General features: G+C 53.7%; 2 protein-coding genes across 6 annotated transcripts; both read right to left on the bottom strand.

Annotated features, from left to right (window-relative positions):
• Window positions 1–7,688: 7,688 nt before the first annotated feature.
• Window positions 7,689–29,008, bottom strand: GPR173 (G protein-coupled receptor 173). Of its 3 annotated transcripts, XM_077329733.1 has the most exons (3): window positions 28,024–29,005; window positions 13,188–13,482; window positions 7,689–11,773 (listed from the first exon to the last, which is right to left on the bottom strand). In XM_077329733.1, the coding sequence occupies exon 3, from the start codon at window positions 11,681–11,683 to the stop codon at window positions 10,571–10,573; it is 1,113 nt and encodes a 370-aa protein (XP_077185848.1). In that variant the 5' UTR covers window positions 11,684–11,773; window positions 13,188–13,482; window positions 28,024–29,005; the 3' UTR covers window positions 7,689–10,570. The 3 variants fall into 3 exon arrangements, with proteins under 3 accessions (XP_077185848.1, XP_077185849.1, XP_077185847.1); XM_077329734.1 differs by lacking the exon at window positions 13,188–13,482 and having other exon boundaries at window positions 7,689–11,683; window positions 28,024–29,008; XM_077329732.1 differs by lacking the exon at window positions 13,188–13,482 and having other exon boundaries at window positions 28,024–29,001.
• Window positions 29,009–34,698: 5,690 nt separating this feature from the next.
• On the bottom strand, window positions 34,699–59,279 carry PPP1R3F (protein phosphatase 1 regulatory subunit 3F). 3 transcript variants are annotated; one of them, XR_013229677.1, is made up of 5 exons: window positions 58,163–59,279; window positions 43,253–43,308; window positions 41,322–41,398; window positions 38,522–39,835; window positions 34,699–36,538 (listed from the first exon to the last, which is right to left on the bottom strand). XR_013229677.1 is itself a non-coding variant. In XM_077329729.1 (4 exons), exons 1-4 carry the CDS (start codon window positions 59,182–59,184, stop codon window positions 38,735–38,737), a joined length of 2,256 nt encoding a protein of 751 aa, XP_077185844.1. In that variant the 5' UTR covers window positions 59,185–59,279; the 3' UTR covers window positions 38,357–38,734. The 3 variants fall into 3 exon arrangements, 1 of the variants encoding a protein (XP_077185844.1); XR_013229678.1 differs by having other exon boundaries at window positions 34,699–36,535; XM_077329729.1 differs by lacking the exon at window positions 34,699–36,538 and having other exon boundaries at window positions 38,357–39,835.
• Between the last annotated feature and the right edge of the window lie 455 nt (window positions 59,280–59,734).

Genomic DNA, 59,734 nt, shown 5'->3' with positions numbered 1-59,734 from the left:
CATTGAATGCGCATGTCTGAGGGACGCCAAATAAATTGTAGCACCGTTATTCCCCTGGATTTTGATGGGCTTGCCAAGTTCCAGGTGTGGCCTGGAGACTGGCTGGTGCAATTGATCTCGAGGTGGTGTGGATCAGTTCCGCTGGAGAAAAAGTCTGTTTTGAGGTGTGGACTTCATACAGCATTATACCTCACTGAGTGAGGACCCTTCCCATTTCATATTTCACCCCATGGCCCCCAGAATTTCCCAACAAGGGCCAGAGTAGCTTCAGAACTGGAGACAGTTCTGTGTTAAAATACAATTGCCTACTTAAGACATGCAATTTGCAATCACAGTATGACAATTCCCCCCACCCTCCCATTCCCTGGTTTGCCTGCGTGACAGAAGGAAGGGGTCAAGGCCAGTGGAAGAGGCTGCAGGAAGAGCCTCACCTGATTTCTCCTGGCTGCATTTGTGTTTTGTTTGTGGAATCTTCTGCCTCCAGTTTGTCAACTGGGTTCTTCTCCTGCTCTTCTTCCAAGGAGAAGTCAATATGGCTTTTCATCCAACCTTCTAACCATAGCACTTGGCTCTTTTACACGCGTACACCATAGCTGGATCCTGATAAAGATGAAATGAATCCTCAAGGAGAGGTCTGCCCACAGCAATTACCCATGAAACACAAATGGAGCTTCCATATTCAGGAGCAGCATGTCAGTTGATGGAGGTGGGATGAACAATGTGGCAGTGTGGTGTTCCTTTCACATCTTATGGGCTTCCTGGTCTGGCCAGCTGATGGAACAGGACTAAGATCTTGGGTCAGTCAAACTCCCTTAGCCTAAGCCACCTCACAGGAACAAAGTTTGAATCCAGTGACAACTTGAAGACCAACAAAGTTTAATTTTGCGTGCCGGCATGCTTCTTCAGAGACAGTGACTCTGCCCTGAGTCTCACCAGATAAGGTGGAAAATAAATTATTATAATAATAGCCATGGGCTTTCAGAGTAACCGATTGGCCACTGTGTGAGACAGGATGCTGGACTACTGGGCCACTGATCTGATCCAGCAGGATGTTTTAGATGTTCTTATAAGTAACTGAAGAAAGGGATGACAGAGAATTAGGTGGCTGGATGGAGTCACTGAAGCAGTCGGTGCAAACGTAAATGGACTCCCTGGAATGGTAGAAGACAGGAAGGCCTGGAGGATCATTGTCCATGGGGTCGCGATGGGTTGGACACGACTTCGCACCTAACAACAACAACAACATAAGTAACTGGTTGGCCAGTGTGTGAGCCAGGATGGTGAACTAGATGGACCCCTGGTCTGATCCTGCAGGGCTATTTTGATGCTCTTATGAACACAGTAGCATTTAGTGCTGGCCAAACATTATTGGGACAGGGTATGTGGAGTGTCACCTCTAATCTTGCTGCTGCAGCTGTGCCGTTCCTACCCGTGTTTCCTGGAATAAAGGAGTAGATCTTTTGGACCATATAGGAAGTCAGTTTAGTGGAACAGCAATCCCCCACCCCCATCCATTGTGATGGTGACTCTTTCACACACACTGAAAAATGCACATTCAGTTTGCTTTCAGTCCAGTTTGCCATTGGGTATTACTCTGTAAAATGGCAAAAATCTACTTGCAAGCAATCACCAGAGTGCAGAACTCGTACGCACCGAATAATGCACTTTCAGCCTAGTTTTGGGGCACTTTACTGATTGTGCCCCATAGGTCTGTTTTACTTCTATTTCTCATGTTTATCTATTATTTCAAAGAGAATATTAAAAGAGAATTATTAACCCCTCAATAACCCGGCAGCGAGTATAAGAAAACCCAAGCTGCCTCCCCCCCCTATTTCTAGCTCCCCCCTCCCAATGCCTCAGGGGAAGGTCCAGGGGTGTTTGCTGTTCCCATTACAGCAGGGGTGGTCAACCTGTGGTCCTTCAGATGTCCATGGACTACAATTCCCATGAGCCCCGGCCAGCAAACGCTCTGTCCAGCCGCTGCTTGAAGACTGCCAGTGAGGGGGAGCTCCCGACATCCTTAGGCAGCCCCTTCCACTGCTGAACTAATCGGACTGTGAAAATTGTTTCCCTGATCTCTAGTCGGTACTATACTACATGTAGTTTAAACTCGTTACTGCAGATCCTATGCTCTGCTGCCAACAGGTCATCCTGCAAATCACAGCCTTTCAGATACTTAGACAGCCATTGTGTCCCTTCTCTGGCACCTCCAGGCTGAACATTCCCAAGTCCCTCGGCCTTTCCTCGTAAGGCTTGGTCCCCAGGCCCCAGATCTTCCTCGTCGCTCTCCTCTGCCCCCTCTCCCTTTTGTCCACATCCTTTTTGAAGTGAGGCCTCCAGAACGGCACCCAGGAGTCCAGGTGGGGTCTGTCCAATGCAGTATCAATCTTGCAGTGTGGATGCAATGCCTCTGTGGATACAGCCCAAGACTGCATCGTGACTGTAAGTTGCGCTGAGGCTCCTTCAGGTAGTAAAAAGCAGGTACAAAAACTTCTTCTTCTTCCCAGGAGGTAACACTGAATCCTGGCATGAACTCCTCTCCCTTGAGTGCCCCTCCCTTTAAGTGGCTCAGAATCTGGTCTTCCTGTACTCATTAAATCCAATTAATCTCCATAGGAGCACCACAGGGGAGGAAGAGAGCCATGTGCCGGCAGCTGAATGTGGAAATCAGCTACATTTCCCAGACACCATGTGCAAAAGTTTGTTTTTTTTTGTCCAAAAACCGTCTTCTGTCATATGTTTTTCTCTCAAGGATACCTCCATCCCAACCAATGGTTTAATTGCTGTTTTAATGTAATTCAGCTCTGTTTTTAATGTGTTGGTTCTAATGGTTTTAAAATGTGATTTGATCATCTTCGTTTTAAATTTTTACATAGGAACACAGAAAGCTGCCTCCTACATCAGCACCTCAGTCCACCCAGGTCAGTGTTGTCTGGACAGACTGGCAGTAGCTCTACAGAGTCTCTGCCTGCCAAGCAGAAGCTCTGCCACTGAGCCAGGGTCTCCGGCTAAGGTCTTTCCCATCCCCTCCTGCCTGGTCCTTCTAACTGGAGATGCTGGGGATTGAACCTGGGACCTTCTGCCAAGCAGATCCCCCTGGAATTCCAGCTCCTCTCCAGACTGCAGAAATCAGTTCCCCTGGAGAAAAGGGCTGCTTGGGAGGGGGGACTCTGTGGCCTTGGACCCCACTGAGGGTCAGGGATGCCAGCCTCCAGGTGGGGCCTGAGGATCCCCTGGAATTCCAGCTCCTCTCCAGACTGCAGAGATCAGTTCCCCTGGAGAAAAGGGCTGCTTGGGAGGGGGGACTCTGTGGCCTTGGACCCCACTGAGGGTCAGGGATGCCAGCCTCCAGGTGGGGCCTGGGGATCCCCTGGAATTCCAGCTCCTCTCCAGACTGCAGAGATCAGTTCCCCTGGAGAAAAGGGCTGCTTGGGAGGGGGGACTCTGTGGCCTTGGACCCCACTGAGGGTCAGGGATGCCAGCCTCCAGGTGGGGCCTGGGGATCCCCTGGAATTCCAGCTCCTCTCCAGACTGCAGAGCTCAGTTCCCCTGGAGGAAAGGGCTGCTTGGGAGGGGGGACTCTGTGGCCTTGGACCCCACTGAGGGTCAGGGATGCCAGCCTCCAGGTGGGGCCTGGGGATCCCCTGGAATTCCAGCTCCTCTCCAGACTGCAGAGCTCAGTTCCCCTGGAGGAAAGGGCTGCTTGGGAGGGGGGACTCTGTGGCCTTGGACCCCACTGAGGGTCAGGGATGCCAGCCTCCAGGTGGGGCCTGGGGATCCCCTGGAATTCCAGCTCCTCTCCAGACTGCAGAGATCAGTTCCCCTGGAGAAAAGGGCTGCTTGGGAGGGGGGACTCTGTGGCCTTGGACCCCACTGAGGGTCAGGGATGCCAGCCTCCAGGTGGGGCCTGGGGATCCCCTGGAATTCCAGCTCCTCTCCAGACTGCAGAGCTCAGTTCCCCTGGAGGAAAGGGCTGCTTGGGAGGGGGGACTCTGTGGCCTTGGGCCCCACTGAGGGGGGCCTCTGAGGTCTTGGACACCACCGAGAGCCTCCCCTCCCCAAACCCTGCTCTTCCGCGGCGCCATCCCCCAGATGTACAAATCTTTCCCACCTCTTTCCTCTTCATAAATAAATTTTCTCCTTTTCAGGCAGTGCTCTCCTTGCATATTAAAACTCAGCCTCCAGGAAGAACAGCTTGCCTGAAGCAGAATTCCAGATGGCAAGGCCTAAGTTGAGGACTCGGCGTGTGTGCAGGAGGGGTGGGATACTCTAGGGTCAGGGTCCATGTCTGCAGCCAGAGGCGAAGCACACACATATGCCGCAAGAGATGAACAAGATTGGAATCCAGACTGAGAAGGTTTCCAGAGTACAAGCTGAAGTATTCTGTTCAGTTTTGGGCACCCCAGTTGAAGAGGGACGAAGAGCGTGTCCAGAGGAGGGCAACAAAGAGGGTGAGGGGTTTGGAGATCAAGACGTAGGAGGAAAGGTTGGGGGAGCTTGGTCTGTTTAGCCTGGAGAGGAGGCGACTGAGAGGGGATCTGATCACAATCTTCAAGTATTTAAAAGGCTGCCATGTAGAAGATGGAGCAGAGTTGTTCTCTGTTGCCTTGGAGGGATGGACCAGAACCAATGGAATGAAATTAATGCAAAAGAAACTCTGTCTAAACATCCGGAAGAAGTTCCTGACAGTCAGAGCGGTTTCTCAGTGGAACAGGCTTCCTCGGGAGGTGGTGGGTTCTCCACCTTTGGAGAGTTTTAAACACAGGCTGGAGAGCCTAACGGAGAGGCTGATTCTGTGAAGGCTCAAGGAGGTGGCAGGTGACAGTGGATGAGTTATAGGGTTGTGGGTGTCCTGCATAATGCAGGGGGTTGGACTAGATGACCTAGGAGGTCCTTTACAACTCTTTTATTCTATGATTCTATGTCGGGAGCATTGCTCTGGTTTTTGGGCAAAACATTATGGTAGGAAGCAAATTCTGCCATCAAGTTTTTGCTCAAGAACAATGGGAGATGTTTTTGGCTTACCACTCTACTTAATTTAATAGTCAAAATAGTAAAGGAACAGAGAAGGGGCTAAGAGATAGTAGGGACAAGAAGAAAAATGCATGATCGTATTGATAATGCATAACAAAAATATATTATGTTGACATTAGGTTAGTATTATTATTATCTTGATGTTAAGTGTAATCTAGTTTAATCGCTAAGAAATTAACATGTGATCATAACAGATTAAAAAAAAATTTGATTAAAAAAAAAGTTTTTGCTCACAAGCCAGAACATCGCTTCATGATGTCACTTCCGGGTGAGGTTAGCATGCTGTGTCAATTTCCATGTTCTTCCCTGCTCCTGGAATGCACCCCCTTCCCCGCCAGCAGCTATCACGAACCTGGCTGTGCTATAGCAGAACTACGCTTTTCGGACTTATTAGGAACCCCTGCAGTTAGGTTCAAATGTTCTCAAATCTTGTAATCTGTTTACTGACCGACTGATTTTTCTCATACCTGTTAATTTGCCCTAGGTGAGACAGATGTAATGATAAAAATAAGACACTTCAACTTAGAGACAGGAGGGGGCAACCGAGATGCCAAGAGTAAAGGAATACCCAGTTTTCTTAAGACCCTTTTAGAAAAGTTTGCTTCTTTTCTTGCCTCCTTTTGCTGTTTTGCAACATCCGTATAGGCACGTTAGCTTTATTGTTTGGGGCCTGTTGGGTTTGTTTGTTTTTTTTTTAGTCTGGCTTACTTTGGAACATAGGCATGCAGTCCTGGGTGGATGAAAATGAATTGCTGTGTGTTGCTTTGATTAACACGGAGAATCTTATGGAGAAAGTATTGCACATAGAAACACGATGTAGAGCTGGCAAATAGAAGAGTGGCAAATAAAACAAGAGGCATTCTCAGTAGCAGCCTGGCCTCTAACAACAGTGCATACAGACTGCGTGTTTACTCTGCACATGTTTAGAGGTATTCCTCCCTTACTGACCCACACTTAACTGTGCAAAGATGTCACCTATACTGAGATCCCAGATGCCAGGACAGAATACTCGTGAGACTTTGAGCAGATTCCCGTCTAAAATAGCAGAGTCTAATTCACCTTATAATAGGGATTATTTTACAGGCCCAGCCATGACTGCTTGACATTGGTTGTTGCCAAAAACAGGAGGATGTAAAACAGTGGTTCTCAACCAGGGGGTCAGGACCCCTTTGAGGGTCGAACAATCTTGTCACAGGGGTCGCGGTAGGACAAGCCGCTTGGCCAGCAGGTGGGTGAGGGCGCCATCTACACAACACCCTTGTGGGGTAGATCAAGCGTTCGTCTGTCTGGAGCAGCAGAAAAGAGCGAGATCGGCATGGTGGGACAAGAGGCAGAACTGAACTGAAGCCCTGGGGGGGGGGGGGAAACAATTTGTATACAGTCATGAACCGTGGATCTTCACGCCATTGGTCAATTTTGGTTTAATTTCTGTGAAAGAACCCTTGCCTAATTTTATGGTTGGGGGTCACCGCAACGTGACAAACTGCGCTAAAGGGTCGCGGCATTAGGAAGGTTGAGAACCACTGATGTAAAAGGACAGAAAATGCCGGGCAGTTGGTTTCTTGCATTAGTTCTGCACTTTGTGTGGGATGCAGCTTTATTTCGAAAGCAGAAAAGACAACATGGGGCTTTCTGTGCATGATCAAGGAGATTCTGGCCTTACAGAAGCCATTAAAAAAAAGATTCTTCCCAATATAGAGGGCAGTCATTCAAAGAGCTTTGTCGTGCAACTGAAGAAGCATGGTCCTGTCTGGAAAAGGCACTTTGTGGGTGCACAGAGATACCGACTGGAAGTGACCGGCTTTCTGAAAACACAAGGGGTCTATCGTAGCCTTGGCATCGCTACTAAACTTGCAATGCAACCCTCAACAGAGTTAGGCCCTTCTAAGCCCGCTGAGTGCAGTGGTCTTAGGAAGGCGCTTCTCTGCTCGGGATTGCACCAGGTGATTCTTAACAGCAATGCAACATTTTTTTTTCCCTGGAGGATTTTCATCTGCTTTTGTCATATGTATTAGAAAAGGGATGATTTTGATTTATAAAAAAAAAATCACCCAGGGATTTTGCATTTCATTCCATCTTTTTTATATATTTATAAAAAAGAAAAGAAAAAAAAAGAAACAAGAAAATCCCCCAAAAGGGGGGGGAGGAATGGAAACATATTTGACACAAAAAAGAAGGCGTGGCGAGGCAGGATCAATTGGAATCCCTACCCCAAACCTCCGTCTCCACCCCCTGATCCAACCCCACCCGCCCCCCCTCCCAAGCTGTCCCCCCCCCCCGGTCAGAAACAAGTTCAAAAGCGTACATTTGCAGGGAACACGGCGCCTTCCGTCAGCCTCGTGGCCCCCCCTACCCGCCCCCCCCTTGCTGAAGTCGCAATTTCTTTATTCGCTTCCCTTTACAAAAGAAAAAGAAAGAAATCTCCATTTCTTTCACGTCTCTCTCCAGAAGAAGAATTCTGGGAGCAAGCTGTGTCCGTCAGCCATATTTTGCAAATATGGATTTCCGCGGGGTGGCCGTAACGTTGGCCGGCAATTAAGGCCATTCTCTGGTGGCGGGCCTGGAGGGTTCGGCAGTCTTGTCTTCTCAGGCAAAAGTCAACAGCAGGTCCTTCCGAGGGAAAAAGACCCAACCCCCCCCCCCCCCCACAGGGCTCTCCTGGTTCCCCACCTCCCCCCCACAAAACCCAGCTCAGATTTCTCCATCTCCTTGTCTCGGCTCTGCTCCTGCATCCCTGGCCCCCTGCCCTGTCTCCTCTCTGCTTTTCTCCCCATGTTGCCCCTTCCAAGTCTTCCCGGCTAGGCCTCCCCCTCCTCATCCCATGCCCATCTCAACACTAGCAACAGTCAGCGGATGAAAGGGCGCCTTATACAGGCCCTTATCCTCCTTCGTGGAGGATATGGCTGGAAATTCAATCAGACTGGATCTCAAAGTCCTGGCCACATGGCAACGGGGTGGACAGGCATCCCAGTGGAGAAGAAGCCGAGCCACATCATGTTCCTCGCACATCTTTGGAGATGGAGCCAGGCGTCCTGTCTCCCCCTCCCTCCAGAGGCACTGTCTGTCTCCTCTACTGAAATTCTCCAGTCTAGGCCCCGTTTTCCCCACTCGCTCGATTCTCCCAGAGGCAGGAGAAGCGTCACCTCGGACAACCCCACCCACCTGCCCCGTTTCTTGGCCTTGCTCCCTGCTCGGAGCTGGGCTTTTCAGGTGCTCAGGGCCTGTCTTCGCCCCCGGAGACCATGTGCGCTGTTCCCCGCCAAAGCCCTGACAATGGTCGCGGGCAATCCACTGAATCGTATTCATCCCCTGGGGTAAATCCAGAGAGGCAGCACGGCTACACGGGGAGTGATCTGCTTCCCCATGACGGGTCTCTAAGTGTCTCTCCCAAAGGGGGGGTGCAAACAAGCTGTGGGGGGCAATGCGCTGTGCCAAGGAGAGCTCGATTCAAGTCTGATCAAGTCTAGAGAGCAATGGGATTTTTCGGAGCACGAGCTTTCGAGAGGCAAAGACCCCTGCGTTGGGCACAAATACTTGACCAAGGGTGCTTTGATTTGCAAAAGTTCGAGCCCCGAAAAATCTCACCAGTCTCTAAGACACGAACGGACTTGGAGCTTGCTGTTCTACTGCGGAGTAATGTGGCTACCCTCTGAAAGGAGGCCAAGGAAGAGACCGCGGGACTTGAATACGTGCCAATTTGGGGGGGGATAAGGGCTGTGGGGGCATCCCTGAAGTCTGCCAGGGCATTTCTGATGTCTAGTTTGGGGGGGGGATGTGCTGCCACCTCCACCGCTGCTTCTGACCCCCTCCCACCTTAGAGACTTCCTACTCTCTGCATTGTACACAGACGCCTCTGCCTTCCGCCTCTCCTCTCCGGGGAACACGGCGCCAGGGTTTCGTGGTGGGCTTATCCTCCCCCACACCCCGCCCTGCATCTTCTTGCGTGCTTTGTTCCAGGGTGACATGGTCTGTGGGCCCTTGGATTGGCTGCTGCTATAGCAACTGAGGAGGGGTTTCCCAGGCTCCCTGGTTACGGCTTCCTGATTGACAAGAGCCAAGTCATCGCTGGCTCCAGCATGTTCCCTTCAAACAGCTGAGCCTGTTGCCTTCGCCCCTCCATCCTTCCTGCTTCTGTAGAAGGGTCGTGGAGATCTGTCAGAGGAGGGCAAATTCTGGGAGGGGGCCTTGGTGGGATATAAGGCCACAGAGTTCACCCTGCAAAGAGGTATTTTCCCCAGGGAAAGGGATCCCTGCACTCTGGAGATAAGTTGTAATTCCAGATCTCCAGGCCCCGCGTGGAGATTGGCAAACCTGCTCTGTAGCCCCACACTCACTCATTGACAGCTTCACCCACGGATTGGCTAATCGGCTCAGGAAATCAGCCTTAAGCAGATTCTGATGTCAGGGCCCTGTGTTTGTCACTGCCTCCTGGGTGGGAAGAGGTTAGGGGTTAGGAAATTCTTGGAGATCTGGAGATGGAGGCTTGGGGAGGGTCGGGGAAGAGCCTCGGCAGGGTATAATGCCCTAGAGGCAACTCAAAAGCAGCCATTTCTAGGGGTATGCGGTTCGGTTCAGTTCGGTTCGGCCCCCTCAGAGATCACTGAAGCAAGGCGGAGTGGAGAGGCAGCGGTGGTGCATCAACCGGCGGCCGCACGCAGACGCAGAGCTCTGCAGTTGCATGTGGCTGCCGGCTGGTGCCCTGACACCACCCCTCCTCTCTGTGCCGTGGCACTGGCCACTTATGTCCCGCTTTGGGCTTTGGTGATCGCCGAGGTGGCCAAACCGGGCCAAAGCACCAACCCTAGCCATTTCCTCCAAGATAACTGACCTCCCTCGTCTGGAAATCTGTGATATTTCTGTGACATATCCAGGCTCCACCTGGAGGCTGGCAACCCTAGGTGTAAAGAGGGATCCACCCTGCCAAGGCAGAGATTTCTGTTATGAGGGATCTGAGGCTAATAATCTGACTTTCTCGTCTTTCCAGGCATACCTGTAGGCCTGCCAGATCATGCAACTAGGAAAATATGGGCATTCCGAAGGTGTAGCATAGGGCAGTAAGACTTTGGGCGGTGTTAGAAGTAAAATGTGATCCATTCTTTAGACTAGAAAAACAGGGGTAGCCCCCATAAAGCCCAGAGGCATGTTGAGCTCTGCCTAAGAGAAGGAGGGGATTCTAGCGATGTCCCATTACAGTCACCGTACAATTCTGGATTTACCCCAAGGGAGCTGAGACCAGAACCCAGCTCTGATCCCCTCAAGGCAGGCGAGGCAGGCAGGCGGCCTTCGGATCATTGCCCTAGGCTGGCTGTGAGATTGGAGTCCCTTTGCCAACACCCATTACCTGGGGGAACCACGGCCAAGATTGCGGGGAGGGGAAGGGGTTAGGGAAGCAGAACGAACCATCAATCAGCATCTCGTGTAACGTACAAAAAGGGGGAGGGGAGAAAGCAAGATTCAAAATGGAACCCGGGCTCAGTTTGGCACAGGGCGGGGCGGGAGGGGGGGGTGTCGCCTTCCAGCCGACCCGCCGTGCTCCTCACATGACACAGTAAGGCTCCCGGGGAAGTTCCGGCTCTGTCCTCCAGCAAGGGACGTGGGCCACCAAGCTCTTCTTGAGGTCCTTATTGAGTAGAAAGCAAACTATGGGGTTGACAGCGGCTTGGGCAAAGCTCATCCAAACGGCTGTGGAGAGGTAGCGGTGGGGGATGCTGCAGGCCTTCACAAACACCCTCCAGTAGCAGGCCACGATGTAGGGCGACCAAAGGACCAAGAAGAGCAGCGTGATGACGTAGAACATCCTGCCCAGCCGCTTCTCGGCCTTGAACTCCTCCATGCCCAGCAAGCGGCGGTTGGCCGCGTGGGCGTTCTGCCGGATGCCCAGCAAGGTGGGCGGCATGGGGCCACGCCCGAAGCCCGCAATCCAGTTGGCCGCGGCTTGCCCCGTGGCGCCGGGCCCATGGAACGTCCAATTCTGGCTGATGGCTGGGACCATCTGGATGGGCTTCATCTTGCGATGGCGGTACTCAAAGAGGAGGAGTTTGATGTAGACCACGTGGGTGGCGAAGATCAGCACGGCCAACATGAGCATGAAGCCCAGCGTGTCGTTGGCCTTGAAGTAGCGGTGCTCGAAGATGCACTGGTCCTCCTCCCGGATGAACTTGTAGGTCCCGACGTCGAAGACCGGGGGGAAGGCCATGGCCACCGACAAGGTCCACACCATGCAGATGACGGCGACGCACGTCCAGAAGGTCATGCGTTTGGCGTAGAAGCGGTGGTGGGCCACGGCCATGTAGCGGGTGACGCTGATGCAGAAGAGGAGGAAGGCCGCGTGGAAACAGAAGAGGACGGCCATGAAGGCCACAATCTTGCAGCTCAGCACGCTGTAGGTCCAGGCCGAGCCGTGGCGGATGGAGACGAGGACGAAGGGGAAGCAGACGGCCGAGCGGATCACGTCGGCCAGGCAGAGGTCCAAGAGGAAGTAGTAGGGGGCCTTGTGGAGGCCCCGCTCCTTCAAGACCAGCAGCGAGAGGGAGAGGTTCCCCGCGAGACTCACGCAGATGATGAGGCCCAAGAGCAGCAACTTGGCGTAGGTGGAAGCGGCGTGGGGCACCGAGCCGTGGGCCTCTTCAGTCTCATTGGCACTGGCCATCTTTAGGGGGGGAAGGAAAAGAGGGGAGCTGGGTCAGCGGCGGCGTGCACGGTGACGGCCCAGGACCCTGGTGCTAAAGGGAGACGTCATCTGTCGGGGGAAAAGGTTGGAGGGGTGGGAAGAAGGGGGGGAAAATAAAAGATCAGTCTGTGGTGTATATCGGGAGGGGGGGTCCCCAACCTTTACAAGCCTGTGAGATGCTTTAGGGTGCTTAGGGCTGATCCTGCGTTGAGCAGGGGGTTGGACTAGATGGCCTGTATGGCCCCTTCCAACTCTATGATTCTATGATTCTATGATCCTGCGTTGAGCAGGGGGTTGGACTAGATGGCCTGTATGGCCCCTTCCAACTCTATGATTCTATGATTCTATGATCCTGCGTTGAGCAGGGGGTTGGACTAGATGGCCTGTATGGCCCCTCCCAACTCTATCATTCTATGATTCTATGATCCTGCATTGAGCAGGGGGTTGGACTAGATGGCCTGTATGGCCCCTTCCAACTCTATGATTCTATGATTCTATGATCCTGCGTTGAGCAGGGGGTTGGACTAGATGGCCTGTATGGCCCCTTCCAACTCTATGATTCTATGATTCTATGATCCTGCGTTGAGCAGGGGGTTGGACTAGGTGGCCTGTATGGCCCCTCCCAACTCTATCATTCTATGATTCTATGATTCTAACCTTTGGGGTTCTGACACAACATGGTGGGCACAGCAGTAAAATGGCCGCCTCACAAGGGCCACCGCAGGGAGCTGAGCTGCAGCCACAAAATGATCACCGTAGCTTTAACTTCGGTCACACTGCAGTGGCTGCTGCTGCCATGGAAACATTTTAAGGGGTCTGCCCTGCCAATCAGAATTAGCCTTGCTGGGGGTGGGGTGAGTCCTTCCTGGTCCTGCTCACTTCCTTAAAAAAGGTAATTAATAATAAAAGGTATTAAATAATAACAATAATAAAGTGATCCTGTTTTGACTGGGGTTAGTGCGTTCTAGAGGAAACACCCATTCCAAAAAGTCAAACAAGTCCTTGGACATGAAATTGTAACGTTTCACAAAATAATGCTCAGACTCCTCGGGGGGGGGGGGGAGTCTAGGACGTAAGACTTTTGGCTGTCTTGGTAGATCAAAATCAGAATAGGCCTGCTGGACCAGACTGGTGGTCCCTCCAGTCCAGCCTCCCGTCTCACACAGGGGCCAGCCAGTTCCTCTGCACAATCAACTACACAGCGTAGAGGCCAAGGCCCTCACAGGAACATCAAAAGTGGACTGCAACTTTTCTCCCACAAAGCCCCAGCTCATTCCCAAATGGCCAAATTTTAAGACTTCACATTCACGACAAGTATCTGCCCACCCTTCCACCTGGAATTCCCAGGATGCTTTGCAGGAGGCCATGACAGTTCAACAGGAATGAATATTTCAGGCAGCCGGAGATGCCTTCTGATTGTCTCTGTGGCCACAGCCTCGGATTCTTCCACTTATTGGGTAGCCAGCTCCTGGTCGGGAAATACCTGGAGATTTGGGGGGTGGAGCCTGAAGGGGGTCAGGTTTGGGGAGGGACGCCAACGGGCTGATGCCCGAGAGTTCCCTTCCCAAGGCAGCCCTTTCTCCAGGCGAATCCATCTCGGTCAGCTGGAGATCACTCCTAACCCCAGGAGATCTCTAGGAGGTGGGCCACTCAATGCGCTTGTGGCTCGAGCCAGACAGACGTCACTCCCCGCGAAGCCGGTGGGCACATGATGAATCGCGCACGGAGGTCAGGGAGTTACAGCGCTCCGAGAAGGATCCGGTGCTTGTGGTTCCCGCCTGGGAAAAAAACGTCATCTTTCTAACTTTATCACATCGCTAGTTAATGTCTTTCATTATCAGCGTTTGATGAGCTTACGGTTTGGGGATGGGACGATGGCGGCTCAGAGCAACTGAAAGCAATTTCATTAGCCAATAACAAAGTCGCGTTCCGTGGGAACGACCTAGTGGGATGCCCAAAAAATTCCATGTTTTGTCACAACAGGCCCACATTCTCTCGGGAGAACGGCCGTCTGACTGTGGTCCCCAAGTCCAAGCTGTAAATTCTTGGAGATTTGGGAGGGGCAGAGCCTGGGGAGGGAGGGGGCTGGGGTGGGGAGGGGCTTCAGTGGGATCTAACGCCATGCAGTCCCTCCCTTCAAAGCAATCATGATCTCCAGGGGATCTGATCTCCGTCACCTGGGGCCAGTTCAAGATGGGTGCGTCTGTCTGCAGCAGGAGAAAGGAGCAAAAGTTCTCCTGCCTTGGAAGTTTTGAAGCGGAGGCTGGATAGTCATCTGACAGAAATGCTGATAGATTTATGGACTCAGGCAGATGGTGAGTGGGTGGGCAGGATGGGATGTGCCAGCGTTTGTCTCTTGTGGCCCTTCCTTGCATACCCAGGGAATTGCGGATTGCCACTGTGGGATAATAGGTGAATTTCCTCCGGGCCAGGATGGATTCTGGAAATTGGGGGGGGTCACTGTGGGTGGGCAGGTAGTTGTCAGTTCCTGCATTGTGCAGGGGGTTGGACTAGATGCCCCTGGAGACCCCTTCCAGCTCCATGATTCTATGATTCTAAGAGTCTAGCATCACCTTCAAGACCAATAAATAAATAACAAAATTTCTGGCAGGGGTTGAATTTCATGAGTTCTGCAGAAGTGAGCAGGGACTCCCAAAGGCAACTCCCCCTCCACTGATTTTGTTGGCCTTTCAGGTGCTCCTGGACTCTGGCTTTTTGGGACCTGAAGAAGGGAGCCGGGACTCCCGGAAGCTCCTCCCCTGCCACCAATTTTGCTAGTCTTTAAGGTGTTCCTGGACTTTGGTACCTGGAGGAGTGAGCCGGGACTCCCCAAAGCTCTAAGGAGCTTCTGGACTCTTGCTATGTTTTACTACTGGAGATCACTTATATTTCCAGGTCTCCAGCCAGGACCCAGAGGCTGACAATCTTACATACTATCCAGTTTTATGTTACAAACCAAGGGCTCTGTTTGGTACTTTACGTGCCTTTTGGGAGATGCCACAGAGTAGGCTCAAATGGAGATGCCACAGAGTAGGCGGCCGAAGCACACAAGCCTACCACAGAGTGCTCTAAAACAGGGGTAGTCAACTTGTGGTCCTCCAGATGTCCATGGACTACAATTCCCATGAGCCCCTGCCAGCACGCTGGCAGGGGCTCATGGGAATTGTAGTCCATGGACATCTGGAGGACCACAGGTTGACTACCCCTGCTTTAAAAGAGGAAGAGCTGCCCAGGCCTATGAGAACCGGTTTTTCTTCTCAGTCTTCCAATTTGGTTTGTATTGGAAGGCAATTGTAAGCCGCTTTGAGACGCCCTCTGGTAGAGAAAAGCGAGGTATAAAAAACAGTACTCCTACTGGATAAAAACCACTACTCCTAATGCATTGCAGATCTGAGAAAGAATTCTATAAAAATGTTTCGGTTATTTAAAGAAAATGAAATGTTATGGATAGCTGAACAAGGGCCAAAACAAAAAACGTGACATTTGTCCACTTGTGCCAGTTTTCTGGGAGGGGCTGTTTGGCCCAGATCAGGCCATGGTGCCCTATAGAATGATGAGAGCCAGCTTGGTGGAGTGGTTAGGAGTGCGGACTTGTAATCTGGCATGCCAGGTTTGATTCTGCGCTTCCCCACATGCAGCCAGCTGGGTGACCTTGGGCTAGTCACAGGACTGATAAAACTGTTCTGACCGGGCAGTGATATCAAAGCTCTCTCAGCCTCACCCACCTCACAGGGTGGCTGTGGAGGGGAGAGGAAAGGGAAGGCAATTGTAAACTGCTTTAGGTAGAGAAAAGCGGCATATAAGAACCAACTTTTTCTTCTTCTTCTTCCTGATATCACATTGGGTCAGGGTCTTCAGAAACATGGGGTCTTTACCCTTATCTGAGGTTAAGCCTGGTCAGTTCTGGGATAGGAGAACCCGAGGAAGTATGTGCTGGCAGGGGCTCATGGGAATTGTAGTCCAGGGACATTTGGAGAACCAAAGTTTAGCCACCAATGCCATAAAGTGTCGGTGAAATTTCTTCGCAAATTTCCCCCTTTCCTTGAATCACCACCCCTTAACCCTTCAAGAATTTCCCTTTTTCCGGTGATTTCTGGATTTGATGACTAAAGGGGAGGGGTATTGGTAGAAAGTTTTTTTTTTATGTTGGTAATTTTAGAGTAAGTGGAAAGTTTGTAATTTTGACATGCATTTAATGTAGAGAAAATCGGAAGCTTCTTTATATTTTTCCTACTTTTTCTTCTTCTCTTATATAGAGAAGTGTAGTGTCCAGGTCACACAAGGTGATGGTATCTCTTTGCTCTGCTCTGGTTAGACCTCACGTGGAGTACTGTATTCAGTTTGGGGCACAACTGAAGGAAGATGCAGAGAAACTGGAACGTGTCCAGAGGAGGGCAACAAAGAAGGTGAGGGGTTTGGAGACCAAGTCATATGAAGAAAGGTTGGGGGAGCTTGGTCTGTTCGGCCTGGAGAGGAGGTAACCGAGAGGGGACCTGAAAACCATCTTCAAGTATTTAAAAGGCTGTCATGTAGAGGATGGAGCAGAGTTGTTCTCTCTTGCCCCGGAGGGACAGACCAGAACCAACGGGATGAAATTAATTCAAAAGAAATTCCATCTAAACATCCGGAAGAAGTTCCTGACAGTCAGAGTTGTTCCTCAGCGGAACAGGCTTCCTTGGGAGGTGGTGGGTTCTCCACCTTTGGAGATTTTTAAACAGAGGCTGGAGAGCCATCGGACGGAGAGGCTGATTCTGTGAATTTAGGCAGATTATGGGCAGATGGGATTGTGTCTGAGCTTGGCTCTTGTGGCCCTTTCTGGCATGCCCAAGGAAATGCTGATTGCCATTTTGGGGTCAGGAGGTGAATTTCCTCCAGGTCAGACTGGCCAGGGATTCTGTTGTTGTTGTTCTGTTGTTGTTTTTGTTGTTTTCAGAGGGGGGGATCATCCGGGCATGGTCACTATGGATGGGCAGGGAGTTGTGAATTCCCTGCATTCTGCAGGGGGTTGGACTAGATGGCCCTGGAAATTCCTTCCAACTCTGTGATTCTTTATTTGTGTTCGATTTTTATCTTTGTCTTTTTACAAGGCTTTTAATTTAAAAAAACATATTTATCAGGTCGGATTTGACAACCCCTATCCTGACAGAAGGGGAAACGCACGCCAAACCATCTGGATGAGAGACTTCCACCCTTGTGTTGACTGGTCCATGTGCTGCTCAAAGCTCAGCTGGCCTTCTACCACCCAGGCTCAACCACACGTGCTTCCCCAACCCCGAGAGGAGGGCCAGTCAGCATCTCATTGAACCCGTGAAGCCAGCTTCAAACAGACGGAGATCTGTCATGCCTGACTCACGTTCGTGAATGTTCGGTTAGTCAGACCCATCCACAGACACCCCCACACTTCTCGCCCACACGCATGTTTGGGGAATAGAGGTGGCCCTTGATCAAGTGGGACCTCCACTGAAGATCCACTCAGGAGAGTTAATTTCAGAGGCCTGCCATGTTGGCCTGCCAAGAAGACCTAGGACTGAGTCCCGCATCAGCTTAAGAGACCCACAGGATTTTCAGGGCATGAACATTCCAGGGTCAAAGCTCCCTTTGTTATAGCTGGATTTGAACAGACTCAGGGCAGAAAACAACATGTGGAGGGGGTGGGTTCTCCATCTTTGGAGGTTTTTAAACAGAGGCTGGAGAGCCATCTGACAGAGAGGCTGATTCTGTGAAGGCTCAAGGGGGTGGCAGGTGACAGTGGAGGAGCGATTGGGATGTGAGTGTCCTGCACAGTGCAGGGGGTTGGACTAGATGACCTAGGAGGTCCCTTCCAACTCTAGGATTCTATGATTCTAAATTCCATCTAAACACCCGGAAGAAGTTCCTGACAGTCAGAGCGGTTTCTCAGTGGAACAGGCTTCCTCGGGAGGTGGTGGGTTCTCCATCTTTAGAAGGTTTTTAAACAGAGGCTGGATAGCCATCTGATGAAGAGGCTGATTCTGTGAAGGCTCAAGGGGGTGGCAGGTGATAGTGGATGAGCAAGAGGGATGTGAGTGTCCTTCATAGTGCAGGGGGTTGGACTAGATGAACCAGGAGGGCCCTTCCAACTCCAGGATTCTATTATTCTAAATTCCATCTAAACACCCGGAAGAAGTTCCTGACAGTCAGAGTGGTTTCTCAGTGGAACAGGCTTCCTCGGGAGGTGGTGGGTTCTCCATCTTCGGAGATTTTTTAAACAGAGGCTGGAGAGCCATCTGATGGAGAGGCTGATTCTGTGAAGGCTCAAGGGGGTGGCAGGTGACAGTGGATGAGCAAGAGGGTTGGGAGGATCCTGCACATTGCTGGGGGTTGAACCCAGGAGTTCCCTTCCAACTCTGATTCTATGAATACAGTTGAAAGCACAGTTTAACAATTCTAAAATGGATCCTAAAAAATTCCTCCCTTGGGCGCAAAGATCACAACCCAGGGTGGGGTTGCAATACAGGAGGGAAGCCAATGGGATGTCGGAGTTTTTACCAGCCTCAACCACAGACCTGATGGAAGAGGTCTGTTCTCTCTTGCCCTGTTGGCCCAAGCTAGCCCAACCTCATCTCTTCTCAGAAGCTAAGCAGCGTTGATGCTGGTTAGTTTTTGGATGGGAGACCACCAAGGGAATGTAGGACCTCTAGGCAAAGGCAGGCAAACCACCTCTTTATCTTTTGCCATGACCTGATAGCCCAGGGTCCCCCTGGGGTATCAGGTCTGCAGCAGGGGTGGCCAAATGGTGGCTTCCTAGATGTCCATGGACTACAATTCCCACAAGCCCTTGCAAGGGCTTGTGGGAATTGTAGTCCATGGATATCTAGACATAAGCTTGTGGGGCTTGTGGGAATTGTAGTCCATGGTCCTCTAGAAAGCCACTGCGTGGCCACCCCTGGTCTACAAGATCGGCATAGGACAGCTGCAAATTATAAAAATATAAGATGTCACATTACAGACTGTCTGTATGGGCTGACAAATATCAAATGAAGCCAGGTATCAGGAGATCACATGTTGAATAATTCAGTCATGGAATCATAGAGTTGGAAGGGACTTCCAGGGTCATCTAGTCCAACCCACTGCTGTCTGTCTGAAAGCAGCTACTCATGGGTACAAGGAAGTCATCTCAGGGTTGGGAAATTTCTGGAGATTCGAATGGGGGGAGGTAGACAGCATGTTCTCCTACTGTCTCCGTTTACTAGGGGCAGTCATTATTTTAAGTATTATTGCCCAAATGTTTTTACTTATGGAAAGATTTGGGGGAACCTCTTTTTCTTTTTGTTAACAAAACTGGAAATTAATTGGCGGGGGTGGTGTGTGTCTAAACAGACAATGGACGCCAATCCGCCGCTCCGCTTCCAAAGCTGGTGTGCAGGAGGTAGACGAAGCTGAGTCCCTGCTGCTCCAAAACAGGCACGAGAAGATGTTTTAAATTTAAACTCCTTGGTCAAAACCGTTGAGCAAATCGCAGTCAGTTTACTCCAACACCCAAAGGTGAGAGACTTTGGGGGTTACCTTCCTTGGCGAGGCACCAAACTGGTTCTCATTTGCGTCTGGAAAGTGTTAAGAGGAGATGCCTCAATCCACCTCTTCCCAAGGAAAAGGAGAATAAGGTGGGGGAAGCACCAGTTCCCTTGGAGCTTCAAGGCTGCCAGCTCCAGTTTGGGGAACAGAGGAGATGTGGGCGGTGGAGCCTGCGGAGGGTGTGGTTTGTGGAGGAGAGGATCTTCCATGGGGCAAAATGCGGCCAAAATGTGGCCGGTGACAGTGGATGAGCGATAGGGTTGTGAGTGTCCTGCATAGTGCAGGGGGTTGGACTAGATGACCCAGGAGCCCCCTTCCAACTCTAGGATTCTAGGATTCTAGGTAGTAGGTGGCATGCCGAAGAACTTGGGAAGCCACTGCCAGGCAGAGGAGACAAAGACCTGGGTGGATCAATCATCTGATTCAGTATAAGGCAGTTTCATGTGTTGAGGAGGGGCTGACCTCCCTCCTGGTCCTTTTAACTGCAGTTGCCGGGGATTGAACTTGGGACCTTCTGCCTGCCAAGCAGAGGCTCTGCCACTGAGCCAGGGTCTCAGGCCAAGGTCCTTCCCATCCCCTCCTGACTGCTCCTCGTAACTAGAGACGCCGGGGATTGAACCTGGGACCTTCTGCATGCCAAGCAGAGGCTCTGCCACTGAGCCAGGGTCTCAGGCCAAGGTCTTTCCCATCCCCTCCTGCCTGGTCCTTTTAACTGGAGATGCCGGGGATTGAACCTGGGACCTTCTGCCTGCCAAGCAGAGGCTCTGCCCCTGAGCCAGGGTCTCACGCCAAGGTCTTTCCCATCCCCTCCTGCCTGGTCCTTTTAACTGGAGATGCCGGGGATTGAACCTGGGACCTTCTGCCTGCCAAGCAGAGGCTCTGCCACTGAGCCGGGGTCTCAGGCCAAGGACTTTCCCATCCCCTCCCTCCTGGTCCTTTTAACTGCAGTTGCCGGGGATTGAACTTGGGACCTTCTGCCTGCCAAGCAGAGGCTCTGCCACTGAGCCAGGGTCTCAGGCCAAGGTCTTTCCCATCCCCTCCTGACTGCTCCTCGTAACTAGAGACGCCGGGGATTGAACCTGGGACCTTCTGCATGCCAAGCAGAGGCTCTGCCACTGAGCCAGGGTCTCAGGCCAAGGTCTTTCCCATCCCCTCCTGCCTGGTCCTTTTAACTGGAGATGCCGGGGATTGAACCTGGGACCTTCTGCCTGCCAAGCAGAGGCTCTGCCCCTGAGCCAGGGTCTCAGGCCAAGGTCTTTCCCATCCCCTCCTGCCTGGTCCTTTTAACTGGAGATGCCGGGGATTGAACCTGGGACCTTCTGCCTGCCAAGCAGAGGCTCTGCCACTGAGCCGGGGTCTCAGGCCAAGGACTTTCCCATCCCCTCCTGCCTGGTCCTTTTAACTGGAGATGCCGGGGATTGAACCTGGGACCTTCTGCCTGCCAAGCAGAGGCTCTGCCACTGAGCCAGGGTCTCAGGCCAAGGTCTTTCCCATCCCCTCCTGCCTGGTCCTTCTAACTGGAGATGCCGGGGATTGAACCTGGCACCTTCTGCCTGCCAAACAGAGGCTCTGCCACTGAGCCGGGGTCTCAGGCCAAGGACTTTCCCATCCCCTCCTGCCTAGTCCTTTTCACTGGAGATGCTGGGGATTGAACCTGGGACCTTCTGCATGCCAAGCAGAGGCTCTGCCACTGAGCCAGGGTCTCAGGCCAAGGTCTTTCCCATCCCCTCCTGCCTGGTCCTTTTAACTGGAGATGCCGGGAATTGAACCTGGGACCTTCTGCCTGCCAAGCAGAGGCTCTGCCACTGAGCCAGGGTCTCAGGCCAAGGTCTTTCCCATCCCCTCCTGCCTGGTCCTTTTAACTGGAGATGTCGGGGATTGAACTTGGGACCTTCTGCCTGCCAAGCAGAGGCTCTGCCACTGAGCCAGGGTCTCAGGCCAAGGTCTTTCCCATCCCCTCCTGCCTGGTCCTTTTAGCTGGAGATGCCGGGGATTGAACCTGGGACCTCCTGCCTGCCAAGCAGGGGCTCTGCCACTGAGCCAGGGTCTCAGGCCAAGGTCTTTCCCATCCCCTCCTGACTGCTCCTCATAACTAGAGACGCCGGGGATTGAACCTGGGACCTTCTGCATGCCAAGCAGAGGCTCTGCCACTGAGCCAGGGTCTCAGGCCAAGGTCTTTCCCATCCCCTCATTTCCCACTGAGCCATGGGCCCCCTTAACCTGTCCATATTTGGATAACTACCAAGTTGAATAACTGAAGAGCTAAGGCATCCAGCCTGCCGTGACAGAAAGGGAAGCGTGTTCAACCAATTATTTCCCACACTCTTTGAAAATCCAAAAGGGGCCTGTTTAACCATCCATGTTAATTAGGAAACGGTCGCTCTCCCAAGGCCCCTCAACTTCTGAAAGGGAAATTTAGCAGTGGCTTTCCAAATCTAACAGTAGGTCTGGAAAACCCCTGCCCCCCTGGGTGAATCCATCACTACCTACACAGCCATTTGGGGTCATGCAGAAGTTTACCCTAGATTACCAGTCCAATTTATGGCAACACCACAGGAAAAAACTACCTAATCTTTTTTCACAGGGAAACACATAGGAAACCATAGTCCTCCAATTTCACAAATGTATGGCCTCTCAATGATTCTTAGACTGCCCCAGCAACATATGATGATCTGGGGCCAAGGGACCAAGCCCTATGAAGATAGGTTGAGGGACTTGGGAATGTTCAGCCTGGAGAAAAGGAGGTTGAGAGGGGACATGATAGCCCTCTTTAAGTACTTGAAAGGTTGTCACTTGGAGGAGGACAGGATGCTGTTTCTGCTGGCTGCAGAGGAGAGGACACGCAGTTATGGGTTTAAACTACAAGTACAACGATATAGGCTAGAGATCAGGAAAAAAATTCTTCACAGTCAGAGTAGTTCAGCAGTGGAATAGGCTGCCTAAGGAGGTGGTGAGCTCCCCCTCACTGGCAGTCTTCAAGCAAAGGCTGGATGCACACTTTTCTTGGATGCTTTAGGATGCTTTGGGCTGATCCTGCGTTGAGCAGGGGGTTGGACTAGATGGCCTGTGTGGCCCCTTCCAACTCTGTGATTCTATGATTCTATATTATTCATCCACACCCATCTCACATTTTAACTACAGATCAGTGTTCAAACACAGAGAACATGAGAACAAGGAGGGTCCAACTAGTCCAGCATCCTGCCTCACAAAGTAGCCAGCCAGTTCCTCTGCAGGGCCAGCCACAGGGCAGGGAGGCCGAGGCCTTCCCCTGAGAAGACCCTCAGAAGAGCCCTGCTGGGTCAGGCCAGGGAGGGTCCCTCCAGTCCAGCCTCCCGTCTCACCCAGGGGCCAGCCAGTCCCTCTGCAGGGCCAAGTTCAGGGCAGAGGGGCCGAGGCCTGATGTTGCTTCCTGGCTCTGGGATTCGGAGTTTTACCACCTCTGAATGTGGAAGTTCCCCTCAGTCACCACAACTAGTACTCGCTGATTGACTCATCCTCCATCAAATCTATCTAATTTCCTTTTCAAACCGTTTATTCCTTTGGCCATCCCAACATCCTTTGGCAGCAAATCGCTCTCTGTGTAAAGTGGTATTTCCTTTTGTCCGCCCTGAACCTACTGCCCGTCAGCATCCTTGGATGCCCTCCAGTTCTAGAACTTTGGGAGAAAAAGAGACTTGGAAAAAGTGTGCAGGCCCCTCTTTCTATCTTGACATAAACACTCAAGAGACATAGATACTCAAGGGCAGAACTTGATGCGAGTTCAGTAGCACCCTGCCAGGGATGGGCCGACTGTGGTTCTCTAGCTGTCCATGGACTACAATTCCCATAAGCCCTGGCAGCCCACACCCGCTAGAGACAAACAGGTTACCAGGGTATGAGCTTTTTTCCTTCTTAAGGGCCCACCGCCTTGAATCTGGCTATTCCCCCAAAAAGCCAACATGGCTACCCTCCGAACTGACCAGAGACACAAAAACTTGATTCAGGGTATTCATCCCACAAAAAACAGTATGGATGGATGCTCTCCCACATTTCCTCCTATGACTGTCATGTGGCTTTTGCAAATATACCTCGTGGACACATACAGTGACACAGTTAATTTCCTCTCTCGCCAAACAATCCATATGCTTAACCTCATCCTGAATTTCCATAGAACGAATTCAGTTTTTGCTTTTTCGGCAGCCGAAAAAAGATCTCCTGTCACATGTGGTTCCCCCGGCTTGGGAACCATTATGTTTAATATAAACATTTGTAAAATATGGTGATCCCTAACTTGATTAACCCAAGTTAGCCCAGTCTCAATAAGATCTCAGAAGCTAGGCAGGGTCAACCTGGGTTAGGATGTGAATGGGAGACCACCAAGAAAGTCCAGGGCTGCTAAGTCCATGGAAAAACCCCCTCCATCTCTGGATGGCCCATTCTAGCCCAATCTTGGAAGCTAAGCAGGATCGGCCCCTGTTAGTATTTGGATGGGAGACCACCATGGAAACACAGGGTAGCTATGCAGGTACAAACAACCACACCTATGCAAACCACACCTATTCGTCTCTTGCCTTGACCTGAGGGGCCCAGGCTAGCCCAATCTTGGAAGCTAGCAGAAGAAGAAAGTCTCAAGCTGGCGATGTCAAAGTGTTCGAGACAATTTCGAAACGGATTCCCGAGTGTAGCCCGTTTTCGATATCTTCATCAGTGACCCCACTGCTATAGAGGAATTACACATACTGATGTTTTATTATTATTATTATTATTTAATTTTTAGACCGCCCTTCTCCCAATAGGTTTACAACATAAATAGTTAAAACACAATAAAATCCCCATAAAAACCCCAATTAACATCAGCAAAAGTACATATAACATATAGGGGCAGTGGTCACAATTCTGATCTTAGTTCAGCCTGGTGGAGAGAATAATATTCAGAAGAGGGTGGCACCAATACAATAGATCTAACAATGATCTCGATGTTAGAGATCTCAATATTGGAGGGGATCCTCTGGTGGATTAGTGGGAGAGCTGCCCTGGCCTCAACCATATGCCTGGCGGAAGAGCTCTGTCTTACAGGCCCTGCGGAAAGCTGGTAGATGCTAATATTAGTAGACCCCTACAAATATGGATATTATGTGACCGGTTTGGGATTGAGCTATATACCCAAGACATTATAAGAGACTAAGTTATTTCCAACAATCATAAAAACATTATTAGAGGAGACTGAGTTATTACAATACTGAGAATTCACTGATGAAGATATCGAAAACGGGCTATATCCGGGAATTTGTTTTGAAATTGTTTTGAACATTGTGAAATTGTTTTGAACATTAAATCACTTGGCCATCGCCCGCTCAAGACTTTTTTCCACTACTTTATCACGGCTGACGGGTCTTCACCTGTTGCAATTTTGGAAGGTAAGCAGGGTCAGCCCCTGTTAGTACTTTGCATGGGAGACCAGCATGGAAGCATAGGGTTGCCATGCAGAGGCAAACAATGGCAAATCACACCAGTTTGTCTCTTGCCTTGACCTGAGGGGCCCAGGCTAGGCCGATCTTGGAAGCTAAGCAGGGTCGCCCCTGGTTAGTGCTTGGATGGGAGGCCGCTAAGGAAGTCCTCTGTCACTATGCAGAGGCAGGCAGGCAGGCAAGGGCAAACCCACCTCTGAAAGTCGATCACCTTGCCCTGGGTGGCCCAGGCGAGCCCAGGAGAGGAAACGAAGCACGGTCAGCCCTGGTTAGTACTTGAACGAAAGGCCACCGAAGAAGTCTATGGTCACTACGCAGAGGCAGGGAGCAGGAAAACATCACCGCTTGCCTTGACCTGGACGGCCCAGGCCAGTCCCACCTTATCACATCTGAGAAGCCAGGCAAGGCCAGCCCTGGTTAGTCCTTGGGAGGGGGGAGTCCAGCAGGCAAGTCCAGGGTTGCCACGCAGAGGCAGGCAATGGCCAACCACCTCTGAACATCTCTGGCCTCGCCAGTTGTACCGGGTCGCCATAAATCGGCTGCAACTGGAGGGCACCTTCGACCCCCACCATTCTAGCTCCGAGGTAGCACAAGCCACCCATCTGGCATCTTCAACTTGACAGAATTTTCCACCACCGGGTTTTGGGGGGCTGCCGGATACTCCAGGCCAGGGGTAGTCAAACTGCGGCCCTCCAGATGTCCATGGACTACAATTCCCATGAGCTCTTGACAGCAGGGGCTCATGGTAATTGTAGTCCATTGACATCTGGAGGGTCGAAGTATGACTACCCCTGCTCTAGGCCTTTGAGTTAGATTTTACAGCCAACTGGTTTTACCGTTTAGCTTGGATTTATTTCATTTATAGGCCCTCTCAGCACCACTCTCAGGCTGGCGTGCAACAATTTAAGGCCAATATTACAATAAAAGCTGTAAATACAGGTTCCTCGGAGGGAGGGAGGGAAGGAGGGAGGGTCAGGCATTCCCTCAGAGTCCCACCGGGAGGTTCTGCCGTGACCCACTCCACTCCCTGCACCCACCTGCGGGTCGGCAACTAAGTCAAGAGGTATCCAGGTTGGCACCTTCATGACGGCTCCTTTCAGTTCTGTGATTTTTAAAACCCAACTCAAACTCCAGCAGAGTGGACCCACGGCTCCTTTATCTTGCGTGCCCCTAGCAGAGATGTGACAAAGATACACCAATGTGGGGGAGAGCCAGTCCAGAGGGCCCCAGAGCACCTGTGGCTGACAATGGGCCTCGGAAAGCTCGCTCACTCCCAGGAGCACTCTGTTGCCGACACGTCGGTTGTGACGCCTGTACACTCACACAGTACCAGTCCCATGCCGTGTTTCCAAACCAGCTGGGGGCTCAACACGGCCAGGACTTCGCACACAGACTCATGAACCTGGGCATGTGACCTCTCCGAGATACACCAAAACTACACAAACGACACCGTCCCTCACCGCAACGTCCAAGACCTGCGACTCCCTGCCACTAGGACAAAAAGAAATCAAGGCTCTCTTCCCCCTGCCCCATCCCGGTTGCCCACATGATCTCACTGGTTCATAATCCGGTTGATTTATGCACGCCGGGTGACCAGTTCCTCCGGCAGATCCCTGGGCCCTGACGAACCGCCCGAGTTGCATTTCCTTAGCAGGAAGCCAGGAAGTGCCTTGGGGCACGGTCAAGATGCACCGAATTTTGGGGTGATTCGATCACGCGCCCTCCGGAAGACTCGTGCACAGGCCGAGAACCCACGCATGGCAATGAATCCTGAGCAGGGTGGTCGTAGAAGCAGAGAGCGGGGTGTATTGCCATCCACCAAAACGCATCCATTCACAGAAACACCAGTGTGTCCTGTGGCTAGGCACGTCTGTGATGTACGGAAACACATGACAGAGACAGCACAGCGCACGCGCACCCAAAGGTTGGGGGACACGCACTCCGAGACACACCTGTTCACACACAGGACAAGAGTTGCCAGATACCCCTAACTATCAACAAGGGAAATGACTACAGGTTTACAGATAACTTACTAAAATTTTGCACCTTATTCCCATCGACTTAGCTCACGATACTGAATTGGTTTGCGGTTGGTTTTCGGCTCGTGGGAGAACAGGATCAACCTCCCCCATTCCAAGGTACTCCTATGTCATTTGCAAAACGGTGGGTTAAGAGTAAAGCAGCTCCACTGATGGATTACTCACTAAGGTAAACCCACTGAAGTTACTAGCCAGGAAAATGAAAAAACACTTATTGACTTGGCTTTGGTCTCTCAAAAGAACAAAGAGCTCACTTTTAAAAAACCTTCTTTGCCTGTGAGTAATTTTTATTCCCCCTAGCAACCAGGGGGATTCACACAGGCTCCGTTTAACATCTCCTTTTCTCCAGGGTAAGAGGCAAACAAGCTTCTTCCTCTCAAATAAATCCTTTTCTGCACCAACCCAATACCTTAGGCACAACAGCTCAAATACTATTGGTTTACAATTGGGTTACTATTCGTTTACACCTAAGCATCTCCTCTTGGGGAGGGGAGGGGGCAGGGAGGTGAAGGGAGCCCACCCAGTTGAACTGCTGTCCCCCAAACTGTTTAACCATCTTGTCAAGGCCGGAACAAAGGAACCTCCCCAAGACCCCCCCCCTCCCCAAGCCCCTTACCTTTCCTATGGTCTAGTCCATCCTTCTACCTCCTGCGAGGTAGGTCTTTTTGCTGTGTTTTGGTGTGTCAATTTTGTAATCTGATTGATGGACATTTTTTTCCCCCAAAAATAAGATGCTATGTCAGAGAATGACTTATTTACAAAAGCTTGTCTGGCGTTGGCCGAAAGGAAGGAAGGTTTTCTGAATAACAGGGTGTTTTTCTTTGGGGGGGGGGGAGAACAAGGAGCATCTTGGTGAGAGCCCATTCTGCAACACTACCCATGCCTAGATAGAAGGGGGGGGGTGTCAGACAGCAATTGCAGAATAGAGATTGTGGGGGGGGGGGGAGTTCCGGAAGGAACAAAAGGACCAAGAAGGTGGGGTGGACGGAGCTCAGGCAAAATGGGAATCAGAACACCCACACCCAAACCCCAGCACCTGGGGGAGGAGGCCACCCCCCTGCCCCACCCCACCCATCCGCCCACCCCACCCCCACCCCAAGAGGCAACAGGGAAACAGGTGGCAGCTCCATAGAGACGTCTGGGAAAGAGGCAAATGGAGAATCGGAGAATGGAGGGGGGGGTGAGAGAGATGAACACAACAAGGGGGGGGGGTCTCCTATTGTGACAGGCAGCAGGCAGGCGGGAGAGGGATGGACGGACTGGGGGGGAAGGGGGGATGCCCGGGCCGGGCCTGGCTCACCTCCACTCCTCCAGGCTGGAAAACGGGTGGCACAGAGACGACCCTCCGGAGCTCCTGGCGGGGGGCGCCGGGAAGGGGGTCCCGATCCGCCCTGTGGTCCTTCAGGGCTCACCCACGCCCTGGATGCCCGGAGCTGTTGCCTTGGCGACGGGGCCGGCGCCCTGCTTCCTCGGCCCCGGCAGGCAGGCAGGCGCGGAGGGGCTGTGGGTGGGTGGGTGGGTGGGGGCGATCCTCTGGCAGGGGGTGGCCCCCTCCTCCGCCCGGCGGGCCCCGATCCCGGCTCCCGGCCCCTATTGTCCTGTGGGGCTCCGGCTGGGCGCTGGAGAGGGGGGTCCCCGCCTGGGGGGCTGCTCCATCCTGCCCGCGGCTGCCTCAGGCGGAGGATCCCAGGGGCGCCACGGGAGGAGGCGGAGGCGGCGGAGGAGGAGGAGGAGGAAGGCTGGCGCGGGGGGCGGGGGGCGGCCGCGGCTCTCGGTCGGGCTCCCCTCGGCGGCGGCGGCGGCGGCCTCGATCCCGGCGGCCGCCCATGTCTGGGGCCAGGTGACGTCGGGGCCGGCGCCGCGCAGGGCCGGAGGGCGGCCGCTCCGAAGGGCGCGCCGGCCGGACAGCGACCCCCGCCCGCGCTCAGGCCCCGCCGCCGCCGCCGCCGCCGCCCGACGGAGCCCTCCGCACGCAGCCCCGCCGCCGCCGCCGCTCAGCCCCGCCGTCCAGCGCCCCGGCCGCCGCCTCGCCCAGGCACCTCCTGCGGCGGCCACGCGAGCGCCCGGGGAGCCTCCGGCCTGCAGCGGACCCCGCCAGACCCCGCAGACCCCGCAGACAGACCCCCCACACCACACGGGCCGGCCCACGGCGGCGGCGGCGGCGGAGAGGGATGGCGGAGCGCGCCCGCCCGCCCGCGCGCGCGCGGAGGACAATGGGCAGCCCCCGGCGCCGGAGCGCGCCTCTGCCTCTCTCTCGCGCGCGAGCACGGCAGGCGGGCAGGCCTCGGCTCTTTCCGGACGGCTTCGGGCGCGGCGGCGGAGAGGAAGGATCGGGAGCGCCGCTCGCAGCATCAGGACCAGGCGCGGCCGACGGGAGGGAGGGAGGGAGGGAGGGCGGGGCGGGCCACAGGCTCCCGGCGGGAGGCTCCGGGAGGGGAAAGGGGCCCTTTCTTTCTTTCTTTCTTTCTTTCTTTCTTTCTTTCTTTCTTTCTTTCTTTCTTTCTTTCTCTCTCTCTCTCTCTCTCCCCAACTAATTCCTTCCTTCTCATTCCACTTCCTTCCTTCCTTCCTTCCTTCCTTCCTTCCTTCCTTCCTTCCTTCCTTCCTTCCTTCCTTCCTTCCCTTCTCATTCCACTTCTAATCTCCTTCCTTTTCTTCCTTTCCTTCCTTCCTTCCCTCCCTCCCTCCTTCCCCTCCCTCTCTTCCTTGCTTCCTCCCTCCCTCCCTTCTCATTCCTAATCTCCTTCCTTCCTTTCCTTCCTTCCTTCCTTCCTCCCTCCCTCCCACTCTCCTTCCCCTCCCTCTCTTTCTTGCTTCCTTCCTCCCTCCCTCCCTTGCTTCCTTCCTTCCCATCCCACTGCAATTTCCTCCCTCTCCCCCTCCCCAACAGGGACCCAAATCTGATGCTGTTATTGTGCCTCACAACAACCCTGTGAGGTCTGCTCCGCAGAGAGTGTGTGATCAGACCCAGGACACCTAGACTGAGACTGGGGATTTGAAGTGTCATTCCCCAGCTCCTGGTCCAACACCTTAACCTCTACACACCACGCTGGGTCTCCGGGGGGGACAGGGACTGGAGTGGGGGTATTAATTTTTTGTATTTAATTCATTTGTGTCCTCCCCGTTTCTCCCAAGTGGGCACCCAAATCACCTAACGCCATTCTCTTCTGCTTTGTTTTACCTCTGCAATAACCCTGAGGTAGGATCTTCTTCTTCTTCTCCTCTAGCTGACAATCGGTGGCGCAGGTTGTCCTCTCAGCCTACATGCTGCTGTAGGTGCTGCAGACATGGCCAAACCAGTGCAGCCTGCACTTTGGGATTGGTTCTTTAATTTGCGGCTCATTATTACCTTTTGTCCAAATTGACTCATTTCCATTATGATCACCTAGAAAGACACCCAGAATCTGCTTCAGGCATCGCATCTGGAAGGTAGGATCGGCTGAGGGACTGTGACTGGTCCAAGACCACACACTAAGTTTCCAGGGTACAAATAGGGATTCGAACCCATGTCTCTTAGTTATGAGTCCAACACTCTTAACTGCTGCACCACACTGGCTCTCACGGGTAGTCTAGAGCCCTCAAGAGTCCTCCACAGCAGGGGTAGTCAACCTGTGGTCCTCCAGATGTTCATGGACTACAATTCCCATGAGCCCCTGCACCATGAATGCACCATGATACTCTGGAGAACCAAGTGGGGGGGGAGGAACACACATTTCCAAACAGCATTGAACCCAAGGTGGATAAATTACCTGTGCTGGACTTCAACGTACCAGAACAGTCTCCTCTGCAAACAACTAGTTCAGAATCAGTGTACTAAATTTAAGGCGAGATATTTTAGATTTGCACCCTTAGACAGCCCACCCTAGCTTGATCTCATGATATCTTACAAACTAAGCAAGGCCTGTGTTAGTCCTTGGAGAGGAGACCACCGAAGGAGATTGGGGGCTACTGTTAAGAGGTAGGCAACGACAAACCGCCTCTGCTCATCTTTTGGATGGCCCAGGCTAGCGCAGTCTCATCAGAACTTGGAGCTAAGCAGGGTTTGGCTCCTCTTAGGGGCCTGGGGCCTCGTTAGTACTTGGATGGGAGACCACAAGGATCCAGAGTGCGAACCACATCTGGGTGTCTCTTGCATTAAAAACCCAACAGGGATACTGTACGTCGTCTGTGACTTCACTCGACAGCTTATTGAATCGCCATCTTGCCCTGATCAGGTTGACCTGATTTCAAAAGGTCTTGGAAGTTAACCAGGGTTGCCCTGTTAGGACTTGGAGGAGAGACCAGAGAGGCAGGCAATGGGAAACCACCTGTGTTTGTCACGACCTCAATGGCCCAGGTTAGCCTAATTTTGACAGCTCGGAGAAGCTAAGCTGCGGGGGACCCCTTGGTTATGCTTCGATGTGAGGCCACCAAGGAAGTCCAGGGCTGATCCGTGAAGCCCCTGCAGGTCCCTTCTTCCGACCTGGATGGCCCAGGCTTGGCAGATCTGGGAAGATAAGGTTGCCATTAGGGATGGGCAATTTGGTTTGGATAAGCCCAAAAGTACTTGAATCCAGTGCTGATCTTCGGACCTGTCCGAGCTGAATTGCTCATCGCTGTACTTTAGACCAGCCGAATCAGCGGGATCCAAATCGCAATTTGGTCAGTTTAAAGGAGGGGAGGGGAGGGGAGAGTGTCATGATCAGATGTTTGGCACGCCCTTTAAACACCCTCCCCCCCACGCCTTCTCAGGCAGCAGAAATGGTCTCCGCTGACTGGGAATCTTTACAGGGGGAAAAAATTGCAGCGTTTCAGCTTCCCAAATTTCTTTCCGGTGCACGTGCCTAGTTGCCGTAAGTTGGCTGTGACTTGGTGTCTTTTCGCCACCATTGTTGTAACCATAACAATATGCACATCTTGCAACTATTTGAAAACTTGTACTGTTGGATATTCCTCAGATTCTCCATCTGAGTTGTTCCCTCGGCAAAAAAAAAACGCCCTGCAGTGTTGACCTTTCCTTCTGGTTTAGTCTCCTCTGGAGGGTGGACGGCAGCTCCCTGAGGGAGGGAAGGGGCAGAGCTGAAGGCCGTCCGAAAGCCAAAATTCACACCGTGGGGTGCCCAGGCTGTCCGATATGGGGACTATTCTGGAATCTTTATTCTGACTGTGCATATCTGGCAGAGAAATCTCTGACAAACAGCCACCCTTACCCCCTTGGCTAGATATGAGCCCAGGAGCACCTGAGAGACCAACAAGATGTTCGGCTTAAGAGCTGTGGAGCGTATGATCTGCTTTCCTCGTATGACCAAGGGAGCTCGGACTCTCAAAAGCTCACAACCTTCATTGTCTCACCAAGGAAGATCCGACTCTCGAAAACTCACTCCCCCGCCCCCCCCCAAAAAAACCTTGCTTGTCTCTTCAGGTGCTCCTGAATTCGACTCCACCTCTCCTTGTGCAGATTAATACGGCTAGTATCTGAAAAGATCCTAGAGTGAGTCCTGCCCCTCCAATCTGCTGAAGTTGACGGACTTAAGAGGGGTGTAGACTGGTTTGGCACAAGTGTTCGCTGGGGAAGAGGCCCGGGTGTATTTGACTGTTTCTCAGGCAACAGAGCGCTGCGGTTTTAGATCCTGCTGGCTTTTTGTTTTTCTGATTATAGTGTGCCTTTCCCTCCCCCAAACCAGACTCGCTTCCTTGCGATGAAGCCTATAAGAAAACTGCCACCAGGTATTCGGGCACGGCCTACGACCGTCCTGCCACCAACGCAGAAAGCGAGTTCCTCTGAGGCAGGGGTAGTCAAACTGCGGCCCTCCAGCTGTCCATGGACTACAATTCCCAGGAGCCCCCTGACAGCAAATGCTGGCAGGGGGCTCCTGGGAATTGTAGTCCATGGACATCTGGAGGGCCGCAGTTGAGGCATGGCCATGCGTTAGAACGAACAGGAATTCTGCTGAATGGGATGAAAATCCTCTAATCTGTGGGGTTGGTGGCTGGGGGCCTTTCCAAGGAAACCCTCAGTTCCCCCAACACGTTTCCCGTTCCCCAAATTTGGAATGTGGAGGAAGAACCATGGCAAGAGATATGGATTTACCTTCAGCATGTTATCAAAGCCCAGGCCCAGATAGTCCAGGCTAAGCCAATCTCATCAGACCTCACAAGCTAAGCAGGGTCAGCCAGAGATTGGATGGGAGACCAACAAGGACGTCCATGGTTGTTATGCAGAGGCAGGCTGTGGCAAACCTCTGCCTTGGAAACCCTACAGGGTCACCGTACGTCCGCTGCAATTTGGCAGTGCTTTGCACGCCCAAGTTATTAAACCGGTGGGGAAATATCCTCTTCAAAGTGAGCACCAGGGAAGCAACTGCCACCGCCTGGTACATTTCCCCTCCACGTGGCGTAGAATTGCATCAATCCCCTAAATTCGGCAGCTGCTCTCGGTCCTGCAGCCGGCAGAATACACCTGACCCTGCGTGTCCAAGTGCCCGTCAAGTCACAGCGGACTTCTGGCCACCCCAGCACGGGGCTTTCCAGGCCAATGTCAAGCAGAGCTGGTTTGCCCCCACCTTCCTCTGCAGAGCCTTCCTTGGTGGTCCCCCATCCAAGTACAGGCCCTGCTGAGCTACCAAGTGGTCAACCCCCGCAAACAGGGCAAGCGAGAATCAGAGACGGTTTGCCACCATCTTCCTCTGAGGTCTCCCATCCAAGTATCGACCCTGTTTCGTTCCCGAGATCTGACCATACCATGCCGCTTTCTCTCTCCGCTCGGCCCAGCCACCCCCCGCCAGGAAGGACCGAGGAGGCAGAGGCTGTGACCAGGATGTTTTTATTAGTGCTTCCAATGCAGGCACAGCTCAGGTGATGCACACACACACGCACACGCACACGCGGCTCTGAAACCACCTGCTCCATCCTCGGGGCCCTCGGTCTGGTCACCGACAAAGGGCATCGGACACTCGGCGTGAAGGAAAAAGGAGACGCCCCCAAACCATTCTCCTTCGATTCTGTCTCGCTCGAACCTGCTCCCCTGGCTGAAAAAGTTGGAAAATATCCTCTCTGGAAGCAAGGTGGGAAATCTCGTTCTAAGTCCAAGATATTTGGGCACCGTGAGGTCGAGGAGGAAGAAAGCAGGGGAGGGTTCACCCAGCGTTGGCCAAAATGGCTTTCCAGATGTCCATAGACTACGATTCCCAGTGCTGGCAGGGGCTCATGGGGATCATAGTCCATGGACATCTGGAGAGTCACGGTTTGTGGGTCTTTGAATACAATTCCTCAAGCTCAAAGTATAGCGCTTACCTGGCAGTGAGGACCATTTCTCTCTCTGGCTCTTGAAACGTTCTAATAAACGCGTCCATCTTCAAGGTGCCACAAGGCCCTTGGTCATTTTGGCAGCTGCGGCCTGACGCAAGCAGGAGGCCCACAGCACCTCGACCAAAGTCAAACCATGGACCGAATACAATCACCAAAAACCAGCACTGGGGACCAAGCGAGCACAAACATCAAATGCTGGCAGAGACACACTAACCAAAGGTCTACACTCCATCTTGGATGCATACAACATGCCAACAAATTGATGCCTCGGTACCGGTTTGCTACAATGGGGAGGGGGGGGGGACAGGGGGACGAAGGCAGATTAAAAACCGTGCCGAGGAAATAACGAGGTATATTGGCCTCTTATTGTACAGCTCGGGCTGAGGGTGAGGAGAGATACGCCCCACGACCCCCTTTCTCGAACGTCGAATTAATACTATCCAGTGCGTGCTTTTGTAGAGCCAGCCCGGCCCGCGGAAAGAGGTATTCTGAAGACGAGCAAAAAGATCTAAGAGGGATACCCTGGCACTGAGCTTTGATCCAAACTGTTTCTCGTATCCAGGGCTGGCCAAACGGCGGCTCTCCAGAGGTCCGTGGACTACAATCCCCATGAGCCCCTGCCAGCATGCTGGCAGGGGCTCATGGGAATTGTAGTCCACGGACCTCTGGAGAGCCGCCGTTTGGCCAGGCTGGCCGGTGGTGATGGTTAAGGTGAAATTTGAGCTGCGGACCTTGCGACAAACGCTCTTAGCCCTTGTGCTTTCGTTAGGCCCTGATCCAATTAATGAACGCTCATCAATGGACTTTGACTGCAGTTGGAGGCATTACCACCCACAGACCTCTTTCCCTGGGTGCTCAAATAGCTTTGCAAGTGTCGGTTCTCACCATCTGATCTAAAGCGGAAAGCTGCTAACCTGTCCGACTGGAACGGGCAGAGATACATACCCTCCGTCCGCAATCCCCGTATAAAGCCCGTTAGATAGGCCTGAATCAGTTCCTTCATGGGAAAGAAACTGGTTGGAGGCATCGTTTGTGACTGAGTAGACATCTGAAGCAGGAACGGGACGCTCTGCCACCAACTCACACCCTTCCCAGCCACACGATATCAGGTTCCCGCTCGGGCCCAGCCCCAGAGGTCGAAGGGATCTGCTAAACAAGAATCTCGGGAAAGCTCACGGCTTCTGAGGGGGATTCAATTATGGTGAGACGGCAGGCTTTCTGATAGGGTCCCAGCTGCCATGAAGAGATCCAACTTCCTCCTTACTCCTTGGGAGGCCTTCTTCACCCACCCCAGGACTTCCTCACCCATCACGGGCAAGGGTGACCCACCCATAAGGACAAGCGAACGGGGTACACCCACCGTATCTATATCAAGGGAAAGTTCTGTTCCCCTGACCAGCCCCTTCCTGGTTGGTTACATTTATTGCTGTTTACAAAAGAGGAAGGCAAGGACTTCCTTTCATTTGATTTTAAAGAGCCGGGCAGGACACAGCACCAAAATTGGGAGCAGCAGGGAGGAGCTGTTTTATGTATCAAGGCCTCGTTCTTTATGGGGGGGGGGGGGGAGGCAGGTAAACAATGGCTGGGCTGTACCTCATCAGACTCTCATTTAAAAAAAAAATACAAAGGCATCTACGAGGGAGAATTTTAGCCTAACTGCCCCCGGGCCTACCAGTTCACTATGTGACTATGCCGCTTGATACAGAATTCAGGCACATCAGCTACTGCTGTTGTCTAAAGCAGAACGGTACAAAGACCCTCGGAGAATTCGGTTTGAGAACTCCAAACCCTTGACGCTAGGCTTCGTTTCCACCCCGGTGATGGGCTCGCAACGGAGAAAGACACGGGGCAATCCAAACGGTGCAGAGAAGGAGAGCATGACCAATGTACAGGAACAGCTATGGGTCACTGCAACACAACCCACGCAGACAAAACCTCCTGGGAGATCGTGCACCGTGGTCGGGAACTTTTCTGCCTCCTCCTTGCCAGCCCACACGCCTGTGCAGGCCTTTTACTCTGCCTCACAGCAAACAATGGGGTTTGGGCTGGCTTTTCTACAAAAGTGCGGGGCAGAAGCCAGATGGGGTGGGGAGCCGAGAGCCCGGGCCAGCCGAGGTGGCGTCGAGGTGGAACAGTTGCTTTCAGACGTATTTGCGCTACTAGGTCGATGGTGGCCTATCGGACAAGTTGGCTAGGACAGAAGGGGAAACGGTGAAGGACAGACTTCGTAACCCTGGGACAAATCAATGAGTGCATGGGCACACCAACACGCACGCAAGTACACACACACACACGCACGCACGCACACAGCTGTGACCGATAGTTACATTCCAATCTCAGCTTCCGTTTGGGGGACGGGGAATTCTCCGCCACGAGGTCCGGCCTGGATGCCGATGTCTCTGTTCGCAAAGTTACGGACGACGTCCTGCCTCCGAGTTCGGATCGGGAGAGGGAAGCGGCGTCGGGATCCGCGCGAGAACGTTGCTCTCTTCCTCCACAAGGCCTCACGGACGAGATCACAGCAGCTGCTGACAGCACAAACATTCAAGAGGAAGTAACGAAGCACATGTTAAGCAGCACGGAAGGGGCCGGGGGGCCGGGGGAAGGTGCTGTCTGTTCGTGGCGCGCCCAACGCCCGTCCTGCCTATTGCACATGAAGTTGTTTCCGATCGGCCGTTCGGTTAGGGACACGTACATGTGTGTATATGCAGAAATATACACGTATACAATAATAAATTATTTTCACCGTCGGCAAACCCAGCACACTGGGCTTGCACGGCTAGTGGTTAATAAATAAAATCTATTCTGAGGAGTGAGTTCTATGGGTGGGGCGGGGGTCGAGCCTCCCCACCAGGTAAAAAAATAAATACGGGGCCATCTATTTGGGAGGAGGTCTTCCGTAGTCCTCGGGGCTGAGCCCTGCCGGCGGCAGACGAACACGGGGGCACATCCAGGAGCCCAAAAGGAGCAGAATTGGAATCCTCCGTCCGAAGGGTCTTGCTGAAAAGGGTGGCGGCACGGAGACGTCCCCTCGGGGGCAGCCTGGAATGAGCGTGGCTGAATCCTGCGTGGGCGGGATGGGCAGAAAAGCAAAGTCCCGCTGGGCAAGGGGAAAAGAGGCTCCCTGTCTGCCGATGGGATGAAAACGACATGACATTTCGGAAACTGTGGGCATTTCCGCACACGTCCCGTAGAAACGAGATGGAAAAAAGCAGAGCAATGGTCAATAGATTGTGTTTAGCATGAGGACTTGGCTGGATTATGCTCTAGGGCAGGGGTAGTCAAACTGCGGCCCTCCAGATGCCCATGGACTACAATTCCCACGAGCCCCTGCCAGCATTCGCTGGCAGGGGCTCATGGGAATTGTAGTCCATGGACATCTGGAGGGCCGCAGTCCGACTACCCCTGCCCTCTGAGGCTCGGGGCTGTATCTGTGCATCGGGGGCCTATTTCACTGCTGCCACGCACAAACTCTCACTGGCAACTGTACTCTCAACTGTACTTTGGGTTCTTTAAACTGTGTGTGTTTTACTTTTGGGAAGAGAAATTATAAGCTACCACAGCTCACTGCTCCTTGCACCAGTCCCTTTTTTGTCAAACCCGGCAGGGTGGGGATCTCCCGCACTTGAAGAAACACAGGTGTCAAGCTGCCCACCTGGCCAGGGCCCAGCTACAGCACCGACTCCTGTTCTAGATAAAATTAGTTTTGCTTCCCATTGTAAAAGCCCCCCCCCTCCCCTCAAGGTTCTTACACTGGCATCTAAAACTAGAATACTGGTTATTGTTTCCAGATCTTATTTTTCTTTTTAAAAAAAACAAACACGTTTTCTTTTTGTGTTCCGCAGGAAGCCGAAAGTTGAAAGATACTCACGTTGTGTAGCTAAAGGATATACTAATTTTTGGGGGTTGTGTTTTTAAAATCCGGTTGCAAGTTTCCGCTGCCGTGTCTCCTCGGCAAATTAATCGGACTTAATTAATTAATTAATCCTAATGAAGGATGCTTTGAAGAGGAACCGCCGAAAACCAGACAGCTAGAAAGGGGAAAGATGAAAATCTGCTGAATCCTACCAGGAAGATTTTTTATTTTTTAGGGGGGCGGGGCTTTGGGGAAGTGCAGATGTCTGTTATAGATGCTCCTAATGAAATGGGAATTGTTTTACAGAGACTAGGAAACGCCAGCATTTGGAGGGGGGGGTCCTTGAGTGGGACCCCCTAAAGTGAGGCCTCGGGGTAGGCAAAGTGTGGCTCACCAGATGTCCATGGACTACAATTCCCACGAGTCCCTGCCTGGCAGGGACTCGTGGGAATTGTAGTCCATGGACATCTGGTGAGCCACACTTTGGTTACCTTTGCATGTAGTGGAAGGGCAAGGACACCTCTTGTGCTGCCCTCAGGCGCCCCGTACAAAGGGAGGATGCAGGAGTGGTGGACCACCCTCTCGAGTCAGCCCTGATCACTTCCACGTGAATGACCATCAGTAAAGCAATTTTCTCAGCCTCTGCCTCTTGTACCTCACAAGGCTTCTACAAAAAGTGCCTGGGACTTGGAGAAATTCAGACTGTTAAGTCGAGATGCGCCCTGATCCCTCAAGATGGGTCTCCCGTCCTTTCTCTCTCTCTCTCTCTCTCTCTCTCTTTCTCTCTTCTTCAGACCTCGGTGGCTCAGAGAGGAGGTGCCAGGACAACCGAGGCCCTTCTCACAGTCCCTCTGGGAGCCCTGCCAGACTACGAGAACCAATCCAGCAGAAGGTACAGGGTGACGGCCACCAAGGGCATGCAGCTGCTGAAGGCTACCGGCAGGAAGACAAAGAGGCCGAGGAACCGCAGGGACCGCGTCAGGATCCGTTCGAGTTCGCTGTGGGAGTTGGGGGTCTTGCGGGCCTTGAGGACGTTGTTGCCCTCCCCGAGCCAGAGGCTGCCTTGCCCTATCAAGAGACCCTGGGCCTTGCTCTGTCCGTGGGCACCGACGGGACTGGAAAGCAGGTCTGGGGGGTGGCTCGGGAAGGGCGTCGGAGTCCGGGCGGGGACCACCAGGGGCATCACCGTGGCGTCCTGAACCATGGGCCGCAGGACGTGGGGCAGCGCCGCCCTCAAGCCGGCAAAGGCGTCGGAGTCCTTGATGGGACTCTGTGGGATGCCTCCTTCTTCCAGGCGGTTGAGAAAGCAGCCTTCGAGCAAGACGGGCGGGCTCTCGCGGCCCTGCCCGGCCAGCTCTGGCGGAGCCAGGGTTGCGTATCCGGGAGCCAGTCCCTCCTCCTCGCTGTCCCGGGAGTCGTCGTCCCGCTGCTTCGCGTAGTGCAGGGTGATCTCCTCCGCCAGGGAGCTGTTCAGCGCCCTCTCCGGGCCCGCCCAGTTGACGATCAGGTCGCGGTCGGTCAAGACGCTCTGCCGCAGGGCGATGAGGGACGGCACGGGGCTGCCGGGGTTCTCCGAGCTCTCCTCGGACCAGTCGCCTCTCCCTCCCAGCTCCTCCGCCCGGAGCCGGCTCAGGTGCGACAGGTAGAGCTGCTCCAGCTCCCGGTCAATGGCGTCCTCTTCCAAGCGGTGGGGCAGCTCCTGGTACCTCCGGAGCTGTTCCTCCAGGCACTCCTCCATGAAGGAGCCCTCAGTGGTCAGGTCCCGCCTGCTGAACTCGGGCACGTCCCAGGGTGCCAAAGGGTGGGTCTCCGCGCCGGGTGGAAAGCAGCACGGCACCTGCAGCTCCTCATGGGAGGCAGGATGGACCTTCAGGGCGAGAGGCTGCGGGGAGTCGGTGAAATCCACCGGACGGTTTCTGGAGGGCTCCTTCTTCTCCGGGGAGTCGGTGGTGATGGTGAGCTCTGGGATCTAGGAAATAAGGGTGGAAGACAAAGAAGGAACGTTGAAGACAGATGAGGAATGTGTTTATGGCTACCTTCCACGGGGCTCCCACCCTACCGTAACAGATCCAGGGGGATCCACTGGAATGCAATCATCTTGCTAGCATCCAATAAACTCCTTGGGCCTATCTTTCCTGCTTACAATGCCTTGCTAAATGCTTCCTGGATTGCTGCCATTAAATAAGAACGTTAGAAGAGCCCTGGTGGATCAGACGTGGTCCATCCAGTCCAGCTTCCCGCCTCGCACAGTGGACAACCAGTCCGTCTTCAGGGCCAACTACAGGGCAGAGAGATCCTCATCTGATAAGAACATCAAGAGAGTCCTGGTAGGTCAGACCAGTGGTCCATCTAACCTAGCATCCTGTCTCATACAGTGATCAACTATTTACTTTGCAGGGCCAACAAAAGGGCACAGAGACTGAAGCCTCCCCCTGATCAGGACATCAGAAGAGTCCTGGTGGGTCAAGCCAGTGAAGGTCCATCTAGTCCAGCATCTCACTTCACAGTGGCCAACCAGTTCCTCTGCAGGTTCAATAACAGGGCATAAATGCCGAAGCTTTCTCCTGATAAGAACAGGACAGACCAGGAGTCCATCTAGTCCAGCCTCCCGTCTCCCCCAGGGGCCAGCCAGTTCCTCTGGAGGGCCAACAACAGGGCAGAGAGGCCGAGGCCTTCCCCTGAGAAGACCCTCAGAAGAGCCCTGCTGGGTCAGGCCAGGGAGGGTCCCTCCAGTCCAGCCTCCTGTCTCACACAGGGGCCAGCCAGTTCCTCTGGAGGGCCAGCAACAGGGCAGAGAGGCCGAGGCCTTCCTAAGGACATCAGGAGAGCCCTGCTGGGTCAGACCAGGGGTCCATCCAGTCCAGCCTCCCGTCTCACCCAGGGGCCAGCCAGTTCCTCTGGAGGGCCAACAACAGGGCAGAGAGGCCGAGGCCTTCCCCTGAGAAGACCCTCAGAAGAGCCCTGCTGGATCAGACCACTGAAGATCCATCGTGTCCAACATCCCCTTTCACACAGAGGCCCTCTGGAGGGCCAACAACAGGGCATGAGGACTAAGACCTTCCTAAGAACATCAGAAGAGCCCTGCTGGATCAGACCAGGGGTCCATCCAGTCCAGTCTCACACGATCACCAACCAGTTATTCTGGACGGCCAACAAAAGCGCAGAGAAACTGAGGCCATCCCCCGATATTGTCTCCTGAGATTCAAAGGCTGACTGCCTTTAAACATGGAGGTTCCCTTTAGTCACCAAGGCTAGTGGCCAATGGTAGGCATGTCCTTCAAGAATCTGGATGGACTGGATGGGCTGGATCCATTGGCTGGATCCAACATGGCTTCTCTTACATTCTTATGGGTTGGCTGTTGGCTTCGCTTATGTTTCGAAGTCATTTGCTTTGGGACAGAGGACCTTGAACCAACGTGCACCTGCAGCGAAGTGAAGGCTGTGTTTGGTCTTACCTGGGTCATCAGAGGAAAGGGTTGGGAGGAAGGGGAATTCAGGGGCTCCCTGATGATATCGTATTCAGCATTCCCTTCTGCAGAGAGGAAGAGAAAGAAAAAGGGGGAAAAAAGAGTAAAGATCATTTTGTTTTCCTTCTCTAATCAGAATATTTTTAGATTCAAATGGGTAGCCGTGTTGGTCTGGAGTAGCACAATAAAGCCAGAGTCCAGTAGCACCTTTAAGACTAACAAAGATTTATTCAGGGCGTGAGCTTTCGAGTGCAAGCACTCTTCCTCAGACTAAATGAAGAACCATCATCTATAAGGGCCCACTGGACTGGAATCCTGCAACGCATACGTCTGTGATTGTGCGTACTTTATTCAGGTCACACGATTTGACTTTTTCTCGTGGCAGACTTTGCACTGATCGCAGCTGAGCCGTGAGCACAGTTCACCAAGCACTGTTGCTCATCTAGTCTCCCAGCGGAGGCCCCAGAACACCGTACAGACAATCAAACTGTGGAAATAGTTTCACTCGACAGCCTGTGCCCAGCAAATCAAGACAGAGCTTCCAGAAATCCACTCCTTCCCACCCACACCATTTTTGACACATAAAGCTGGAAGGGACCTCAAGGTCATTTAGTCCAACCCCCTGAACAATGCAAGAAATTCACAACTACTTACCTCACCTTATTTCCTCTGTGACCCCTGCTCTATGCCCAGAAGAGGGCAAGAAACCCTGTGCTGATACAGCGTGGTGCAGTGGTGAAGAATGGCAGCTTTTAATCTGACAAGCCGGGTTTCATTTCACTCTTCTCACCATGCAGCCAGCTGGCGGATCATGGGCTAGTCAGAGTCCCATTAGAGCTGTTCTCTCTGAACATTTATCTTAGCCCCACCTCCCTCCCAGGGTGTCTATTGTGGGGAGAGGAAGGGAAGGCAACTGAAAGCCGCTTTGAAAATTCTTTCAGTGAAAAGCAGGGTATAAAACTCAACTCTTCTTCTTCCTGACCCTAGCGTGACAACCGGCATTACACTGGGCATTTCCCAGGAAAGGCTGAGGGGCTGGGGAATGTTCAGCCTGGAGAAGAGGAAGTTGAGAGGGGACAGGATGGCTCTCTTGAAGGATTGGAAAGAGCAGGGAATGGTTCCTGTTGGCTGCAGAGGAGAGGACTTGCAGTCATGGTTTTCAACTATGTGTAGAATGATATTGGCTAGTTATCAGGGGAAAGAATTTAAAAGCCAAAGTAGTTCAGTAGTGGAATGGGCTGCATAAGGAGGTGGGGAGCTCCCCTCACTGGCAGTCTTCAAGCAGCGGCTGGACAGATCCTTCTCCTGGATGCTTGAGGATGATCCTGCACTGAGCAGAGGGCGGAACTAGATGGCCTTCATGACCCCTTCCCACTCTAGGATTCTAGGAGTCTAGTTCAGCAGTGGAAGGGGCTGCCTAAGGAGGTGGGGAGCTCCCCCCTCCCTGGTGGTCTTCAAGCAGCGGCTGGACAGAGACATCCTGGATAATTCAGGCTGATCATCCATTGAGCAGGAGGTTGGACTGGATGGCCCGTATAGTTCAGGAAAAGAATTTCACAGCCACAGTAGTTCAGCAGTTTAATCGACTGCCTAAGGAGATGGTGAGCTTCCCCCACTGGCAATCTTCAAGCAGCAGCTGGGTAGATACTTATTGTGGATGTTCTACGCTGGTCTTGCGGTGAGCAGGGGGTTGGACTAGATGACCTCTATGGCGCATTCCAACTCTAGGATTCTATGATTTTATCCAAGTAACTTTGTGAATTGTTTAATACAATGCCACTCTATTGCCTGAGTAGAAATGCCCCCTTGCATAGTTGGTGGAAAGCCAGGAGAGGAGACCTTATGCTCCATGGAGGTGCTCTTGCTGACATTTTCTGCATAACTGCCCCCCTGGAAACACCTGGACAGGTAACTCCTACCTTCTAGACAGGTGGGCAGTGTGACGTCTTCGACCCGCAGCTCATTCTCACTTGACCTGCAAAGTAAGATCAGGAAAAAAAAAATAAGACAAGCGATGGAACGCAGGTGATGACAAAAATTGCTTCCTTAAACAAAGGTAGGATCCACCATGCTTAAGAAGATACCTGCTTACTAAGCAAACATTCCAGGGGCAACTTTAATGTGTCCTTGTCGATCAACAGTAACCAGCAATGAGGACCCTTACAAAGACATGGAATATCCCACTGTTCTCCCACCCTTCCTGTGGGGGGCTCAGAGAGATCTCTCCTCTGGTTTATCCCATGAAAATACAGGAGGCTGCCTTATAATGATTCTGATCACTAGTCAATCAAGGTATTAAGACTGGTAGCAGTTCTCCAGGGTGTCAGGCAGAGGCTCTGCCACTGAGCCAGGGTCTCAGGCCAAGGTCTTTCCCATCCCCTCCTGCCTGGTCCTTCTAACTGGAGATGCCGGGGATTGAACCTGGGACCTTCTGCCTGCCAAGCAGAGGCTCTGCCACTGAGCCAGGGTCTCAGGCCAAGGCCTTTCCCATCCCCTCCTGCCTGGTCCTTCTAACTGGAGATGCTGCTGGGGATTGAACCTGGGACGTTCTGCCTGCCAACCAGAGGCTCTGCCCCTGAGCCAGGGTCTCAGGCCAAGGTCTTTCCCCTCCCCTCCTGCCTGGTCCTTTTAACTGGAGATGCCGGGGATTGAACCTGGGACCTTCTGCCTGCCAAGCAGAGGCTCTGCCACTGAGCCAGGGTCTCAGGCCAAGGCCTTTCCCATCCCCTCTACCTGGTCCTTTTAACTGGAGATGCCAGGGATTGAACCTGGGACCGTCTGCCTGCCAAGCAGAGGCTCTGCCACTGAGCCAGGGTCTCAGGCCAAGGCCTTTCCCATCCCCTCTACCTGGTCCTTTAACTGGAGATGCCGGGGATTGAACCTGGGACCTTCTGCCTGCCAAGCAGAGGTTCTGCCACTGAGCCAAGGTCTCAGGCCCAGGTCTTTCCCATCCCCTCCTGCCTGGTCCTTCTAACTGGAGATGCTGGGGATTGAACCTGGGACCTTCTGCCTGCCAAGCAGAGGCTCTGCCACTGAGCCAGGGTCTCAGGCCAAGGTCTTTCCCATCCCCTCCTGCCTGGTCCTTCTAACTGGAGATGCCGGGGATTGAACCTGGGACCTTCTGCCTGCCAAGCAGAGGCTCTGCCACTGAGCCAGGGTCTCAGGCCAAGGTCTTTCCCATCCCCTCCTGCCTGGTCCTTCTAACTAGAGATGCTGCTGGGGTTTGAACCTGGGACCTTCTGCCTGCCAAGCAGAGGCTCTGCCCCTGAGCCAGGGTCTCAGGCCAAGGCCTTTCCCATCCCCTCCTGCCTGGTCCTTTTAACTGGAGATGCCGGGGATTGAACCTGGGACGTTCTGCCTGCCAACCAGAGGCTCTGCCACTGAGCCAGGGTCTCAGGCCAAGGTCTTTCCCCTCCCCTCCTGCCTGGTCCTTTTAACTGGAGATGCCGGGGATTGAACCTGGGACCTCCTGCCTGCCAAGCAGAGGCTCTGCCACTGAGTCAGGGTCTCAGGCCAAGGCCTTTCCCATCCCCTTCTGCCTGGTCCTTTTAACTGGAGATGCCAGGGATTGAACCTGGGACCTTCTGCCTGCCAAGCAGAGGTTCTGCCACTGAGCCAAGGTCTCAGGCCAAGGCCTTTCCCATCCCCTCTTGCCTGGTCCTTTTAGCTGGAGATGCCGGGGATTGAACCTGGGACCTTCTGCCTGCCAAGCAGAGGCTCTGCCACTGAGCCAGGGTCTCAGGCCAAGGTCTTTCCCATCCCCTCCTGCCTGGTCCTTCTAACTGGAGATACCGGGGATTGAACCTGGGACCTTCTGAGGGTCAGGGATGATAGCTTCCAGGTAGGGCCTGGGGATCCCCTGGAATGCCGCATACCTCCCCCTCCCCAAATCCACTCCATCCCCAGACCATCAACTTACACAAGGGCATGATTGGACCGTGTAGACCGTGGGGGACCAGCAGAAAGGGGAACATATACTCCTAATACTGGCAGGAAAGGGCTGTTTAATATTCCTTACAAGGTGGGGAGACGGACTCCTCCCTTCGCTCCATCCCGCCTGATGTTTCCCTTTGCGATTTTTCTTAAACCGACTTTTAACTGCCACAGAATCTGGAAACGGAACTCCGGAGAGCGGCGGTTGGGCGGAAGGGAAGTTCTCAGGAAAAGAAAATGCCTCAAGCTAACCAACACATCTGCTTGCCCTCCCCTCCCCACCTCCCAGGGCCCTCCGTCGTTTCCGCCTTCGAGACGACCGGGGAGGCAGCAGGCCTATACTGCCCTCCCGCGGCCTGAGCACACACTCGAACGCAGAACCGTGTCTTCAGACGGCAGGGAAGGCCGCTCAGAGGCACAGAACGGGGTCCCATTAGGGTCTGGAGGATCTTGTTCCGCAGAGGCCCTGTCTTGAACCGCCCCAGATCTGACTGCCCTGAAAATTCGAAGTAAGGAGCACTCCACGGGTGTCCCACGTCTGGAGAAGCCGGATACCAGCAACCCAGGTCCGGATGAATCCAGTGGCCAGGAGGGGCTGTTTTGGAGCAGGCCTAACCAGGCATCCCCCCAGTCTCCATAGTTCTCCTCTAGAAGCACAGGAAAAGTGGCCTAAGCTGATCAGACCCATGGTTCATCAAGGTCGGTGTTGTCCACTCAGACGGCAGCAGCTCTCCAGGAGGTCTTTCACAGCAACTACTCCCTGGGTCTGTTTCAAGTGGAGCGGCCAGGAAGTCTTTCCCATCCTCTCTTGCCTGGTCCTTTTCACTGGAAATGCTGCTGGGGATTGAACCTGGGACCTTCTGCCTGCCAAGCAGAGGCTCTGCCACTGAGCCAGGGTCTCAGGCCAAGGTCTTTCCCATCCCATCCTGCCTGGTCTTTTCAAGTGGAGATGCCGGGGATTGAACCTGGGACCTTCTGCCTGCCAAGCAGAGGCTCTGCCACTGAGCCAGGGTCTCAGGCCAAGGCCTTTCCCATCCCCTCCTGCCTGGTCCTTCTAACTGGAGATGCCAAGGATTGAACCTGGGACCTTCTGCCTGCTAAGCAGAGGCTCTGCCACTGAGCCAGGGTCTCAGGCCAAGGTCTTTCCCTCCCCCTCATGCCTGGTCCTTTTCACTGGAGATGCTGGGGATTGAACCTGGGACCTACTGCCTGCTAAGCAGAGGCTCTGCCACTGAGCCAGGATCTCAGGCCAAGGCCTTTCCCATCCCCTCCTGCCCAGTCCTTCTAACTGGAGATGCCGGGGATTGAACCTGGGACCTTCTGCCTGCTAAGCAGAGGCTCTGCCACTGAGCCAGGGTCTCAGGCCAAGGTCTTTCCCTCCCCCTCCTGCCTGGTCCTTTTCACTGGAGATGCTGGGGATTGAACCTGGGACCTCCTGCCTGCTAAGCAGAGGCTCTGCCACTGAGCCAGGATCTCAGGCCAAGGCCTTTCCCATCCCCTCCTGCCCAGTCCTTCTAACTGGAGATGCCAGGGATTGAACCTGGGACCTTCTGCCTGCTAAGCAGAGGCTCTGCCACTGAGCCAGGGTCTCAGGCCAAGGTCTTTCCCTCCCCCTCCTGCCTGGTCCTTTTCACTGGAGATGCTGGGGATTGAACCTGGGACCTCCTGCCTGCTAAGCAGAGGCTCTGCCACTGAGCCAGGATCTCAGGCCAAGGCCTTTCCCATCCCCTCCTGCCCAGTCCTTCTAACTGGAGATGCCGGGGATTGAACCTGGGACTTCCTACAGGCCAAGCAGAGGCTCTGCCACTGAGCCAGGGTCTCAGGGCAAGGTCTTTCCCATCCCCTCCTGCCTGGTTCTTCTAACTGGAGATGCCGGGGATTGAACCTGGGACCTTCTGCCTGCCAAGCAGAGGCTCAGCCATTGAGCCAGGGTCTCAGGCCAAGGTCTTTCCCTCCCCCTCCTGCCTGGTCCTTTTCACTGGAGATGCTGGGGATTGAACCTGGGACCTCCTGCCTGCTAAGCAGAGGCTCTGCCACTGAGCCAGGATCTCAGGCCAAGGCCTTTCCCATCCCCTCCTGCCCAGTCCTTCTAACTGGAGATGCCGGGGATTGAACCTGGGACCTTCTGCCTGCTAAGCAGAGGCTCTGCCACTGAGCCAGGGTCTCAGGCCAAGGTCTTTCCCATCCCCTCCTGCCTGGTCCTTTTAACTGGAGATGCCGGGGATTGAACTTGGGACCTCCTGCCTGCTAAGCAGAGGCTCTGCCACTGAGCCAGGGTCTCAGGCCAAGGTCTTTCCCTCCCCCTCCTGCCTGGTCCTTTTCACTGGAGATGCTGGGGATTGAACCTGGGACCTCCTGCCTGCTAAGCAGAGGCTCTGCCACTGAGCCAGGATCTCAGGCCAAGGCCTTTCCCATCCCCTCCTGCCCAGTCCTTCTAACTGGAGATGCCGGGGATTGAACCTGGGACCTTCTGCCTGCTAAGCAGAGGCTCTGCCACTGAGCCAGGGTCTCAGGCCAAGGTCTTTCCCATCCCCTCCTGCCTGGTCCTTTTAACTGGAGATGCCGGGGATTGAACTTGGGACCTCCTGCCTGCCAAGCAGAGGCTCTGCCACTGAGCCAGGATCTCAGGCCAAGGTCTTTCCCATCCCCTCCTGCCTGGTCCTTTTAACTGGAGATGCCGGTGATTGAACTTGGGACCTCCTGCCTGCCAAGAAGAGGCTCTGCCACTGAGCCAGGGTCTCAGGCCAAGGTCTTTCCCATCCCCTCCTGCCTGGTCCTTTCAACTGGAGATGCTGGGGATTGAACCTGGGACTTCCTGCCTGCCAAGCAGAGGCTCTGCCCCTGAGCCAGGGTCTCAGGCCAAGGTCTTTCCTATCCCCTCCTGCCTGGTCCTTTCAACTGGAGATGCCGGGGATTGAACCTGGGACTTTCCGCACATTGAGCACATGTTCTACTGCTAAGCCACAGCCTCTGCTCTATGCCCTACATTTGAAAGCATGGCATAGTGGGGACCATTGCACATTAATTTCCTTATCGATATTTTGAATTTTTTAAACAGAAACTTATATTTAGATCTGCCACTGCTGCTGTCAGAAAGCCAGCACGGTGGTGTAGTTAAGAGTAGCGTCCTCTACTATGAAGAACTGGGTTTGATTCCCCCACTCCTCCTCCACAGGCAGCCAGCTGGGTGACCTTGGGCAAGTCACAGTTCTCTTAGAGCTGTTCTCACAGGGCAGTTCTCTCAGAGCACCCTCAGCCCCACCTCCCTCACAGGGTATCGGGTGTGACGACAGGAAGGGAAGGCGATTGTAAGCCGCCTGGAGACTCCTTCGGGTAGTGAAAAGCAGGGTATAAAAACCAACTCTTCTTCTTCTTCTTCAGTGCCAACTCAGCATCGCCAGCACAGGGGGGGTGAAATGGGGGCCAATTTCCGTGCCACGTCTCTAAATTATGCTGGCATGGGGCTCAGCGGCCGTCGTAAGCTGTCTGCAGGCCGGCCTCCACCCACGCGGGCAGCCAATTTTTCGAACCTCCCAAGGCCCAGATTCAGATTCATCACTGACTGTGCTTCTGCCAGACTCTAGCCCCCCCCCTTGCCTGCCCCCACCTGCCTCCCCAGGGCAGTCTGCAGTCACCTAAAATAAAAGCACCACGAAAGCCAGCTTCCCGCAGCAGACGAGAACATCCGAATTCATAAAGAGAATCGGGACTTTCACTTCTGCTGGGACCCATGAGTCAGCCGCTGGGGCAGACCCCCCCCCTCCCCATGGGGAGTCTAGACCTTCCAGGGGGTGAGAGGGGAGAAAGGTTAAGGTCTGGGAAGGCAGAGAACAAAGGCCCACCTGCCTGGCGAGACAGAGAACTGCCTGTGGGAGTCACAGTCGATGCGTTTGAAGCTCGGTGGAAAAACACACGAAGTTTGACACACTTGACAACGGCTGGGGCTTATTTGCCCATCGAGACAAAAACCCGTCTACCAACTAGGCACAGCAGCCGGTGGAGAGGGGTGTGTGTGTGTGTGCATGCTTTCTTTATGGTTGTTTTTAAAAATTTCTTCATCAAGGGGAAATAGAGTGGTTGCCACGGGGAAGGGGGTGTTGCAGAAATAAGGGGGAACTGGTAGAAATTGCATCTTCCCTTCTGCCAGCTCCTACTCTTCTTTTTGGCCTACATGAGTTGCCATCGTAGTAGTAAAGGCGAGGGAAGGGAGCAAAGGGAGGGCTAAAGGCATGGGTAGTTCCTGGCGAATTGTAGATACAGCAGAAAGCAGGGGTTTATAGGGTCTCCGAATCTCTTTAAAGCTCTGCTTACTATTCCCTGCAAAAGATGCAAAAGCAGCTGAGTGGAGGGTGAGCTGCTTGCTCCCCATCATTCAAGAGTTTCAAGCTGTCTTTTGTAGTCTCTTTAAAGAGACTGCACAAGGCAGCTGAAAACAGCTCAGCGGCAGGGAGCAGGTTGCTCCCTGAAATTCAGAGTTTTGGGGGGGCTTTCTGCAAATACTAAAGGGGTTTGCTGGGCCACAAATCGCAAACTGATGTGAACTGCATTTTTCCAGTTCATGTCCATCCCGATACAAGTGGTTATGAAAGAAAATTATAAACAGCAGAGTCAAAGGGCAGGAAGATCTTGGCGAGATGCAATTATGCAAAACTCAGTTGTGATAAAGAATACTACAGAGACCATTTACAACTGCTGTAATTGGCAATCTTCCTAGTTTTGGTAAGCTAGTTAGCACCTGGAAGGACTGAGGTGTTCCAGAATTTATTGGGAATTATTGCTTTTGCTAGGAATTATTAACATGCACAGGAGCCTCTTGTGGCGCAGAGTGGTAAGGCGGCAGACATGCAGTCTGAAAGCTCTGCCCATGAGGCTGGGAGTTCGATCCCAGCAGCCGGCTCAAGGTTGACTCAGCCTTCCATCCTTCCGAGGTCGGTAAAATGAGTACCTAGCTTACTTGCTGGGGGGTAAACGGTCATGATTGGGGAAGGCACTGGCAAACCACCCCGTATTGAGTCTGCCATGAAAACGCTGGAGGGCGTCACCCAAGGGTCAGACATGACCCGGTGCTTGCACAGGGGATACCTTTACCTTTTATTAACATGCACACACACACCAACCCCCAACCCACAAAAAGCTTTCCTAGTCAGACAAGTTTTAACCCCTTTGTTAGGTGTTAGGAGTAGCTCAGTCATGCAATCCCTCACTAGGAGGCTGTTAGAAGGGCCGGCGGTAGAAAGAAGCCCCCAATAGCTCTCCCCACCACCTTCCAAATAACCCACCCTTAGCAGTCGATCAGTGACCCTCACAGGATGCATACAAGAGAAGCAACTCCATGGGACACCTGGCAAGTGTCCTAAATCGATCCTACTCTGGTGTTTTTAAAGCAGTGGTTCTCAACCTGGGGGTCGGGACCACTTGGGGGTTTGAACAATCCTTTCACAGGGGTTGTGGCAGGGCAAGCAGCTTGGCTGGGGGGGCATCATCCACACAACAACCTTGTGGGGTAGATCAAGATAGAGTGTTCGTCTGTCTGGAGGATTGGAAAAGTGCGAGATAGGCAGGGTGGGACAAGAGGCAGAGCTGAACTGAGAAACCCCAGAAAAAATCCAATTGATAGACACTCATGATCTTCATGCCATTGGTCAGTTTGGGTTTAATTTCCGTGAAAGAACCCTTGCATGGTTTTATGGTTGGGCGTCACCGCAACACGAGGGACTGTATTAAAGGGCCGCGGCATTAGGAGGGGTTGAGAACCATTGGTTAAAGGGATTTTACTCCCAGGAAAGTAATTTTAGGACAGTAGCACAGTTTCAGAAGGTGGCCAAGCTGGTCTGCGAGAGAACACCTGGATTCTAGTCCAGCAGGGTTTCAGAGACCAGAAAAATCCGGGGTGCTGCAAGTCAAGGTCAAATCTCCCTTCATCAGGTACAATTGAAAATGAAGACCCAGCGGCCCTCTTACCCAGGTCAGAAAGGTCTTACAAAGAATATACAAGGATGTCAGCGATGGGTTTGAATCTGACAAAGGGAACTTTGAAAGCTCATCTCCCGGAAAGCTAGTGGGCCCCTAAGGTTGGTGCCGGACTCAAATCTAGCCGTGCCTCTCTCTTGGTCCCCATCCGATCCAGGGGAGACTCCGAACACATCTGGCCCCACAGCCCTGTCTGCCTCCTCCGCGAGCTGTAGAAAATACCAAAATCACCTGACAAAGCAAGTGACAAAGGTCGTCACGGATGCTGCACGTGAAAGGTGGGTGGGGATTTCTGCAGAGAGGGGAACAAGATACCATCTACTCATTTTTCAACACCACCATCAATTTGGGAGACCACAAAGGAGCGTCATTCTCACCTGGGGCTGGCACAGAACACCGTCGACAAACTTTTTCGCTGTTCTAAATCCTCACTCCCCACAAGAATTTGAAAGAACCCCTTTCAAATATTCTGTCGGAGAAATAACAGGTTGAGATCTTTTTTTCTAAACACCGATATACTTTTTAAATGATAAAAAGGACATTCTCACACGGGATGCCATCCTCCAGGTGGGGCCTGGGGATCCCCTGGAATTCCAGCTCCTCTCCAGACTGCAGAGCTCAGTTCCCCTGGAGGAAAGGGCTGCTTGGGAGGGGGGACTCTGTGGCCTTGGACCCCACTGAGGGTCAGGGATGCCAGCCTCCAGGTGGGGCCTGGGGATCCCCCGGAATTCCAGCTCCTCTCCAGACTGCAGAGATCAATTCCCCTGGAGAAAAGGGCTGCTTGGGAGGGGGACTCTGTGGCCTTGGACCCCACTGAGGGTCAGGGATGCCAGTCTCCAGGTGGGGCCTGGGGATCCCCCGGAATTCCAGCTCCTCTCCAGACTGCAGAGATAAGTTCCCCTGGAGGAAAGGGCTGCTTGGGAGGGGGGACTCTGTGGCCTTGGACCCCACTGAGGGTCAGGGATGCCAGCCTCCAGGTGGGGCCTGGGGATCCCCTGGAATTCCAGCTCCTCTCCAGACTGCAGAGATCAGTTCCCCTGGAGGAAAGGGCTGCTTGGGAGGGGGGACTCTGTGGCCTTGGACCCCACTGAGGGTCAGGGATGCCAGCCTTCAGGTGGGGCCTGGGGATCACCCGGGATTCCAGCTCCTCTCCAGACTGCAGAGATCAGTTCCCCTGGAGGAAAGGGCTGCTTGGGAGGGGGACTCTGTGGCCTTGGACCCCACTGAGGGTCAGGGATGCCAGCCTCCAGGTGGGGCCTGGGGATCCCCTGGAATTCCAGCTCCTCTCCAGACTGCAGAGATCAGTTCCCCTGGAGGAAAGGGCTGCTTGGGAGGGGGGACTCTGTGGCCTTGGACCCCTCTGAGGGTCAGGGATGCCAGCCTCCAGGTGGGGCCTGGGGATCTCCTGGAATTCCAGCTCCTCTCCAGACTGCAGAGATCAGTTCCCCTGGAGAAAAGGGCTGCTTGGGAGGGGGGACTCTGTGGCCTTGGGCCCCACTGAGGGTCAGGGATGCCAGCCTCCAGGTGGGGCCTGGGGATCCCCTGGAATTCCAGCTCCTCCCCAGACTGCAGAGATCAGTTCCCCTGGAGAAAAGGACTGCTTGGGAGGGGGGACTCTGTGGCCTTGGACCCCACGGAGGGTCAGGGATGCCATTTCCTTCCTTCACAGAGCCCTCCTGGGTGGCCTCCCATCCAAATCCTAACCCTGCTTAACTTCCAAATTCTGGCCACTCCAGCAAGGGGCTTTCCAGGCAACGTAGAAGCAGAGGTGGCTTGCCCTAGCCTTCCTCTGTACATCCTTTCTTGGTGGTCTCCCTTTCAAGCACCTACCCTTATTTTCCTAGACCACACCATCTTCCCTCCCAGGTTCCAAAAGGCCCTTAGCATAACTGTTCCTTCAGCCACCATCCTTGGTCCTTCCTGGCCCCTCTGCTGTCCCACGCGAAAAGCCGCAAGCCCCCTTTGGCAAAGGCATTGCTGTTTGCCGTCAGCATCACATGACTCGGACACGTGGCCACCAGGCCTACAGTGACATTCCGTGGGCAGGTTTTGGGCTAGGGCAGGATGTAAAAAGGGGACAACGTGCTACAAAAGCTACCTCAGACATGGGTGGGCTTGCTGAGTGGATGGCATTGCTCAAGATAGAGAGAGAGAGAGATGCCAGGGTGGGCACCCATTTGCCCTTCGGAACGTCCCTACCAAGCCATGAAGAAACATCTTAAACAGGAGGAAATATCTTGGGCAGATATCCCACTGAGAAACCCAGTGAGTCCTTCAGTTGTGGTTGAATCATAGAATCATAGAGTTGGAAGGGGCCATACAGGCCATCTAGTCCAACCCCCTGCTCAACGCAGGATCAGCCCTAAGCATCCTAAAGCATCCAAGAAAAGTGTGTATCCAACCTTTGATTGAAGATTGCCAGTGAGGGGGAGCTCACCACCTCCTTAGGCAGCCTATTCCACTGCTGAACTACTCTGACTGTGAACATTTTTTTCCTGATATCTAGCCTATATCGTTGTACTTGAAGTTTAAACCCATTACTGCGTGTCCTGTCCTCTGCAGCCAACGGGAACAGCATCCTGCCCTCCTCCAAGTGATAACCTTTCAAATACTTAAAGAGGGCTATCATGTCCCCTCTCAACCCCCTTTTCTCCAGGCTGAACATTCCCAAGTCCCTCAACCTTTCTTCATAGGGCTTGGTCCCTTGGCCCCAGATCATCTTCGTCGCTTTCCTGTGTACCCTTTCAATTTTATCTATGTCCTTCTTGAAGTGAGGCCTCCAGAACTGCACACAGTACTCCAGGTGTGGTCTGACCAGTGCCGTATACAATGGGACTATGACATCTTGTGATTTTGATGTGATGCCCCTGCTGATACAGCCCAAAATGGCATTCGCCTTTTTTACTGCTGCATCACACTGCCTGCTCATGTTTAGTTTACAATCCACAAGTACCCCAAGGTCTCGTTCACACACAGTGCTACCTAGAAGCGTATCCCCCATCCAGTAGGCATGCTTTTCATTTTTCTGACCCAGATGCAGAACTTTACACTTATCCTTATTAAATTGCATCTTGTTCTCATTTGCTCATTTTTCCATTCTGTTCAGATATCGTTGAACTCTGTCTCTATCTTCCGGAGTATTTGCCAGTCCTCCCAATTTGGTGTCATCTGCAAACTTGATAAACTTTCCCCTGAGCAAACATCAAAACTTCACACGATGACTGTTATTACTCAAGAGGAGAGCTGGAAGGAGTACATTAGGCATATCGAAACGGTTCCGCAGAAGCACTGAGAAACACAGGATTTCATAAAAGGTAAAGGTAAAGGTATCCCCTGTGCAAGCACCGAGTCATGTCTGACCCTTGGGGTGACGCCTTCTAGCGTTTTCATGGCAGACTCAATACAGGGTGGTTTGCCAGTGCCTTCCCCAGTCATTACCGTTTACCCCCCAGCAAGCTGGGTACTCATTTTACCGACCTCGGAAGGATGGAAGGCTGAGTCAACCTTGAGCCGGCTGCTGGGATTGAACTCCCAGCCCCATGGGCAGAGCTTCAGACTGCATAACTGCTGCCTTACCACTCTGCGCCACAAGAGGCTCTGACAGGATTTCATACTGGGTGCCAAATTCTATTTTCTGAGAATATCAGTGTTCCTAAAACTGTTTCTAAGCCTTCTGGCCTGCCTTGGACATTTTACAAAACTTGGCAAAGTATTACCTTGTCCCATTTTAAGGCCCTGTTGAACCGCGAAACCAGACTTCTCTTATACCCTACGCGAGTCCCGTGAGGTAGGTTATTATTAAGCGTTATTGTTATTACCTCCTTAACGAAGACAGAACCCAGGGGATCTTAAGACATTTTCCCAGGGAGCAAGGAAACAACTGGCTGAGCTTCCCCAGGCGTAACAAGGGGAAAGCAACAGGCTACTCCAGCTTCTCATCCAGAGACAACGCGACAGACCGAAAACTGTTCGACACCTCAACTTCACTGCAAGTGTTAAGATATATATATATGGGGAGGAGAGGAATCTGGTTTTCAACAACAGCTACAGAGTTGTCAAGACTGTGTAAGGGAAGGAATTCGGTGGTGCTGGAAAGAGTCACAATGAATCTCTTGATGGCCCCTAGGTGGGACTGGATGGGCCATGGGCCTGGTCCAACATGGCTTCTCTTAGGTCCTTGTGTTTGGGGGCAGGGACGCTCTTGTCTTCTTGGTGCTTGGGGGGCCACAGTGGGAGGGCTTCTGAAGTTCTGGCTCCACTGGAGGGACTCTTGACGGCCCCTGGGTTTTGACCACTGTGTTGGACTGGGGGGACCATTGGCCTGGTCCAAAATGGCTTCTCTTAGGTCCTTTTGTTTGGGGCAGGGATGCTCTTGTCTTCTTGGTGCTTGGGGGGCCACAGTGGGAGGGCTTCTGGAGTTCTGGCTTCACTGGAGGGCCTCCTGATGGCCCCTGGGTTTTGACCCCTGTGTTGACCATTGGCCTGGTCCAACATGGCTTCGCTTATATTCTTATGTCTGGGACACAGATTCTCTGTCTTTCTTAGTGTTTGGGAGGGCCACAATGGGAGGGCTTCTGGAGTTCTGGCCCTGCTGTTGGACTTCCTGATGGCCCCTGAATTTTGGCCACTGTGTGACGCAGATGGGCAACGACCAGGGCTTGCCCCATCCCAAGGAAGGGTGACAACGTCTGCCACAGATGGTCCATCTATTTATCTAGACCACTTCCATATCAACTCTCCAGAGAACCAACTCTGCTACTGCTATCTGACTATCCAATACAACGCGTGCTCAACCGTTGAGTCTTTCATATAACAGTATTATTTTTACCACCAATGGGGAGGGCACCAAATGTCTCGGGCTGTCCCCAAGCTGTGGATGTCATAACCATGTGTTGCCTTGTGATAGTTTTCATTTTGTGCCTGAGCTATACGGCTTCAGACTGCAGTCGGGGGCTCACATATGCTCCTCCATATTTAGGGGCGGGAAATCCCTGTTCATCAGTGACGCCAACAACCTGGTGAACAAAAACATCTTGCTCCTTTAAGGAAGACTTCCTGCATGAAAACAGGCAGCTGAAAGTTTTCATGGAGGTAAATGACATGAGCACACATGGAACTGCCTTATACTGAATCAGACCCTTGGTCCATCAAGCTCGATATTGTCTACTCAAACTGGCATCCGCTCTCCAAGGTCTCAGGCGAATGACTTTAACACTTAAACATTACCTCCTTCTTGGAGGTCTTAACTGGAGATGCCGGGGATTGAACCTGGGACCTACTTGATGCCCAGCAGAGGCTCTGCCACTGAGCTGGAGTCTCAGGCCAAGGTCTTTCCCATCCCCTCCTGCCTGGTCCTTCTAACTGGAGATGCCAGGGATTGAACCTGGGACCTTCTGGATGCCAAGCAGAGGCTCTGCCACTGAGCCAGGGTCTCAGGTCAAGGTCTTTTTCATCCCTTCCTGCCTGGGACTGAACCTGGGACCTTCTGCCTGCCAAGCAGAGGCTCTGCCACTGAGCCGGGGTCTCAGGCCAAGGTCTTTCCCATCCCCTCCTGCCTGGTCCTTTTCACTGGAGATACCACTGGGGATAGAACCTGGGACCTTCTGCATGCCAAGCAGAGGCTCTGCCACTGAGCCACAGCCCCTGTTAAGGGGGAAAGGCATTTGTCTTCTCCAAGTTGTCAGCAATGGTAGGGTTTATTCAGCTAGGGTGATTCTTCTGGAACCATCGTCTTGGGCACCTAGCTTCTGTGCAGAGGGGAACCTGTTTGTTTGGTCTGGAGGAGGATTCCATGATGTGACCCCTCCTCGCTTTGCAAAGGAAGCAGTATATTCCAGGTGCAGGTTTTGACCTCAAGGACAGATCGGAAGAACCATGTGGCCCAGTCAGGAATTCCCAGAAAGGGGCGCATGGGTACTTACACTTGCGGCCAGAAACACCAGAAGATGTGCAGCCACTTACATGAATTCTAGGATGCTCCTGAAAGCCCGTTTCATTTTCTACCACCCTTTGTGTAAAAACGGGGTTCGCACATATTCACTGTCCTCTTGCTGAAACTACATGCACACATGAGCAAGCTACAACGCTGCTTCTAAGCTTGGTTCAGACATGAAGCAGAACCACGGTTTGCTTGGGAAAAGAAGATCTGGCTGGCAGACGACCAGCTGAACTTTGATTAGTTCCACAATCCCGCTTTTATCGCTTACGTGCAAGACGAGAATTTGTTTTGCGTGGTTTTCAAGGATAGCCCAGGGGAATACGTTAGAAGGTCCATATTTGCGACATCATGCTAAACCACGGTTGACAAACCACCTGCAGCCCATGGCTTTTTTTTACAGGCTCCATAAACCTTAACAAACCAGTTAATCATTAGTGGAGTGGCCTACATTTAGAGGATCATACAAACCACGGGGAGTTAACCATGGTTCTGTAGCATGTCTAAACCGAGTCTTGGTGTTGTGAGTGAAAACGCCCTAAACGGGAAAGGGACACGATCACACATCTTCCCATAACCATACGCACATTCTGTAGGACCATCGCTGGTGCAACCTAGACAAAGAAGAGTGGGGGGGGGAGGGGGGATCCACGAAAGGACCCAACGGGGCAGTCGGCAAGCAGTAATTCGAACTAAGCTCACTCGAGCACTTAATAAGCCACACTTTCTCTTTCCCTCACGGACACAAAACTGCAGACCACGCTCTCTTCAGACCTTGCATCTAAAAGACAAAGGGGAAAATGCAATCTCCATGCATTTCGGTATCACCGCAAACCAGCCAGCAGCCACCATTCTCCAGAGGGGAAGAAGGAATGAGTTTAACCGGCAACACCAGCATATGAACCAGGAGCATGGATGACGATGTCTCGGACCAGGGCAAGGGTGCTGATGGATGCGTCATGTTCAGGCAGCGGGATCTGAGGGACATTACCTGGTTTTGATCGGCCTCATACAGCTCTTGAGGCGTCGCGATTCGCCTTCCTTGCTGGGCCTCTTTGGTGGACCGAGGGGAGGCGCTCCCCCCTTGAGCACCACGCTGTAGTTCTTCCCCTGGTTGTTGGCCCAGAAGACCCCTTCGTCCGTCTGGTAGCGCACCACGAAATCCAGCCGGGCGCCCCCTTCCTCCTCGTCTTCCTCCTCCTCCTCGTCTTCCTCCCCAAAATCCAGGCGGAAGGCGAAGCGGTCGGTCAGGCCCCCGTCCGGCGAGCCGTCGGGGATGTAGAGGGCCGGGTAGTCCCGGTGACTCTGCCACCGGTCCCGGCTGGCCCTGACGTGCACGGCCTTGCGGTAGGAGACGTTGAGCACCCGCACGGTGCCCCGCAGCACCCGGGGCTCCCCGGCCTCCGGGGGCAAGACCTCCTCCAGCTCCACCTTGCTCTGCTTCAGGCGCTCCAGCCTCTCGCCCTCGCCCTGCCCCGGGGGCACCAGCACGAAGGAGGGCAGCAGGTAGGGGCCGGGGGCGGGGGGCCCGGCCAAGGCGGGCACGGCCACCTCGGGGGGCGACTCCAGCGGGGGCCACGGCTGGTAGCGCCGCCAGCGGGCCAAGGGCAGGCCCAGGGCGTCGGCGAAGAGGACGTGCCGCCCAGCGCCTTGCGGAGAGGGCTCGGCCACCCCTGGCGGCAGTGGGGAGCAGGCCTCTGGTTGCCCCGGAGGATTCTGGGAGGGCAGCCCTTGGCCATCTCCCCGCGGGGCCTGCTGGGAAGGGGGCCCGGGGGGAGGCTGCGGGGGCGGCTCGGGCCGCGGCCGGGCCTCGTCGTCGGGGGGCTGCGGCCGGGGCACCGGGGAGGAGCGGGGCACCAGGGCCCGCGACGGGGGCGGCTCCTCCTCCTCCTCCTCCTCGTCCTCCTCTTCCCCCTGGGCCGCCTCCAGCGACGGCAGCAGCAGCAGCGGCGGCGGGGAGGAGGCGGGCGAGGCGGAGGAGGAGGCGGCGGCGGCGGCCCCCGCGCGGGCCATGGCGAAGCGGACGAGGAGGCGGCGGCGGAGGAAGCGGCTGCCCGGGCCCGGCCTGCGCCTGATGCCGCCGCCGCCGCTGCTGCCGCTGCCGCCGCTCGGGGGGCGGGGGAGAGGCGGGCGGGCGGGCGGGCGGCGGCGACGCCGAGCCGGGGGTGGAGCGAGCCGGGCCGGGCCGGGCCGGGCGGGCTCCCCTCCTTCGCTGGCGCTGCCTTGGAGAGCCCCTCCGGGAGGGAGGCGCGCAAAGGCGCCCCGCTGGGAAGACGCCGCCCGGGGAGAGCGGCAGCGGGGGCAGCGCGGCCTTTCCCCGGGGGAGGAGAAGCCCCCTCGGGTGGGCGGCCCTGCGAGCCCCCGCGAGCCCCCCGGCCTCTCCCCGCGCCAGGTGCGCACCAGGCGCCGACCAATGCGCGCGCAAAGGCGCTCTTGGCGCTCGGTGAGGGGTCCGCGGCGTCTTATTGGGGGGCTTTTCCCCTGGCACGCGCGCCCACGCGGAAAGGGGGCCACGGCCACGCGCCATCCAGGGACTCTGGGCTAGGCCGGGGCTGGGTTTGGT

This window comes from Paroedura picta, chromosome 3 (assembly GCF_049243985.1).
Source record: "Paroedura picta isolate Pp20150507F chromosome 3, Ppicta_v3.0, whole genome shotgun sequence".
Classification (NCBI taxonomy): domain Eukaryota; kingdom Metazoa; phylum Chordata; class Lepidosauria; order Squamata; family Gekkonidae; genus Paroedura; species Paroedura picta.
This window is presented reverse-complemented; position numbering and strand designations above follow the sequence as displayed.

Bases quoted from the DNA above. Each gene is read 5' to 3' on its own strand.
- GPR173 (XM_077329734.1), bottom strand. From the start codon at position 11,683: ATGGCCAGTGCCAATGAGACTGAAGAGGCCCACGGCTCGGTGCCCCAC.
- PPP1R3F (XM_077329729.1), bottom strand. From the start codon at position 59,184: ATGGCCCGCGCGGGGGCCGCCGCCGCCGCCTCCTCCTCCGCCTCGCCC. The intron at 41,399-43,252 runs GTAGGAGTTACC...TCCTCTCTGCAG, and splicing joins ACTGCCCACCTGTCTAGAAG to AAGGGAATGCTGAATACGAT. The intron at 39,836-41,321 runs GTAAGACCAAAC...CTTATTTCCTAG, and splicing joins CCTTTCCTCTGATGACCCAG to ATCCCAGAGCTCACCATCAC.